Source organism: Nicotiana sylvestris, chromosome 1, assembly GCF_000393655.2.
Source record: "Nicotiana sylvestris chromosome 1, ASM39365v2, whole genome shotgun sequence".
NCBI classification, from domain to species: Eukaryota; Viridiplantae; Streptophyta; class Magnoliopsida; order Solanales; family Solanaceae; genus Nicotiana; species Nicotiana sylvestris.
The window spans coordinates 127,840,157-127,912,245 of NC_091057.1; the positions used below are offsets into that span (position 1 = coordinate 127,840,157).

General features: G+C 39.3%; 2 protein-coding genes and 1 non-coding gene across 3 annotated transcripts; 1 reads left to right on the forward strand and 2 right to left on the reverse strand.

Annotated features, from left to right (window-relative positions):
• Window positions 1–9,009: 9,009 nt before the first annotated feature.
• Window positions 9,010–9,885, reverse strand: LOC104214681 (uncharacterized). The gene has a single exon (XM_009764387.1). It carries the CDS (start codon window positions 9,883–9,885, stop codon window positions 9,010–9,012), a length of 876 nt encoding a protein of 291 aa, XP_009762689.1.
• A 5,005-nt stretch (window positions 9,886–14,890) lies between these two features.
• Window positions 14,891–16,495, reverse strand: LOC104214683 (uncharacterized). Its single transcript, XM_009764389.2, has one exon. It carries the CDS (start codon window positions 16,493–16,495, stop codon window positions 14,891–14,893), a length of 1,605 nt encoding a protein of 534 aa, XP_009762691.2.
• A 161-nt stretch (window positions 16,496–16,656) lies between these two features.
• LOC138882061 (small nucleolar RNA R71) lies at window positions 16,657–16,764 on the forward strand. The gene has a single exon (XR_011403526.1). It is a non-coding gene; the product is annotated as a small nucleolar RNA R71 (small nucleolar RNA).
• Window positions 16,765–72,089: the final 55,325 nt, after the last annotated feature.

The window sequence follows — 72,089 nt, forward strand, 5'->3', positions numbered from 1 at the left end:
CTTTTTGTCATGATGTCTGCCAACTGAAGCTTTGTTGAGAAATGATGAGGCATGAGCAGTCCATTTTTGATCTTCTCCTGGACAAAATGACAATCAATTTCTATATGCTTTGTTCGTTCATCAAATATAGGATTTGCTGCAATTTGGAGAGCAGCTTTGCTGTCATAGTAGAGATCAATTGGTTGTTGTAAATCAACATTCAATTCCTTTAACAACCCAACTAACCAAGTGATTTCAGCTGCTACTGCTGCAAGACTCCTATACTCAGCTTCAGCTGAGCTACCACTTATTGTCTGCTGCCTCTTGGACTTCCATGATAGCAAAAACTCCCCCAATTTTATAATATATCCAGTAATTGACCTTCGTGTATTTGGACATGCTGCCCAATCAGAATCACAGTAGGCAGTGAAATGAGAGATATGACCCCTCTTTCGGAATATACCAAGCGCAGATGAGCCTTTGATGTACCTGATTACTCTAAGTGCAGCATCCATGTGAGAATGCTTTGGATATTGCATGAACTGACTTAGCACTTGCACAACAAAACAAATATCAGGATATGTGATGGTCAAAGTGAGCAGGTTTCCCACTAACCTCTAGTTAGGGCTGTGCACGGATCAGATTGGATCGGATTTAGCACATTTTGAATTCGGATTTCGGATTCTAGAAAATGCAATCTGAATCCGATCCAAATTATATCGGATCAGATTGAATTTTAAAGTTTGGATCGGATCAAATTTCGGATCGTATTATTATGCCTCAAAGTTGCAAACTAATATGTATATTTTTTTTGGTAAAAGAGGCAATACATTAAGAAATTCATGTTTATGCAATTATGAGAGTACTATGGTGCCAATATAACTAAATCTAAAAATTGTAAAGGCAATAACTTGGAGGAAGATGTAAAAGAAGTACTAACTATCCGAAATTAAAAGTTGTGTTTATCACTGCCTAATAATTTCGGATTTTGGATCGAATCGGATAAAAATATACCAGTCCGAATCCAATCTAAATTCCGAAATTTTAATAAACATAATCCGAAATCCGATCAAATCCGAAATCCGAAATTTAATAAATCAGTTCGGATTTCGGATATGCGATCCTAATGACCATTCCTACCTCTGGTAACTTGCTATATCCTGCAATTCTTCATCTCCATTGCGTCCTACATGTTTGTCATACTCTGTGGTAGTCAGTTTCTGATTTGTCTCAATAGGAGTAGAAGCAGGTTTAGCTGCAGCTAATCTTGTGGTAGAAATCAACTCCAATGCATATTTTCTTTGGTTTAGCATTAGGCCTTTATCTGATCTCATTACTTCTATACCCAAGAAATATCTAAGTTCCCCTAAATCCTTTGACCTTGAATTTGGCATGCAAAGTAATCTTGGTATCTTCTACTAAGGACATGTTTCTACCAGTGATTAAAAGATCATCAACATACACCAAGATGATAACAATGTCCTGTCCTAATTGCTTAGTAAACAAGGAATGATCATATGCACTCTGCTGGTATCCTGCTCCTACCAGGGCATCTGTGAGCTTAATGTTCCATTGTCTCGAATCCTGTTTCAAGCCATAGAGTGACTTTATTAGTATGCAGACTTTATTCTCCCCTGGATTTGGGAACCTTGTGGCAAGAGTATTACACTTCCTCATATAAATCACCCTGTAAGAATGCGTTGTTGACATCCATTTGATATAGGATCCACTCTTTTGAGGCTGCTATGCTAAGGACAACCCTCACAGTTACCATTTTAGCAACTGGAGAAAATATTTCATGATAGTCTAACCCTTCTTGTTCAGTGTATTCTTTTGCAACCAGCCATGCCTTGAACCTCTCAACCTCACCATTTGAATTGTATTTGATTTTGCATACTCACTTAGAACCAATTGGCTTCTTACCTTCTGGCAAGTCTACCACCTCCCAGATGTGATTTTCTTCAAGTGCTTTAATCTCTTGGTTCATAACTTCTATCCACCTTGGATCATATGCAGCTTTCTTGAAAGACTGTGGCTCATTTAAGACTGAAAAAACACTAAGATAGGACTGATATACAGGAGATAGATTATCATAGGATATGGCATTACAAATTGAGTAAGGATAGTGTGTGTGTCTTAATAGTAGTAATGTAATCCTTAAGCCAAATGGAAGGCTTTCCTTGTCGACCAGACTTCATAGTTTCCACATCTACAGATGCTTGTTGAGGATGTACACTTGCTTCCTCTGTTGGTTCTAAAGAATGCTCCTGAGCTTCTGTACCTCAACTACTTGTTCAGATTCTGTTGGTTCTGAAGAATATTGCTGGGCTTCTGTTGGCTCAGCTACTTGGTCATCAATAAAATTGTCATTTATTTGATCTACACTCTTATGCTCTCCATATGATATGACATTGTCTAAAACTCTTGCATCATTTGTGGTTTCTTCTGTTGTAGCAGTAGTGTCTTCAATTTGTGGCTGTATGTTCAGAGATGTAGGTGGAATCACAGTTGGATGTGATTGTTGCATCTCTTCTGCCTCCAATGAATTTGGAGAAGTAAAAAGATCCTCTGCATCATCTGGACATGTAATATTGCTAAAAGGAAAAAATCTCCTCTTTGAACACCACATCCCTGCTAACAAATATGCTCCTATTATCAAGATCATATAGCCCATAACCCTTTTGAGTTTTTGAATATCCAATAAGAACAATCTTTCTTGCTCTGACTCTAAATTTATCACCCTTAGGTGGGTTACTTGCATAGCACAAACAACCAAATACCCTTAAGTGATCCACCTTAACTGGTTTTCCATATAATAACTCATAAGGTGATTTACCTAGTACACACTAGTGGGCAACTTGTTTATCAAATATACTGCAGTCCTTACACAATCACCCCAGAATCTTTTAGTAACTGCACTTTGAAATTTTAGGGCTCTTGCTACCTCCAAGATATGTCTGTGCTTTCGTTCAAACACCCTATTTTGTTGTGAGGTGTATGGACAACTACTCTGATGTATTATTCCAAGAGAAGCAAATAAAGTATTGCATTGAGAATTGAAGAATTCAGTACCATTATATAATCTAACAACCTTCACAGTGATTTCAAACTGAGTATTTATCATTGCAAGGAAGTTCTTTATTATAACAACTACTTCACACATAGATTGTAATAAGAATATCCAAGTAAATCTGCTATAGTCCTATAGTCATATCTACAATTGTAACAAAATAGAGTTTTCTGTCATATGTAGGTACCTTATGAGGTCCCCAAACATCCATGTGAACAAGCTGTAAACAACCACTTGACCTAGTACTACTAGTAGGAAATTGTAATCTACACTGCTTTGCCAAAGGACATACTTCACAATTGTCCTGCACTCCAGTGTGTATTTTGTTCCTCAATGCTGAAATATGTTCCATAGACTATCACGACCCGGATTTTCCATCCTATGGAGTCGTGATGGCGCCTACTCATAGAAGCTAGGCAAGCCACGAAATGCGAAAAATTCAACATCCTCCATTTTAGCCTTTTTAACCAATTAAATTAGCAGGTAATCGGTATTTAAATAATGACGAAAGATGAAATTTAAGCGGAAGACTTAGATAAATATTATACCCAAACCGATACGAATAAAAATCAACATATATCTCTACCCAGAACTGGTATCACAACATTCACGGACTGTCTAGGAATGCTACATACAAGTGTCTGAAAAAGGAAATATAGTCTATCTCGGATATAAAAGAAAATAGAACATCTAAATGGATAGACGAGACGCCGGGCCTGCGGATGCTTGCAGGGCTACCTCTGTGTCTCGGTGGACTGAAGGTTGCACTCTAACTACTGTCCAAAAGCTGCTTCGGGATCTGCATACAATGCAGAGTGTAGTATCAGCACAACCGACCCCATGTGCTGGTAAGTATTTGGCCTAACCCCGGTGAGGTAGTGACGAGGCTAGGACCAGACTCCAGATAAACCTATGCAATTATGTATATATATACAGCGGAAAGATAGACGGAAACAAACAATTAAAAATGGGGAGGGGAAACATGCTTCGGGGAATAACAGATAAGGCAGAATATCAATAAAATTGTAAGGAAACCAAAATTTAACTTCTAATAAGGATAAGGAAAATAAAGTCAAATTTCACTTTCAGTTTACATCTTGTTGCAGGCGTGCAACCCGATCCCATTTCTCATATCTTGTGGTAGGCGTACCACCCGCTCCCATTTCATTAAATCTTGTGGTAGGCGTACTGATCACTGCAAACTCAACGCTACACTAAGGTAGGAAGAGCGGGTCACAATAGCTTTTACCCGATATGAGGGTCAGGATCGAATTCCTCAGGGAGCTAGTAGTGGAGTTGGATTGTCTGTCTATCCTAGAGATGTGTTTGTACTTCTAATGTCACTTCAAACATTTTTGGGTTTTCAAATTATAATTGTTTTTGTAAAACTACTGATTAACACTAAATTATGCTACGAGAATATTGCTAAATTGTATCTAATGGGAAGAAGGGCACTAGGGTCGTGACACTACCTAGGTGGCTAATTGACGGGTAGATGTTACTAAGGTTCGATTGACATAATTGGGGCTTATGCTATAACCATTGCACAATTTTACCCACTCTCACACCTCTCGGTAGAGAAAGTGACTTTGCCTAATTGACTCTCGAGAGACCAAATGGGTGGTCAAATTAGACAAAGCAACTAGGGTTCAAGTAGGGCAATTACTCTCTCGAGGTTTAACACGTTAATTGGGACTATCATTTCTCGTGAGTCCATCCCAATTCCTTGTTGGGTCAATTTTAGGGTTATAGACTCTCTTTTTAAGAAGAGTTAAACCCACAAAGCTTAAATCAGTATTTGCAACCACCAATCCTAGATTAAAACAAAAAATCAACTCAAATAGCAAACACCCATAGTCAATCTAACATTAGATGGCAACACCCATCAATTACCCACACTAGGGTTGAGCCAACCCTAGCTAATGGGTTTAGCTACTCATGCTAGATAAAAAAATTGAAGAAATAGATGAAGAGCTAAGCATATTGTTGCTCCCAAATGCACACGCAAGTATACGTGATCGACAAGTAATATAATGATAAGTAGAGTGTCGAACCCACAGAGACTTGTGTAAACTACTCACTGAATCACTAAAATTGTTATTCAATCCAGCTAAAATCAAAGTCCAATAATATGATTATATTATACTACAATTCTAAATAATAACTAAGTTATCAAGTAACGAGTTGATTGTTGTGTATTCAGTAGAGACAAGTATTCCAGGGTTGTGATCGATTCACCAATCGAATTGTGTTCTAATTAACTCTCCCTTTCATATAATTCACACATGGTTGCTAATTAATCGATAAGTGCTCTCATAGCCTTCTCCCGAAGTACTACTCACCTATTCTCAATAGATTAACGCCTATATTCCTATGAAATAAATCTATTAAGAACACATTAAGATCACGATATTTAATTAAGCATGGTGACTAGGTATATTCCTATCCTAACCACAAATCCGCTCCCCCTAAGGGTTAAGTCATGCTCTCTTCAATTCTTCTCTAATCTAAACACAGCTTTCCCAAGCATAACATAGATAGTAAATAGAACCTAACTGCTGGCCAGACAATTAAGCAATTAAACACAGAATTGAAGAAACAACCATATATTGGTGAATTATAATCAAGGTCAAGTCAACGTTAAACAACAATATTCATGGCTAAATCACAACCCCAGAACAATGGGTGTTTAGCCACTCATTATTTAATCAAACAATTGCATAAGTGTTGAATCAATTGGAAATACTAGAAAAAGATGAAGAATTCTGAGATGTTCTTGCTCCTCAATGTTTCTTGCGTGTATTTTTTCTCCAAGGTGTGTCCCCTCCCTCAAAAATAGGTTTAGTCTTGCTTCTATATCAGTTGGGTAGGTCTAGGGCCGAAATAAACTTGTCCCGAGCAAAATAGGACACATTTCACGTCACCAGCGCCCAGCCCAGCGCCAGGCGCCCTCCACGGCGCCCCATTATTTGTGCATACTATTTTTGGCACCATAGGTGGCGCCAGGCACTGCCTGTGGCGCCCAACTGGCCCTTTTTCCCGGTTTCGTTCGTGTTGGCTCAAATCTCGCGCGTTTTGCCCTGTTCCGTTTAGAATTTGGAAAACTGTAAAACATGAAAGTTGTAGCCCTTTGAGTTAGGTTTCCAACAATATATTGTGGAGCCAAAATGAAGTTCTGAGAAAAAGGTTATGTGTATTTTACTAGACAGTACGCAATATGCCCTCTCGAGTCTTCGTTTATTCTTAACTATCAAAGTTGACCCCTGACACGATCCCGACTTAATTCCTTGGGCTTTTACTCAGACTTCAAAGCTCAAAATCATTTCAATTCATTCCATAACATCTATATAGCTCGGAATCACTCCTACAAGGCATAAAACACATCGTTAGTGCAAAACATTAGCGATTAAAGCGCAAACCCAAATAAAGTGTAGTAAATTAGAGTGTAATAATCGACCAAAATATGTAACTATAGCCTATCATCAACACCCCACACTTAAACGTTGCTCGTCCTCGAGCAATGGGACTATCTAATACCCCCCCTCCCCCAACTACGTACAAGTATCAATTATAGAGGAGCACTTTAACTTTTAACCACACACTATACCTTGACTATGATTAATACCGGCACACAAGCATGAACACACAAAAATTCACATTCTTCCCGTTTGAGCAAGCCCAAGTATAATATTTCAATTCAATAATTTCCAATAACCTAATTGTCACCACCCAACCTCACAAGCCGACTTGCAACCACTAAGCACCCTCAATTTATGCACTTACCCAACAAGAAAGTTTACAACATTGCCAATCATTCATGAGATCATGTGCCCTCACCAACAAACCGAGAGTGAATATAAATTGGTCCACACATTCAAATATGCTTTTGAACATAATTTAAGGACATCACACAATTGAACAAAATTCGGTCACTCTTACAAAGAATTCATATGCATCCCGTGGTCATTCCATAAGCTTGCCCGTAATGTATATCTCCACTAATTTAAGCTAGCCAAATCTAGGATCAATTAGGACTTTTAGGTTGTATTGTAGGCTAAGGGACGGGTAGAATATATTTAGAAATAGTGACTCACCCTCCTAAGCACTTTAATACACTACATTTACACTTCAATCACATATTTTTCTCAACCAAATCACTTGCCATATACAACATAGCCCACTTTTCACTTAAGCACTTCTCTATTTTGTCACTAGCACAAATCAATAAGAATTGGAGGTGTGTATTTTTCTACATTATTTGAACTATCATATTTGTTTTTTCTTTTCTTGCAAATTTTTCTTTTCCCTTGTCTCTTTTTTTTTCTTCACACACTTCATACATTAAAGTTCATCGGCTAGTGACTTTTGATTTCAACTTTAGTGCACTAACGAGCCCTTCCATGTTTCCACTCGAAAACTACTCCCCAATATATCACCTTACTTCTTTTAGCGACTAAGTGCCTTAGGAGGTAAAGGTTCAATCAATATCAAATTAAGAACAAAATAGGGGTATGGCTTGTATGTGGGTGACAAAAGAAAGGTCTATAGGCTCAAAGGGGCTAGCAACGGAAAATTTTATTTTTATGTGACAAGCACATCTATGATCAAGCAAGAAAATGCCTACGTCATCTCTTAGATATATCACAACTTATAATTTCGCTTCAATTAACACACGGGGCAAGTTCTAGACTACACAGGATAGCAAAGAAAATCACAAATCCTCACACACATGTTGCACATGACTCAATCAAGATGGTTTTGTTCAACTCTCAAGTCAAGGAAGTACAATTAAATGAGAAATTTAAGCAACATTGCACTATGTGGTATACAAGTCAAACAACTGAGAAACGACGTCACAAAATAGGCTATTTACTTTACTTAGGCTTCACAAGTCAAACCAAATACACGGGAAAACAGAATGTATGTCATAGCCTAATGTGCCAGCATCAACCATGTCAATGAGTATCTCAGAATGACTCAGTTTCTTCCTAAACTGCTCCTAAAAAGAAATTAAAGTGCCCGGTTCTAGCTACATCCTTGGAAAAGAACCGGTGCCCAAAGAAAAATCAAGGAATACTACCTAGCTATTCTAAAAAAATAAAACGACACATAAAAAAACAAAAATCTCTTGGGTGTTTTTAAATCGAACTTTTATCCCTCAAGAAAATTGTCCAAAAGATCCATCTTCGGGAAAAATCCGATCTTTTTCAAATAATTTTTTTTTCTTTTTCATTTAAAGCAACTAATACTAAACTAGATTGACAACACTAGAACTACGGAAAGAAACAAAACAAAACAAGTTAATACAAGATATACAACTACAGCATGTGGTATTCCTCCTATCCCACACTTGAACTATGCATAGCCCTCGATGCATGATCATAGAGAAATATTAAAACAAGGGTGAAAAATACTCCCTGAGACCCTCTCAGACCTAGCTCAGACATGATCCTCAATATTAAGGGCCGGGACGACCCCACACTTAAGATCAAACATGCTCCTCAACTTCAACTTTGGGTACTCAGACTTCCCCTACTCTGCAAAATAAAAGCAACACAAAACTTGACACTAAAAAAATTAATCAATAGATAAAAGATATATAGGTTGGGTTGCCTCCCAACAAGCGCCTTATTTATAGTCGTGGCACGACTCTGCTATTCTGCTCAGGCTGGGCGCTTTCTCTTCTTCTTTCTCCTATGAAGTCTAGCCTTTTTGCACGTTCTCGGAAGGTCTCCTCTTTCATCTCTGGTTCTTTTCTCAATCATCTTAACACGGTCAGTTGGAAATACCACCTCCTTTAACTCAGTTGTCCCATATGGATCACTATAATTCACATAAGGACTCTGCTTTATCCTCTTCGATTCTACCACTGTAATCATGCACAAGTCTTCATAATGTTTAGGAAGCTTAAGTGCCTTGTACACATTAAAAGTGACCTCTTCATCGTCAACTCTCATTTCTTACTTCCCTGCTCTCACATCAATAATTGTTCCACCAGTAGCTAAGAATGCTCCCCCCAAAATAATGGGCACTTCCTCATCTGCCTCGTAATTAAGAACAATAAAATTAGCAGGAAGAATAAACTTTCCCACTCGAACTAACACATCCTCAATAATTCCTTCGAGCATGACTAGTGACCTATCTGCTAGTTGTAAAGTGATTGTTGTAGGTCTAAGCGCCCCCAATCTGAGTTGCTTGAACAAAGAGGATGTCATCAAATTTATACTGGCCCCTAAATCACACAAGGCTCTACCAACTTCTTGTTTTCCAAGAGACAAAGGAATTGTGAAACTCCCAGGATCCTTCAACTTAGGATGACGTTTACTTTGAACTCTGGCACTACACTCTTCAGTAAGTGCCACTGTTTCAAACTCTGTATGTCTTCGTTTTTTTGCCACAATATCTCTGAGATACCTTGCATACTTAGGCACTTCCTGCAAAATTTCCACCAAAGGCAGATTCACACTCACTTGGCTCAAAATATCTAGGAATTTCTTGTACTTGGCATCATCTTTTTGCTTCTGCAGTCTTTGTGGAAATGGAGGCGGTGGCCTAGCCTCAGTTACTGGCTTGGGTCCTTTATCATCTTTCTCATTCCCATCAACTGGCTTGGGAGCTAATTCTCTTTCAGGATGATCTGTATTCTTCTTTTTCTTTGGAACTTCTTCTAGTGCTCTTCTATTTCTCAAGGTAACCGCATTGACTTGAGATTTAGGATTGGGCTCAGTATCACTTGGAAGAGCTCCAACTGGTCTAGTGTTTTGAGCACTGGCAAGCTGTCCCATTTGACGCTCCAAATTTCTCACTGTTGTGGCGAGGGCTTGCTGTTCAGCCATCACTTTTTTCAACATGTCTTCAAGGTGACTATAGGACTCTCTTGTTGTTCAACCTGAGGTGGTCTATATTATTGTTGAGGTGCTTGAGGCCTGTATTGATTCTGAGTGCCCTGGTTTCCACCCCAAGAGAAGTTTAGGTGGTTCCTCCATTTGGGATTGTAAGTGTCCCCATACTGATTTGTTTGGCCTCGATTTGCATTACCCACAAAATATACAGACTCTGGATTTGCTAGGCATAGATTGCTCATGTGACCCTCTCCACATACTTCACAAAATATTTGAACATGTTGCACTGGTTGGGCTTGTTGCTTGTTGATACTCAAGTTCATCTGGTTGACTTGATTGGTCAGTGTAGAAATCTGCGTTGATAATGCTGAGACGACATCTAGCTCAAGAACCCCTGCAGACCTTTGCACTGTGTGTCTGCCCATCTCTCCTTGCCAATCCGGATTGCTCTTGGAGAATTTGTTCAACAATGCATATATCTCGTCAAAGCTTTTCTCCAACACTTGACCCCAACTGCAGCATCTACCACGATCTTTGTTTTAGCATGTAGCCCTTCTATGAAAGTGTGAGCTAACACTTCATTCATCTGATTGTGATGAGATAGTCTTTGAGTAGCCCCTTGAATCTTTCCCAAGCTGAGTATAAAGATTCTCCCGCTTTCTGTTTGAAGGCTACTATCTCACTTCTACTCTTTGCAGTTTTGCCTGAAGGAAAGAACCTTGCCAGAAATATTCTTGCCAAATCATTCCATGATGTGATGGAATTAGCTGGTTCTGCCTTTAGCCATTGCTTAGCCTCGCCCAACAGAGAGAATGGAAAAAGTGTGAGCCTCACGTAATCTGGAGTGACCCCGTTAGTGATATAAGTATCACTAATCTCCAAGAAGTTCAGAATATGCTGCTGTCGATCCTCGTGTGGAATACCCATTAATTGCCCGTTTGCATGAATTAACTAGATCATGCTCTGTTTCAGCTCAAAGTGCCCAATGATCTCGGGCTTCACTATACTGGAGGTGACATTAGTAATGCTGGGCATCGCCACCTCCTGAACAACCATGGGTTGCTCCTCTTCCATGTCCACAAGAAATTGAACAAGTGCCTGAATATTATTCGTGTCCCTTGCTTCCCTCAACCTCCTGTGAAATGTTCTCTCAGGTTCAGGATCAAAGCCTTGAAGTCGGTCCTGGCTTCTGACCCTACGCATTCAATCAAAGTTCCTGAGATCTGAGAAACAATCAAGTAATGTTAGACTAGACTAAATACACAATTAAAGCAAAAACCAGCAAGTACTTAATATTCAAGTCCCCGACAACGACGCCAAAAACTTGTTGCTCCCAAACGCATACGTAAGTATACGTGGTCGACAAGTAATATAATGATAAGTTGATTGTCGAACCCACAGAGACTTGTGTAAACTACTCACTAAATCACTAAAATTGTTATTCAATCCAGCTAAAATCAAAGTCCAATAATATGATTATATTATACTACAATTCTAAATAATAACTAAGTTATGAAGTAACGAGTTGATTGTTGTGTATTCAGTAGAGACAAGTATTCCAGAGTTGTGATCGATTCACCAATCGTATTGTGTTCTAATTAACTCTCCCTTTCATATAATTCACTCATGGTTGCTAATTAATCGATAAATGCTCTCATATCCTTCTCCCGAAGTACTACTCACCTATTCTCAATAGATTAATGCCTATATTCCTATGAAATCAATCTATTAAGAACTCATTAAGATCACGATATTTAATTAAGCATGGTGACTAGGTATATTCCTATCCTAACCATAAATCCGCTCCCCCTAAGGGTTAAGATCATGCTCTCTTCAATTCTTCTCTAATCCACGGCTTTCCCAAGCGTAGCATAGATAGTAAATAGAACCTAACTGCTGGCCAGACAATTAAGCAATTAAACACAGAATTGAAGAAACAACCATATATTGGTGAATTATAATCAAGGTCAAGTCAACGTTAAACAACAATATTCATGGCTAAATCACAACCCCAGAACAATGGGTGTTTAGCCACTCATGATGTAATCAAACAATTGCATAAGTGTTGAATCAATTGGAAATACTAGAAAAAGATGAAGAATTCTGAGATGTTCTTGCTCCTTAATGTTTCTTGCGTGTATTTTTGCTCCAAGGTGCGTCCCCTCCCTCAAAAATAGGTTTAGTCTTGCTTCTATATCAGTTGGGTAGGTCTAGGGCCGAAATAAACTTGTCCCGGGCAATATAGGACACATTTCACGTCACCAGCGCCTAGCCCGGTGCCAGGCGCCCTCCACGGCGCCCCATTATTTGTGCATACTATTTTTGGCACCATAGGTGGCGCCAGGCACTGCCTGTGGCGCCCAACTGGTCATTTTTCCCAATTTCGTTTGTATTGGCTCAAATCTCGTGCATTTCGCCCTGTTCCATTTAGAATTTGGAAAAATGTAAAACATGAAAGTTGTAGCCCTTTGAGTTAGGTTTCCAACCATATATTGTGGAGCTAAAATGAAGTTCTGAGAAAAATATTATGTGTATTTTCTAGACAGTACGCAATATGCCCTCTCGAGTCTTCGTTTATTCTTAACTATCAAAGTTGACCCCTGACACGATCCCGACTTAATTCCTTGGGCTTTTACTCAGACTTCAAAGCTCAAAATGACTTCAATTCATTCCATAACATCTATATAGCTCGGAATCACTCCTACAAGGCATAAACACATCGTTAGTGCAAAACATTAGCGATTAAAGCGTAAACCCAACTAAAGTGCAGTAAATTAGAGTGTAATAATCGACCAAAATACGTAACTATAGACTATCATCAACACCCCACACTTAAACGTTGCTCGTCCTCGAGCAATGGGACTATCTAATACCCCCCCCCCAACTACGTACAAGTATCAATTATAGAGGAGCACTTTAACTTTTAACCACACACTATACCCTTGACTATGATTAATACCGGCACACAAGCATGAACACACAAAAATTCACATTCTTCCCATTTAAGCAAGCCCAAGTATAATATTTCAATTCAATAATTTCCAATAACCTAATTGTCACCACCCACCCTCACAAGCCGACTTGCAACCACTAAGTACCCTCAATTTATGCACTTACCCAATAAGAAAGTTTACAACATTGCCAATCATTCATGAGATAATGTGCCCTCACCAACAAACCGAGAGTGAATATAAATTGGTCTACACATTCAAATATGCTTTTGAACATAATTTAAGGACATCATACAATTGAACAAAATTCGCTCACTCTCACAAAGAATTCATATGCATCCCGTGGTCGTTCCATAAGCTTGCCCGTAATGTATATCTCCACTAATTTAAGCTAGCCAAATCTAGGATCAATTAGGACTTTTAGGTTGTATTGTAGGCTAAGGGACGGGTAGAATATATTTAGAAATAGTGACTCACCCTCCTAAGCACTTTAATACACTATATTTACACTTCAAGCACATATTCTTCTCAACCAAATCACTTGCCATATACAACATAACCCACTTTTCACTTAAGCACTTCTCTATTTTGTCACTAGCACAAATCAATAAGAATTGGAGGTGTGTATTTTTCTACATTATTTGAACTATCATATTTGTTTTTCTCTTTTCTTGCAATTTTTCTTTTCCTTTATCTCTCTTTTTTTTCTTCACACACTCCATACATTAAAGTTCATCGGCTAGTAACTTATGATTTCAACTTTAGTGCACCAACGAGCCCTTCCATGTTTCCACTCGAAAACTACTCCCAAATATCTCACCTTACTTCTTTTAGAGACTAAGTGCCTTAGGAGGTAAAGGTTCAATCAATATCAAATTAAGAACAAAATAGGGGTATGGCTTGTATGTGGGTGCCAAAAGAAAGGTCTATAGGCTCAAAGGGTCTAGCAACGGAAAATTTTATTTTTATGTGACAAGCACATCTATGATCAAGCAAGAAAATGCCTACGTCATCTCTTAGATATAGCACAACTTACAATTTCGCTTCAATTAACACACGGGGCAAGTTCTAGACTACACAGGATAGCAAAGAAAATCACAAATCCTCACACACATGTTGCACATGACTCAATCAAGATGGTTTTGTTCAACTCTCAAGTCAAGGAAGTACAATTAAATGAGAAATTTAAGCAACATTGCACTATGTGGTATACAAGTCAAACAACTGAGAAACGACGTCACAAAATAGGCTATTTACTTTACTTAGGCTTCACAAGTCAAACCAAATACACGAGAAAACAAAATGTATGTTATAGCCTAATGTGCCAGCATCAACCATGTCAATGAGTATCTCAGAACGACTCAGTTCCTTCCTAAACTGCTCCTAAAAAGAAATTAAAGTGCCCGGTTCGAGCTACATCCTTGGAAAAGAACCGGTGCCCAAAGAAAAATCAAGGAATACTACCTAGCTATTCTAAAAAAATAAAATGACACATAAAAAAACAAAAATCTCTTTGGTGTTTTTAAATCGGACTTTTAACCCTCAAGAAAATTGTCCAAAAGATCCATATTCGGGAAAAATCCGATCTTTTGCAAATAATTTTTTTTCTTTTTCATTTAAAGCAACTAATACTAAACTAGATTGACTACACTAGAACTACGAAAAGAAGCAAAACAAAACAAGTTAATACAAAATATACAACTACAGCACAAGTAGTATTCCTCCCACCCCACACTTGAACTATGCATATCCCTCGATGCATGATCATAGAGAAATATTAAAACAAGGGTGAGAAATACTCCCTGAGACCCTCTCAGACCTAGCTCAGACATGATCCTCAATATTAAGGGCTGGGACGACCCCACACTTAAGATCAAACATGCTCCTCAACTTCAACTTTGGGTACTCAGACTTCCTCTACTCTGCAAAATAAAAGCAACACAAAACTTGACACTAAAAAAATTAATCAATAGATAAAAGATATACAGGTTGGGTTGCCTCCCAACAAACGCCTTATTTATAGTCGTGGCACGACTCTGCTATTCTGCTCAGGCTGGGCGCTTTCTCTTCTTCTTTCTCCTATGACGTCTAGCCTTTTTGCACGTTCTCGGAAGGTCTCCTCTTTCATCTCTGGTTCTTTTCTCAATCATCTTAACACGCTCAACTGGAAATACCACCTCCTTTAACTCAGTTGTCCCATCTGGATCACTATAATTCATATAAGGACTCTGCTTTATCCTCTTCGATTCTACCAAACTAATCATGCACAAGTCCTCATAATGCTTAGGAAGCTTAAGTGCCTTGTACAAATTAAAAGTGACCTCTTCATTGTCAACTCTCATTTTTAACTTCCATGCTCTCACATCAATAATTGCTCCACCAGTAGCTAAGAATGGTCGCCCCAAAATAATGGGCACTTCCTCATCTGCCTCGTAATCAAGAATAATAAAATTAGCAAGAAGAATAAACTTTCCCACTCGAACTAACACATTCTCAATAATTTCTTCGGGCATGACTAGTGACCTATCTGCTAGCTGTAAAGTGATTGTAGTAGGTCTAAGCGCCCCCAATCCGAGTTGCTTGAACAAAGAGGATGGTATCAAATTTATACTGGCCCCTAAATCACACAAGGCTCTACCAACTTCCTGTTTTCCAAGAGACAAAAGAATTGTGAAACTCTCAGGATCCTTCAACTTAGGAGGAAGTTTACTCTGAACTCTGGCACTACACTCTTCAGTAAGTGCCACTGTTTCAAACTCTGTATGTCTTCGTTTTTTTGCCACAATATCTCTGAGATACCTTGCATACTTAGGCACTTCCTGCAAAATTTCCACCAAAGGCAGATTCACACTCACTTGGCTCAAAATATCTAGGAATTTCTTGTACTTGGCATCATCTTTTTGCTTCTGCAGTCTTTGTGAAAATGAAGGTGGTGGCCTAGTCTCAATTACTGGCTTGAGTCCTTTATAATCTTTCTCATTTCCATCAACTAGATTGGGAGCTAATTCTCCTTCAGTATGATCTGTATTTTTATTTTTCTTTGGAACTTCTTCTAGTGCTCTTCCATTTCTCAAGGTAACCGCATTGACTTGAGCTTTAGGATTGGGCTCAGTATCACTTGGAAGAGTTCCAACTGGTCTAGTGTTTTGAGCACTGGCAAGCTGTCCCATTTGACGCTCCAAATTTTTCACTGTTGTGGCGAGGGCTTGCTGTTCAACCATCACTTTTTTCAACATGTCTTCAAGGTGACTTGTAGGACTCTCTTGTTGTTCAATATGAGGTGGTCTATCTTGTTGTTGAGGTGCTTGAGGCCTGTATTGATTCTGAGTGCCCTGGTTTCCACCCCAAGAGAAGTTTAGGTGGTTCCTCCAGTTGGGATTGTAAGTGTCCCCATACTGATTTGTTTGGCCTCGATTTGCATTACCCACAAAATATACAGACTCTGGATTTTCTAGGCATAGATTGCTCATGTGACCCTCTCCACATACTTCACAAAATATTTGAACTTGTTGCACTAGTTGGGCTTGTTGCTTGTTGATACTCAAGTTCATCTGGTTGACTTGATTGGTCAGTGTAGAAATCTGCGCTGATAATGCTGAGACGACATCTAAATCAAGAACCCCTACAAATGTTTGCACTGTGTGTCTGCCCATCTCTCCTTGCCAATCCGGATTGCTCTTGGAGAATTTATTCAACAATGCATATATCTCGTCAAAGCTTTTCTCCAACACTTGACCCCAGCTGCAGCATCTACCACAGTCTTTATTTCAGCATGTAGCCCTTCTATGAAAGTGTGAGCTAACACTTCATTCGTATGATTGTGATGAGGACAGTCTCTGAGTAGCCCCTTGAACCTTTCCCAAGCTGAGTATAAAGATTCTCCCGCTTTCTGTTTGAAGGCCACTATCTCACTTCTGATCTTTGCAGTTTTGCCTGAAGGAAAGAACCTTGCCAGAAATATTCTTGCCAAATCATTCCATGATGTGATGGAATTAGCTAGTTCTGCCTTTAGCCATCGCTTATCCTCGCCCAATACAGAGAATGGAAAAAGTGTGAGCCTCACGTAATCTGGAGTGACCCCTTTAGTGATATAAGTATCACTAATCTCCAAGAAGTTCAGAATATGCTGTTGTCGATCCTCTTGTGGAAGACCCATAAATAGTCCATTTGCATGAAGTAACTGGATCATGCTCTATTTCAGCTCAAAGTGCCCAGTGATCCTAGGCTTCACTATACTGGAGATAACATTAGTAATGCTGGGTATCGCCACCTCCTGAACAGCTATGGGTTGCTCCTCTGCCATGTTCACAGGAAATTGAACAAGTGCCTGAATATTATTCGTGTCCCTTGCTTCCCTCAACCTCTTGTGAAATGTTCTCTCAGGTTCAGGATCAAAGCCTTGAAGTCGGTCCTGGCTTCTGACTCTACACATTCAATCAGAGTTCCTGAGATCTGAGCAACAATCAAGTAAAGTTAGACTAGACTAAATAAACAATTAAAGCAAAAACTAGCAAGTACTTAATATTCAAGTCCTCGAAAACGGCGCCAAAAACTTGTTTCTCCCAAACGCACACGTAAGTATACATGGTCGACAAGTAATATAATGATAAGTTGAGTGTCGAACCCACAGAGACTTGTGTAAACTACTCACTAAATCACTAAAATTGTTATTCAATCCAGCTAAAATCAAAGTCCAATAATATGATTATATTATACTACAATTCTAAATAATAACTAAGTTATGAAGTAACGAGTTGATTGTTATGTATTCAGTAGAGACAAGTATTCCAGAGTTATGATCGATTCACCAATTGTATTGTGTTCTAATTAACTCTCCCTTTCATATAATTCACTCATGGTTGCTAATTAATCGATAAATGCTCTCATAGCCTTCTCCCGAAGTACTACTGACTTATTCTCAATAGATTAACGCCTATATTCCTATGAAATCAATCTATTAAGAACACAGTAAGATCACGATATTTAATTAAGCATGGTGACTAGGTATATTCCTATCCTAACCACAAATCCACTCCCCCCTAAGGGTTAAGATCATGCTTTCTTCAATTCTTCTCTAATCTAAACACGGCTTTCCCAAGCATAGCATAGATAGTAAATAGAACCTAACTGCTGGCCAGACAATTAAGCAATTAAACACAGAATTGAAGAAACAACCATATATTGGTGAATTATAATCAAGGTCAAGTCAACGTTAAACAACAATATTCATGGCTAAATCACAACCCCAGAACAATGGGTGTTTAGCCACTCATGATGTAATCAAACAATTGCATAAGTGTTGAATCAATTGGAAATACTAGAAAAAGATGAAGAATTCTGAGATGTTCTTTCTCCTCAATGTATCTTGCGTGTATTTTTGCTCCAAGGTGTGTCCCCTCCCTCAAAAATAGGTTTAATCTTGCTTCTATATCAGTTGGGTAGGTCTAGGGCCGAAATAAACTTGTCCCGGGCAAAATAGAACACATTTCACGTCACCAGCGCCCATCCCGGCCACGACGCCCCATTATTTGTGCATACTATTTTTGGCGCCACAGGTTGTGCCAAGCACTGCCTGTGGCGCCCAACTGGCCCTTTTTCCCGGTTTCGTTCATATTGGCTCAAATCTCGCGCGTTTCGCCCTATTCCATTTAGAATTTGGACAAACTTAAAACATAAAAGTTGTAGACCTTTGAGTTAGGTTTCCAACCATATAATGTGGAGCCAAAATGGAGTTCTGAGAAAAATGTTATGTGTATTTTACTAGACAGTATGCAATATGCCCTTCGAGTCTTCGTTTATTCTTAACTATCAAAGTTGACCCCTGACACGATCCCGATTTAATTCCTTGGGCTTTTACTCAGAATTCAAAGCTCAAAATCACTTCAATTCATTTCATAACATCTATATAGCTCGGAATCACTCCTACAAGGCATAAAACATATTGTTAGTGAAAAACATTCGCGATTAAAGCGTAAACCCAACTAAAGTGCAGTAAATTAAGTGTAATAAACGACTAAAATACGTAATTATAGCCTATCATCACATATAAATTAATTGCTAAAATTAAATTGCAAGAATTTATCGTAAATGTGAAGCAAAAGTGCCAAAAGGGCTACAAAATACGTTCTCACAAGAGCAGCTCTCTACTAATGTATCTGATTACCTAAAAAATGGTACAATGTTCTTTTTATACTAGGCTGGAAAAATTGGACAAAAATACCCCTACGGGGTCAGTGCGGGCCGCATTAAATGGACTGCGGCTGCACGGGGCTTACTTCTGTTTCTCTGAACTTGGACTCCGCGGACCGCGTAGAACGGACCAAGACCGCGGAGGGAGTTGGCGTGGTCCGTGCAACCACGACCGCGGAGCGCATGGCACTGGCTTTGCAAACTTCATCTCTCTGAATCTCATGACCGCGAACCACACAAAAGAGTAGTGCGGCTGCGGAGCCTTCACCGCGGTCCGCGAGATGTGTACTGTGACAGCACTTCTTCTAGCCTGATTCACCAACTCTCTGAACCACCTAGTGCGGCCGCATTCCACTTTGCGTGGTTCGCACTAGGCCTTCTTTTCTTAAATTTCTTGGTCTTTGATATTTGAGCAAGTTTCACTACTTTTTGAGCCGATCTTTGACATTTCATCACTTTGTCAATCAAACCTGCGATCAAGCACAACTTGTGAGCGTTTTAGGACTATTTTGTAACAATATATGATCAAAGCATAGGCAAGTAGGGGCATAAAACATGTTAAAATCCTAACTTATCACGTACCACCCGCTCCCATTTCATCATATCTTGTGGTAGGCGTACCACCCGCTCCCATTTCATCATATCTTGTGGTAGGCATACCACTCGCTCCCATTTCATAATTTCTTGAGGTAGGCGTACCACCCGCTCCCATTTACATGCCAGCACAAAATCACAAGGAATCCTGGTAAGGGAACAAAAGCAATATAATAACTTTCCGGCAAGGGAGCAACAATATTGAAACAATCATCCCGGCAAGGGAGAATCAGCTATAACCAATCCTAACTCAACTTCTACTCAGCTTAATTAATACCAATACTCAATCATAAATAAAATCCACGGGAATAAACTAAATCCTTGCTCAATATCGAGAATCATCAATTAAAGCATTCGTAGTAACATTTAAGAACACAACAACTATCAACTTAAGACTCACGGTCATGCTCGACTCCAACGTATAGATACCCGTCACCATGCCTATACGTCGTACTCAACAAGAAGCAATTAACAAATAGGACTCAACTCCTAATCCCTCAAGCTAAGGTTAGACCGAACACTTACCTCGATGCCTCAAACACAACTCAAGTTTCAATTATAGCTTTACCCCTTGATTCCTCTGCCAATTCGCTTGTATCTAGCCACAAGTTACTTAATTACATCATTAAACGCTAAATGAATCAATTTGAATGCATGAAAATGAGTTTTCCAAAGTTTTACCCAAAAAGTCAAAATCGCCCCCAGGCCCACTTGGTCAAAACCCGAAGTTCGAACCAAAACTCGATTACCCATTCCCCCACGAGCTCAAATATGTAATTTGTTTTGAAATCGGACCTCAAATTGAGGTCCAAATCCCCAATTTTTGAAAAACCTAGGTTCTACCCAAAACACCCAATTTCCCCCATGAAAATCATTGATTTGAAGTTGAAATCATGTTAAAAGATGTTAATGATTGAAGACAACTAGTTAAAAACGACTTACAATTGATTTGGAGAAGAAGGAATCCTTGAAAAAATCACCTAAGTGTGTTTATGTTTGAGGGAATATGAAAAATGGGTTTTAAAATCGGCTAAGTATAAAAGTTGCAGGTCTCAGTTATGGGAATTGCGAACTGGGATTTGCAATTGCGAACCCTTCAGAAATGCTGGACCTTCACATTTGCGAAAGAAAATGTCGCATTTGCAACTTCCACATTTGCGGCACATTGGTCGCATTTGCGATCACTGAACAGGCTGGGAAGTTTCGCATTTGTGAAATAAAGGTCGCATTTGCGACGGCAGGAGCATCACATTTGCAATGATCGTCCTCACATTTGCGAGAAGGGGATGGCCTAGGCTTACTTCGCAATTGCGAAAAGCCACTCGCATTTGCGAGCCAGGCTTCGCAAATGCGAAGCCTGCAGGCCTGCTATGCTCAGCTGCAATTTCTGCAATTTTCTAAGTTCAAAAATGCATCCCATGGCCTATCCAAAACTCACCCGAGCCCTCGGGGCTCCCACCCAAATATACATACAACCTCAAAAATATCTTACGAACTTATTCGTGTAATAAAATCACCAAAATAACCTCAATAACAACGAATTAAACCTCCAAAATCATAGAATTTTCTCAAACTTCTTAAAACATCAACTTTAGCAATTTAGGTCCGAATCACATCAAATGATATCCGTTTTTCTCCAAATTTTACAAAAATGTCTTAAACCATATATAGGACCTGTACCGAATGCCAGAACCAAAATACGAGCCCGATACCATCAAATTCTAATCAAATTTCATTTCAAATTTCTTTAAACAATTTCTGAAAATAATTTCCTTTGAAAATTAATTTCTCGGGCTTGGGACCTCGAAATTCGATTCCGGGCATACGCCCAAGTCACATATTTTCCTATAGACCCTCCGAGACCGTCAAATCACGGGTCCGGGTCCGTTTATCCAAAATGTTGACTGAAGTCAAATTAGCTCATTTTATGGTAAAAAATTATCATTTTTCACAGATTTTCACATCTAGGCTTTCTGGCTACGCGCTCGGACTGCGTACGCAAATCGAGGTGATGGAAAAAGAGGTTTTTAAGGCCTCAGAACACAGAATTTCATTTTAAAACAAGTGATGACCTTTTGGGTCATCATATTCTCCACCTCTAAAACAACCGTTGGTCCTCGAACGGAGAGAAGAAGTAAGTACCTGAGTCAGGGAAAAGATGAGGATAACGGCTCCGCATATCAGACTCGGACTCCCATGTTGATGCCTTAGGAGGCTGACCTCTCCACTGAACACGAATAGAAGGAAAACTCTTCGATCTCAACTGACGAACCTACCGATCTAGAATAGCTACCGGCTCCTCTTCATAAGACAAGTCCTTGTCCAACTGGACAGTGCTGAAATCTAACACGTGGGATGGATCGTTGTGATACTTCCGAAGCATGGACACATGAAACACTAGATGCACGGCTGGTAAGCTCGGCGGCAAATCAAGTCTATAAGCCACCTCTTCCACTGGATCAAGAATCTCAAATGGGCCAATGAACCTAGGGCTAAGCTTGCCCTTCTTCCCAAATCTCATCACGCCCTTCATAGACGACACTCAGAGCAATACCCGCTCACCGACCATAAAAGCCACATCTCAAACCTTGCGGTCTGCATAACTCTTTTGCCTGGACTGAGCTGTATGAAGCCTATCCTGAATAATCCTGAACTTGTCCAAGGCCTCCTGAACCAGATCCGTACCCAACAACCAAGCCTCTTCTAGCTCAAACCATCCAACCGGAGATCGACACCACCTATCATATAAAGCCTCATAAGGAGCCATCTGGATACTCTACTGGTAGCTGTTGTTATAGGAAAACTCTGCTAAAGGCAAGAACTGATCCCGCGAACCTCCAAAGTCAATGACACAAGCTCGGAGCATATCCTCCAAAATCTGAATAGTCCGCTCGGACTGCCCGTCCGTCTGAGGATGAAATGTTATACTCAACTCAACCTGAGTGCCCAACTCTCGCTAAACTACTCTCCAGAAATGCGAGGTAAACTACGTACCTCAGTCCGAATTGATAGACACAGACACACCATGAAGACGAACAATCTCCCGAATATAGATCTCAGTTAACCTCTCAGATGAATATGAGACTGCCACAGGAATGAAATGCGCTGACTTGGTCAACCTATCAACAATGACCCATACTACGTTGAACTTCCTCCGAGTCTGCGGGAGTCCAACAACAAAGTCCATAGTGATCCGCTCCCACTTCCACTAGGGAAGCTCAATCTTCTGAAATAAACCACAAGGCCTCTGATGCTCATACTTAACCTGCTGACAATTTAAACACCGAGCCACATATGCAACAATATCCTTCTTCATTCTGCGCCACCAATAATGTTGCCGCAAATCCTAATACATCTTCGCGGCGCCCGAATGAATAGAGTACCGGGAGCTATGGGCTCCTCTAAAATCAAGTCCCGAAGCCCATCCACATTTGGCACGTACACTCGACCCTATAATCTCAAAACTCTATCATCATATAAGGTAACTTGCTTGGAACCTCCGCGCTGCACCGTGTCTCTGAGGACACACAAATGGGGAGCATCATACTGCCGATCTCGGATACGCTCCAATGATGAAGAACGAGTGACTGTGCAAGCTAACACACGGCTGGGCTCAAAAACATCCAACCTCACGAACTAATTGGCCAAAGCCTGAACATCCAAAGTAAGCGGCCTCTCACCGACCGGAATATAAGCAAGACTGCCCATACTGGCTGACTTCCTACTCAGAGTAAAGGCCACCACATTGGCCTTTCCCGGATGATATAAGATGGTGATATCATTGTCTTTCAACAACTCCAACCACCTCCTCAACCTCAAAATCAACTCCTTTGCTTGAACAAATACTGAAGACTTGTGTGATCCGTGAACACCTCACATGCCACACCATACAGATAATGCCTCCAAATCTTCAATGCGTGAACAAAGGCTGCCAACTCTAAATCATGAACCAGATAGTTCTTCTCATGAATATTTAACTGCCGCGAAGCATAGTCAATGACCTTGCCATCTTGCATCAATACTGCACCAAGTCCAATACGAGATACATCACAATAGACTGTGTAAGGCCCTAAACCTATAGGCAAAACCAACACCGATGCCGTAGCCAGAGCTATCTTGAGCTTCTGAAAGCTCGACTCACACTCGTTCGACCATCTGAATTGGGCACCCTTCTGGGTCAACCTGGTCATCAGGGCTGTGATAGATGAGAACCCCTCCACGAACCGATGGTAGTAGCCTGCCAATCCCAAGAAACTCCGAATCTCTGTAGCTGACACTGGTCTAGGCCAATTCTTAACTGCCTCAATATTCTTTGGATCCACCTGAATACCCTCTGCTGAAACAACATGACCCAGGAATGCAACTGAACTCAACCAGAACTCACACTTCGAGAACTTAGCATATAACTGACTATCCCTCAAGGTCTGAAGAACCACTCTAAGGTTCTGCTCGTGCTCCTCTCGGCTACGGAAATATATCAAAATAGCATCAATGAAGACTATCACGAATGAGTCCAAATAAGGCCTGAACACTCGGTTCATCAAATCCATAAAGGCTACTGGTGCATTTTTCAACCCGAATGTCATAACCAGGAACTCATAGCGCCCATACCGAGTGTGGAATGATGTCTTAGGGACATCGGATTCCCTAATCCTCAACTGATGGTAGCCAGATCTCAAGTCAATATTTGAAAATACCTTGGCACCCTGAAGCTTATCAAACAAATCATCAATCCTCGGTAATGGATACTTATTCTTGATCGTAACCTTGTTCAACTGCCGGTAATCAATACACATTCTCATCAACCCATCCTTCTTCTTAACAAACAACACCGGTACACCCCAAGGCAAAACACTAGGTCTAATGAAACCCTTCTCAAGCAAGTCTTGCAACTACTCCTTCAACTCTTTCAACTCCGGAGGGACCATACGATACGACAGAATAGAAATGGGTTGAGTGCCCAGAGCCAAATTAATGCAAAAGTCAATATCCCTGTCGGGTGACATACCCGGCAGGTCCGAAGGGAATACCTCAGGGAACTCAGGAACAACGAGCACAAAATCAATAGATGAAACCTCAGCACTGGAATCACGAACATATGCCAAAAAATCCAAACACCCCTTCTCGACCATACGCCGAGTCTTCACATACGATATAATACTGCAGGTAGAATGACCAGGAGTCTCTTATACCCGGTAAAGCTAAGGTCACAATCTTGGCATGATAGTCCAAGATAGCGTGTAAGGTAATACCAGTTCATCCCCAATATAACATCGAAATCAACCATATCTAAAAGCAACAAATCTACATGAGTCTCAAGACCCCAATCACCACAACACAAGAACGATGGACTCGATCGACCACAATAGAATCACCCACCAGTGTAGACACATAAATAGGAACACTCAATGAATCACTAGGCATGATCAAATACGATGCAAAATAAGATGACACATACGAGTATGTAGACCCTGGATCAAACAACACTGAAACATCTCTATCACAAACCAGAACTGTACCTGTAATAACTACATCTAAAGCCTCAGCCTTGGGCCTGATTGGGAGAGCATAACATAGAGCTGGACCCCACCACCCTAAACTACCTCTCTAGGACAGCCTGCTGCTGGCTGGCCTCCACCTCTGGCGGCCTGAGCTCCACCTCTAGTACCTCTACCTCCACCTCTAGCACCTCTACCCCCACCTCTAGCTGGCTGGGTGGGCTGTGGAACATCTGGTGCCTGAACCATAGCACGGGAACCCTGATGCGAAGAACTGCTAGAAGCTCGAGGGCAATACCTAGCAATGTGCCTCGTGTCGCCACAAGTAAAACAAGCCCTTGGCTGCTAGAACTGACGACCCTGGAAACTCTGAAGCGGTGGTGCACTGATAGGTGCTGGTGGCACACTGTAGGACTGCTGATCAAAATACTGCATCTGAGGACCACGACTACCTAATGCACCGTGAGAAACCTGGAGTGCTGACTGGAAAAGCCTAGGAGGATGACCTCTACCATATAAATCTCTACCTCCAAACGAGGTACCACTGAATCTGCCTGAATGACGGGGCCTCTTATCCGACCCATGACCACCTCCACGTGACAGGACCATCTCCACTCTCCTGGCCACATTAGCCGCCTCTTAGAAAAATATCTCACTCCCTAGTCATCTGAAGACGAATTAGCTGAATAAGACCATCAATAAACCTCCTCACTCTTTCTCTCTCGATAGGTAGTATGACAAGAGCATGGCGAGCTAAGTCGATGAACCTGGTCTCATACTGGGTAACAATCATGGAACCCTGCTGGAGGTGCTCAAACTGCCTCCAATAGGCCTCTCTCTGAGTAATAGGGAGAAACTTCTCCAGAAATAGCTGTGTGAACTGCTCCCAAGTCAAGGCTGGCGATTCGACTGGTCTAGCTAAGCAATAATCCCTCCTCCAAGTCTTGGCGGATCCAGACAAGCAAAACGTAGCAATATCGGCCCCATTGGTCTCAACAATACCCATGTTCCTGGGAACCTCGTGGAAGCTGTCTAGGTAATCCTGGGGATCCTCAGCAGATGCGTCGCTGAAAGTAGTAGTGAAGAGCTTGGTAAACCTATCCAGCCTCCACAAAGTATCGGTAGACATAGCCGCTCCATCGCCGGTCTGAGCTACCATACCCGGCTGAACTGCTCCAACTGGTTGAACAACTGGAGTTTGAATCTGGGGAGCTACCTGCTCCGGAGTACGAGTAGTAGGAGTCTGAGCCCCTCATCCAACTTGAGAGACGGCTGGTGCTACAGGAAGCAAGCGTGCCCGGGTGACACTTTCCATGAGGCCTACTAATCGGACCAGAGCATCTTGAAGAACTGGGGTAGCAATAAACCCCTCTAGGACCTGAGCTGGGCCCACCTGGGGCTCGAACCTCCTCATCAAAATCAACATGAGGCTCTGTCACTGGTGTTGCTACTCGGGGCTGAGCTTTGCCCCTACCTTGGCCTCTAGCACGGCCTCGGCCTCGCCCTCTGCGCCTCGTAGAAGCTGTTGTTGGGGGCTCGGGCTGCTGAGCGGTGGATGAGGAAGTGTGTATTCTCGCCATCAGCGAAAGAACAGTGTAGAAATTCAATTAGCATTGAGAAACAAACCGCACAACAAGAAAGAACGAATGTGAAGTTTTTCCTAACCCTGTAGCCTCTAGGGAATAAATACAGACGTCTCCGTACCGATCCCTCAGACTATACTGAGCTTGTACATAAATTATGAGACCTATGTAACCTAGACCTCTGATACCAACTTGTCACGATCCATATTTTCCACCCTCGGGAGTCGTGATGACGCCTACTCATAGAAGCTAGGCAAGCCACGAAATTTAAAAAATTCAACCTCCTCCATTTTCGCCTTTTTAACCAATTAAATTAGCAGGTAATCAGCATTTAAATAATGACGAAAGATGAAATTTAAGCAGAAGACTTATATAAATATAATACCCAAACCGATATGAATAAAAATCCAACATATATCTCTACCCAGAAACTGGTGTCATAATATTCGCGGACTGTCTAGGAATGCTACAAACAAGTGTCTGAAAAAGGAAATATAGTCTGTCTCGGATACAAAAGAAAACATAACATCTAAATGGATAGACGAGACGCTGGGCCTGCAGACGCCTACAAGGCTACCTAGATGTGTCGGTGGACTAAAGGATGTACTCCAACTACTGTCCGAAAGCTGCTCTGGGATCTGCACACAGTGCAGAGTGTAGTATCAGCACAACCGACCCCATATGCTGGTAAGTGTCTGGCCTAACCCCGTCGAGGTAGTGACGAGGCTAGGACCAGACTCTAGATAAACCTGTGCAGTTATGTATATATATATATACATAGAAAAGATAGACAGAAACAAACAATTAAATCTGGGGAGGGGAAACATGCTTCGAGGAATAACAGATAAGGCAGAATCTCAATAAAATTATAAGGAAACCAAAATTTAACTTCTAACAAGGATAAGGAAAATAAAGGCAAATTTCACTTTCAGTTTACATCTTGTTGCAGGCATGCAACCCGATCCTATTTCTCATATCTTGTGGTAGGCGTACCACCCGCTCCAATTTTATTAAATCTCGTGGTAGGCGTACCACCCTCTCCCATTTCATCAAACCTCGTGGTAGGCGTACCACCCGCTCCAATTTTATTAATTATCGTGGTAAGCGTACCACCCGCTCCCATTTCATCAAACCTCGTGGTAGGCATACGACCCACTCCCATTTCATCTTATCTTATGGTAGGCATACCACCCGCTCCCATTTCATCATATTTTGTGGTAGGCGTACCACCCGCTCCCATTTCATCATATCTTGTGGTAGGCGTACCACTCGCTCCCATTTCATAATTTCTTGAGGTAGGCGTACCACCCGCTCCCATTTACATGCCAGCACAAAATCACAAGGAATCCTGGTAAGGGAACAAAAGCAATATAATAACTTTCCGGCAAGGGAGCAACAATATTGAAACAATCATCCCGGCAAGGGAGAATCAGCTATAACCAATCCTAACTCAACTTCTACTCAGCTTAATTAATACCAATACTCAATCATAAATAAAATCCACGATAATAAACTAAATCCTTGCTCAATATTGAGAATCATCAATTAAAGCATCTGTAGTAACATTTAAGAACACAACAACTATCAATTTAAGACTCACGGTCATGCTAGACTCCAACATATAGATACCTGTCACCATGCCTATACGTCGTACTCAACAAGAAGCAATTAACAAATAGGACTCAACTCCTAATCCCTCAAGCTAAGGTTAGACCGAACACTTACCTCGATGCGTCGAACACAACTCAAGTTTCAATTATAGCTTTACCCCTTGATTCCTACGCCAATTCGCTCGTATCGAGCCACAAGTTGCTTAATTACATCAATAAAAGCTAAATGAATCAATTTGAATGCATGAAAATGAATTTTCCAAAGTTTTACCCAAAAAGTCAAAATTGCCCTCGGGCCCACGTGGTCAAAACCCGAGGTTCGAACCAAAACCCGATTACCCATTTCCCCACGAGCTCAAATATGTAGTTTGTTTTGAAATCAGACCTCAAAACGATGTCCAAATCCCCAATTTTTGAAAAGCCTAGGTTCTACCCAAAACACCTAATTTCCCCCATGAAAATCATTGATTTGAAGTTGAAATCATGTTAAAAGATGTTAATTATTGAAGAAAACTAGTTAAAAAGGCTTACAATTGATTTGGAGAAGAAGGAATTCTTGAAAATATCGCCTAAGTGTGTTTATGTTTGAGGGAATATGAAAAATGAGTTTTAAAATCGGCTAAGTATAAAAGTTGCAAGTCTCAGTTATGGGAATTGCAAACTGGGGTTCGCAATGGCGAACCCTTCAGAAATGCTGGACCTTCGCATTTGCGAAAGAAAATGTCGCATTTGCGATCACTGGCCAGGTTGGGAAGTTTCACATTTGCGAAATAAATGTCGCATTTGCAACGGCAGGAGCATCGAATTTGCGATGATCGTCCTCGCATTTGCGAGAAGGGGCTGGCCTGGGCTTACTTCGCAATTACGAAAAGCCACTCGTATTTGCGATATCGCATTTGCGAGCCAGGCTTCACAAATGCGAAGCCTGCGGGCCTGCTATGCTCAGCTGCAATTTCTGCAATTTTCTATGTTCAAAAATGCATCCCGTGGCCTATCCAAAACTCACCCGAGCCCTCGGGACTCCCACCAAAATATACACACAACCTCAAAAATATCCTATGAACTTATTCGTGTAATAAAATCACCAAAATAACCTCAATATTAAACCTCCAAAATCATAGATTTTTCTCAAACTTCTTAAAACATCAATTTTAGCAATTTAGGTCCGAATCACATCAAATGATATCCGTTTTCACCAAATTTTACAAAAATATCTTAAACCATATATAGGACCTGTACCGAACGCCAGAACCAAAATACGAGCCCGATACCATCTTGTTCTAATCAAATTTCATTTCAAATTTCTTTAAACAATCTCAAAAACAATTTTCTTTGAAATTTCATTTCTCGTGCTGGGACCTCGGAATTCGATTCCGGGCATACGCCCAAGTCCCATATTTTTCCTACGGACCCTCTAGGACCGTCACGGGTCCGGGTCCGTTTACACAAAATGTTGATCGAATTCAAATTAACTCATTTTACAGTCAAAATTTATTATTTTTAATAGATTTTCACATCTAGGATTTCTGGCTATGCGCCCGAACTGTGCACGCAAATCGAGGTGATGCTAAAAGAGGTTTTAAGGCCTCAGAACACAGAATTTCTTTTTAAAACAAGTGATAACCTTTTGGATCATCACATAGACTTTGCTGATGCATGACCTAGTCTCAAATGCCACAATCATGTATCTCCATATTCCTTTAAGAAGCTTGCTGCTATTATTGGTAGATTCTCTTTTATCAGGTACAATCTATTATTTTCTCTCTCCATTCCCATCACGTTGCCATTGTAGAGCCCTTGAAATATGCAGAAATCAGGGTAAAAACCTATTGAGCAACACAATTTCTTAGTAAGTTTAGATACTGATAATCGATGGAATTTAAAATCTGGTACATATAGAAGTCCTTCAATAGTTTTGTCTCCTAACACTATTGCATCTCCTGTATGTGTTATGTCTACCTTATTGTCGGTTGGTAACTGTACTCCATATGTTCTATTGTTTGCTTTTTTAAGAATACTTAGAGCATTTTTGCAATGTGTCACATGATGTGTTACACCTGAGTCAACTATCCAAACATGATCATTAGCGGCTACATTTGCTATTAAAGCAATAATACTTGCAGTATTTGTAGAACAGTCACTTGTGTTTGTTTTCTGCAATAAATTTACCAATTGTTTATATTGTTCCTCAGTAAAGAAATTTCCTTGAGTTGGCATCATAACCTCCTGCTTTATCTCAGTGGTGGTTGTATTATTTACATAGGTCTTTCCTCCTGAGTTTTGACCTTTGTTCTTGCTTTTGAAATCTGGTGGGTATCCTACTATCATGTAATAATTTTTCATGAGGTGTCCTTTATAACCACAGTAATCACAGACTAATCCTAGCCGTTTTTGTCTGAATTCATGACTCTTTCCTGGCATCATTGTGAGTAGATTTGTCTGTAACCCCCATGGTTCTTTGGTTTTCCTCTTCTGTGACTATTGCATAAGCCTCATTCACAGTGATTATAGGCCTTTTAGCTAAAATATTGCTCCTAATATTCCCATAGCTTTCATTCAACCCCATGATAAATAGCAGTTATCGTATATTTTTCAATAACTCTATAGATGACCTAGATTCTTCATAATCACATGACGCTAAAGGTGTAATTACATCCAATTCATCCCACAAATCTTTCATCTTAGAATAGTAGCTAGTAACTGAATGAGTCTCCTATCTCAGAGATGCAATAGCAGTCCATAGATGATAGATCCTAGTTAGATTTAATCTATCAAATCTCTCCTCAAAATCAGCCCAAACCTTTCTTGCATTCGATGCATATACGATGCTAGGTATCAATTCTTTAGAAACAGTACTACCAATCCATGAGCGAACAATTTCATTATATTTCTCCCATTGTTCTGCCAATTCAACTTTATACATGCTTTTCACACATGATCTATCCACAAATTCCAGCTTGCTCTTTCCCCGGAGTGCCAATTTCATCGCTCTACTCCACAACGCATAGTTTTCTGGGCTTGTGAGCTTGAGTGGAACTAAAACTAACCCCAGTGCATTTGAAGCTTGCAGAAATAGTGGATGATTATGATCTAGAAAATTGACTTCACTCTCCACCATAGCTGTTAAGAAATCGAGCTCAGAAAGCTTGGATCTCGCCGGAGATTGATCGAATTACAGTGCCCGCTCTGATACCATGTTCGATTCAAGCTCTAGAGAATAAAGAAAATGAAGTGAGGAAGAAGAGAAATCAGAAGTGTATTTTTCTGTGTATTGTCGATCAATACAAGGTTGCAATATATAGTGTTAATACCCCTAACTCCACTAACTAACAACTTACTTACAACTGTCAAAACAGCCACTAATAACTAACTAATGTCAATTAACTCGCGTAAACCATCTTTCGAAAATTTTCAATTCTTATGTCCAAACGCTCACTTAATATAATCAATGTACTTCCGTCGGGTGCTACAAAGTGCCTAAAAAGTGGTTGGGATTTAGTAATTACATTTTCAAACAATAATATCACGTTTAGTTAAAAAAATGATTACTGGTACTTCACATAGAAATCATAGAATTTCCCGATGATAAAATGGGTAGTGTCAGAACTATTTTTGTTTTCAATATAATCCATTTCTCAACGTAAGTTAAAGTTTGAGGTCAATGTCAATTAGGTTTCAGGTATTAAATAACTAGTTGGTTAGTAGCTGTAAAAAATTAACTTTTTATGCAACCGCGTACTATAATTAGCTGTTTATGATAAAATTGGTTTAATCAAGAAACTTTCACTACTCATACTCTTAATTTTTCAGTCACACCTAAAATCTTAGCTTCATAAAAACAAGGCTTCAGATCAGGTGCCAGTGGCCCAGTGGCACTCTTATGGTAAAAATTGCACCGGTCGTTTTATTTGGTCGCCCCCATTTAACCTATATTCATTTTTTTAATTTGTATCCACTTTTTAAACAACTTCAGCCCCCTTTCTTCTTCTCCTTCTCCCCCTTCATTTTCTTCTTCTTCTTCTTCTTCTTCTTCTTCTTCTTCTTCTTCTTCTTCTTCTTCTTCTTCTTCTTCTTCTTCTTCTTCTTTCTTCTGCTGTTGTTGGTGCTTCTACTTCAGTTCATGGGATGATTGCCATAAATATGTTTATTAGATTATTTAAAAATAAATTATAAATAATAACGTAAGTTAGTAGACAATAATTTGTGAATATTTTCACGTACGTAAGTTAGTAGACAATGATAATTCTGTTCTTTTTATGTTTATTGTTTTCAAAATTTATGATTTAGATACTGTTAGCAATTTGATTATTTATCTAGTATGTTAGAAAACTTTTTCAAAAACTTCAGCTTATATAGTGCTGAAGTTTTTACAAATGAACTAAATAACTTCAGCATATTCTGCTGAAGTTTTTGAAAAAGCTTTATGACAAAACTAATGAATCCAAGACAAAAAAACTTTAGCTTTTAGTGCTGAAGTTTTTACAAATGAACTAAATAACTTCAGCATCTTCTGCTGAAGTTTTTGAAAAAGTTTATCCAGGACAAAAAAATTTCAGCTTATTTAGTGCTGAACTTTTTATAAATGAACTAAATAACTTCAGCATCTTCTGCTGAAGTTTTTGAAAAAGCTTAATGACAAATCTAATGAATCCAGGACAAAAAAACTTCAGCTTATTTAGTGCAATTACAAACAAAAACTTCAGCAAATAGAGAATAAAATTTCAGCTACTATGCTTAAGTTCAACAATTACAAACAAAAATTTCAGCAAATAGAGAACAAAACTTTAGCTACTATGCTTACGTTCAACAATTACAAACAAAAACTTCATCACACTTGGTTCAGCACACTTGCTACTTCAGGCCCGTCTACTAGAATGCTGAAGTTTTGCGTGATTGCTTTTGCTACTTCAGCCCAGTATGCTGAAGTTACGCGAAAAAGTGGGCACACTTGCAATTTTTTTTACAAAACGGGCATAAGTTAAAACATGACCCAAAAAGTGGGTATAAATACAAATGCCCCTCTCTTATGTCTTGGGGCCAATCGTACTGTTCTTGTGGTCTAAACACATGCTTATAACATGCATGTTTTTCTATTTTGCTACGCATGTAAATTTTTGAACAATAATTAACCTAAATAGCCATCTATCTAATTTTTTAAACTAAAAAAAGTCAGCAGATATATAGCATATGTATAATGCATGTTTAATGTATTGTATAATTGTAGTATGTATATATTTAATGTATAATCTGTGTATATCGATTAGAAAAAGTAAAAATTGAATATGGCCGGTTATTTATGTAACAATCCCTAAATTTTATCTACTGGTGATGCAATAATATTTTCTCAAATTATATTGCAAGAGATATAACCTATAAAGATATGATGAATAACCCTTGGAGTTGGTCGAATTATATTAAATTTATAACTACTTTATCGTATCCTCCATATGAATTATAACTAGCAGTCGTCTGATTATATATTGAGTAGAAGTAAAAAGCGTAATTCTCAAATGTACATCATGCACATGACTATGTATCACACAGCAATAATATCATAAATTAGGTTTTGAGTATTGACCTATCTCAATTATTATTTTTTACTTAGGGCTGCAAGATCATGGACTTCTATGGTTTATAATACCAAACCGTTCCACGTATAAAACATTGAGTGGTGATGTTGACATTCTTGTGTTAAATTTCCATTGCATTGCCATTTGGAATCATCATGATAGTTCATTGTATTTTTAATACTAGACTAGATACCTAACCTAACTCCTTAAATCTCTTTTTTTTCCCTAACATTACTTTTTAATTATGTTTATTATTTTCAAAAAGTTCCAAAGAAGCAACGAATTATTTGTTTTACTGACATAATACTAGGAATTTGATTATTGTGTGATTAAGACAAGAGACGTGCGGTGAATTTGAAAGCTGATAAAGAAATATAGGCCTATCACCGATAGTCAATACATCATAATTTGAACCATGTTGACATGACTCATGAGTCTGAATCCAGTATGGTCTTTCCGCTTTATATCATCATTATTATCTGTGGAAAAGTTGATAATTAAATAGGCTTACATCTTAACGTAATTTCCTATATTAATAAAGAAAATCGTATAAAGTTGACTGTTAACGTGTATTAATTAAGTCAACCACTAATCCGAATTCTTAACCCAAAAAAAAAAGAAAAAGAAAAAGTAGTGGTACTCAATAGAAAAACATCTATTTCCTGTATCAATTATGGTTACAGTCTATGCTAGATTGTTACATCTCCGCGCTGATTTATTGTTCGAGAGGATTTGATTCTAAATTAATTAGGTTTTATATATAATTTTACAATGTAGCTATTTCTATTAATCCTCTATGAATTCGATCATATTAAGATATTTCAGCATTTGTATTTCGAGTTTAGGCCAAGTGACTCTGAGTAATAATCAAAAAGCAATTCTTAATAATCAAATTTTGGGCACGCCTAATCTCGAGAGCAATATATAGTTTTATTGTTCTCCAAACTTGCAAAGTTGAAAATATAGTAGTTCATTTCAAAGTCATTACTTTTTAATATATTTTGGGACAGGGTCAGGGGGATATCTCAGTATAGGGAAAGGAAATAGAAAATCAAGTGAAAGTACGTAAAGTAGAAATTGTAAATGTTAATTTCTGCTAAACCAAACTCCGTATACAGATATTGCTACATCATTTGTGCAAACCGAAAAAGATTCTTTTTCTTTTTCTCTTTCTATTGGGTATTAAAGAGGGGTGTTTGTTTTGGGGGCAGGGGGAGGGGGTGGGTGGGTGTTTATTGATATTCTTTTCATTTTCTTTTAAACTAGCTAAAAGAGGTAGTATAATTTATAGCAATGTATCTCTTCACAGAAGAGATCACTGAACAATCCGTGTGATTAATATATTGATGAAGTTGCTATATAATAATCTAATATATTAAAGTTGGTTTGTGTATAGGTCAAAATCTGAACAAAAGAATTCTGCTTAAGGAAGAACGGCCAAGAGTCAACCAAGCCGAGGTCACGTATAAGAAACAATGTACCGACGAGTTATTCAGTTACGGTCGAGGTCGAACACTCGACTCGGTCTGAACGGCCAGCTCAACACTTTGACATTTTAGAGGAATATTCTACGGGATATTCTAAGAACTTAGGTACTCCGGTTAAGGACCGCTGGGTAAGGAAAGTGTTTGGTATAAATATCATGAGAAAGTGTAACATAAATGGGGGCTGATGAGGATACACACAGAAAAACATATATATCTCTCTAAAGGTGAAGATGTCACGACCCGGATTTTTCACCCTCGAGAGTCGTGACGGCGCCTATTAGCGAAAGTTAGGCAAACCAATCATTCCAAACACTTTACCTTTTCCAATTTTAAATCACTTAACAGTTGTGATTTAACACTATATAAACAGCGGAAATAAATAAGCGGAAGAATGAAACGTAACAATTTAATAATATTGCCGATACAGATCCATAACAAAACTACCCAGAACTGGTGTCACAAAGTCACGGACTATCTACGAATACTACAAACAGAGGTCTGAAAGATAAATATAAAGATGTCTCTGAAATACATAAAAGAAAAAGAATGGAAAGATAGAAGGAGATGCCAAGGCATGCGGACGCCTGCAGGACTACCTCGGGTCGCCTGTTGGACTGAAGGCAGCAACCTCAATGCGGTCCAAACGCTGCAGTAACCTCACTGTGGTCCAGAGCGTAGTATCAACACAACCGACCCCATATGCTGGTAAGTGCCTAGCCTAACCTCGGCGAAGTAGTGGCGAGGCTAGGACCAGACTACCAAATAAACCTGTGCAGTTAAATCATATACATCGGAAAATTAAAAGTAGATATTTACAGTTAAAGATGGGAGGGGGAAAACATGTTGCGGGAAGTATCAGATAACAACAGAATACCAAAAAAGGAACGTAAAGGAACCAAAATTTAATTGCCAACAAGAATAAGGAAAATCAGAAACAAATGCACGACATCACCCTTCGTGTTTTTACTCTCATTCTCACCATAAATGCACGGCATCACCCTGCGGCGTGCAACCCGATCCCAAATCATATAATACCGTGGTGGCGCGCCACCCGATCCCATTTCATATATTACCGTGGCGTCGTGCCACCCGATCCCATTTCATATATTACCGTGGCGGCGTGCCACCCGATCCCATTTCATATATCACCGTGGCGGCGTGCCACTCGATCCCATATACAATTCAATATCAATCATAAAAGAATCCCGGTAAGGGAACAAGAGTATAACAACAACATCCTGGCAAGGGAGACAATATCATAAACAATAATATCCTGACAAGGGAGACAATATCATAAACAATAACATCTCAGCAAGGGAGACAATATCTTAAACAAATACATCCCGGCAAGGGAACCAACAATGATAATCAAAATATTAAGCATGAATAGATCACAACGGAGTCACAACAATTACTATACGAGACTCACGGGCATGTTTGACACCGACGTATAGATACTCGTCACCATGCCTATACGTCTCACTCCACAGTTAACACATAGCAAATAAGACACAACTCCTAATCTTTCAAGCTAAGGTTAGACCAAAAACTTACCTCAAAGCCACGAACACAGTTAAGCCTCAACTATCGCTTTACCTCTTGATTCCACCACCAACTCGTTTGTATCTAGACACAATTTACTTAACGATATCAATAAATGCTAAATGAATTAATTCTAATGCATGAAAATAGGTTTTTCAATTATTTTCCCAAAAGTCAAAAATCAACCCCGGGCCCGCTTGGTCCAAACCCGAAATTCGGACCAAAATCCGATTACCCATTCACCCCCGAGCTCGGATATATAATTAGTTTTTGAATCCGACCTCAATTTGAGGTCTAAATCCCCAAATTTCAATATTCTTAAGTTTTACCCAAAATTCTCAATTCCACTATGAAAACCTTAGATTCTAGGATGAAATCTTGTAAAAAGAAGTTAAGGAGTGAAAGAAATAAGTTGAAAATAACTTACTAGTGTTTTGGGGGAAGAAAGAGTGAGTGTTTGAAGATAATTTGGGCCTGAAACGAGTGTTAGTCAATTGTTCACAAGAACAGTCGATTAACACTCATTTTGGTTTAAATCGAAAAAGCCAGAGTTTGTCTAGCCTAAGTCGTCCATCCGCCGGGTTTTAGGTATTTCTATCCCTCTTGGTCCCTTTTCTATCTATCCATTCCCCTTCTTTTCTTCATCTTCTTCTCATTTTCTTTCAAAAATGAAGAATCTTAGTTTTCTTTTCTTTGTGTTTTATCTCAAAAGTCATTTAGTCTTTCTAATTAGGCGTCGTAACAAGGTTTAATTTTGTTAGGCCTTAAATCAGTATAATTCTTTAATAATAGGTGCTAATTTCTTTGTTGTAGTTTTGTTACATTTCTTAGGGCTAAACGAGATGTTATATCTAGATTCATTTAGTTAGAATTATCGTTGTTTTGTTCTCTTTCTTCTTCTTTTAGAAGTTTTTTTTTTAATTTGGGCTCTGTTTGATTTGGGGCCCACCTTGCACGCAGACAGTTTTATCAGCATTAAGGCCAAAGGGGTTGTGGGGGGTTTTTGGGATTTTCAGCCTGTTTAAAGGGTTTCGAGCCCAGCTGGGGTTGAAGGTAATTGGGAGGAGTTCAAAGGTTAGTTTAGGAAAATTGGACAGGGGAATCTTTCACAAACTGTCTGGGAAACTTCCAGGAAGGTGGGGTTGGGGTTAGTTTAACAAACAGGCTAGAAAATCAGGGTTAAAAGTGAAAAAATGAAAATTGCGGAAGAGTTGATTGATAAATTGGTAAAATCATTTATGCTGCCCTAGGACCTTCTATATAAGGTTGCTTTCTTTCATTTAGAAGGGGAGAATTACAATATAAAAGTCTTAAAAATGGCTGAGCTCTTCTAGACTCTGAAAATACTAAAAATTACTTGCATCTTGTAGTTGAAACTTGCTTGGTTTTGCTCCTTGATTTCCATTGTTAGTCAGAGTTTTTAAAAAAGCTCCAAAGAACTGTGTTCATCTGGGTTTTAAATGATTTGAAAGAAGCTAAATTTGCTGAGTTTAATGAGTTGAACCACTACTGTTGCTAATTCCTCACTCTCATTTCTTTTCTTTTGACCTTCAGGTATTTCTTGGGCTATGGATAACATATGAGATGTAAACATGCAAATCGAATGTGGATATATGATGAACACCAGTGTTTTATTGAATTTTACTTCCTTATTCTTCAATTTCATTCATAGCCTATAATATTTTAGTTTTATATGCATTTTTGTCAGTCTTTTCATGTTATGGATGTAGTATCATATTGTTAAGTTGAAGTTTAAGTTCTCCGTGTCTCCTATTGGTTGGTAGCTTTATTTAAACTTGCCATGGATAGGGGAAAATGCTCCAGGCTATTACAGTAAGGGTTAATCCATATGTTGAATTACTCTTGGTCTGTGTTTAAGTATACTTAAAGTTGATTTGATATTTAGATTCAGGGTTGTTACATGGCAATCTCATGGGGTTTTTCGCTATTGTGTGTGTTAGAGAAGGGTTTAATTGAGGTTTACATTTCATACAATTGTTTATAAGCTAGCTTGGGACTGAATCAAGTGTGAATGATGTACAACTTCATTTCTCAAGTCACTAGTGCAATTCAATTCAAAATAATGTTGCTCTTAGGCATGTAGTATAGTTTGATAACATTTAAAGTTTTTTTCCTCTTATATCATGTTGTTGTGTACGGATGAAAGCCAATTGGGCTCAGTTGGTATCCTTGAGTTTCAAATGTTGCTTACGTTATGTGAGGACTCGATCTCGAGTCCCACACTCCTCAGCCTTTGCTTTTCATGAGGTTTGGGTCTCCTTTGGGCCTAGACCTTAAGGCCACTTCGAAATGGAGAGATTTGCGGCCTTACAGTTCTTTGGGCTTGTGTTCGAGCCCAGGTCCCTATTTAACGGGCTGCTGCGAATTATGTATACTACAAGCTTGGCCCAAACGCCTAAAGGCCCAGCATGCCCTGTAATTAATAGTTGTGCAAACAATGGCTTCAAAGTGCGTTTGTTTTAAAGTAATTCTTTTAATTAGGTTGAGGTGTGCCATATCGAATAAAACCAATAATTTATGGCCCTCATAAATCTAAACCAAGAAATCATTTGAACAAATAGACTTGAGGTGTGCCATAAGCAAGATTAAGTAACCCATGGCCCTCATGTAATTAATGCTACCTCTTTCAAAATCAGGGTGTGTCATCAATTGAATTTTCCATGGCCCTCGCAAACATTGTTATTAATTTGAACTTTCATAGTTGCTTTAGGCGCATTCTTTAAATTGTTTTTCTTTTAATTACTAATCTCGGGTGTACATTTCATGTGACCCAATTTCAATTCTTAACAACGTTAAGTAGAACATGTCGCGAACCGCGGGTGCATTTCATGTGGCGTAGTTCAAGGCATGTTTTAAATAACGTTGAATCTTCCTAAAAGCATTTTAAAATAATTAAAAGCGTTTAATAAACTAAAAATGCACCATAGGCTAAAACATGTAATAAATTGGATAATATGCCAATGTTAATAGTTTAAGCGACCATGCTAGATCCACGGAACTCAGGAATGCCTAACACCTTCTCCCGGGTTAACAGAATTCTTTATCTAGAATTTCTGGTTCGCAAACTTTAAAATAAAAGTCGAATTTCCTCGATTTGGGATTAAACCAGTGACTTGGGACACCAAATAAACTATCCCAAGTGCCGACTCTGATTAAATAAAATAATCTCATATCAAATAATATCACTTTAATTGGAAAACTCCCATATCCCCCTCGGGGTGGTAAAAAAGGAGGTGTGACAAGGAGCAGTTGCAAGACTTGCTTGATAAGGGCTTTATTAGACCTACTGTCTCGCCTTGGGGTGTGGCGGTGTTGTTTGTTAAGAAGAAGGACGGATCGAGGAGGATGTGTATAGATTACTGGCAGTTGAACAAGGTTACAACCAAGAATAGCCGAGTATTGATGAGTTGTTTGATCATCTTCAGGGTGCCAAGGTATTTTCGAAGATTGACTTGAGATCTGGCAACCATCAGTTGAGGATTAGGGCATCTGATGTCCCTAAGATAGATTTTCGCACTCGGTACAGGCATTATGAGTTCTTGGTGATGTCATCCGGGTTGACAAATGGCCCAGTAGTTTTTATGGATTTGATGAACCCAGTGTTCAAGCCTTACTTGGATTCATTCGCGATTGTCTTCGTTGATGATATTTTGATCTATTCCCGCAACCGGGAGGAGCATGAGCGGCATGTGAGAGTTATTCTTCAGACTCTGAGAGATAGCTAGTTGTATGCTAAATTTTCGAAGTGTGAGTTCTGGTTGAGTTCAGTTGCATTCTTGGGTCACGTTGTTTTAGCAGAGGGTATTCAGGTAGATCCGAAGAAGATAGAGGCAGTCAAGAACTGGCCTAGACCCACGTCAGCTACAGAGATCCGGAGTTTCTTGGGTTTGGCAAGATATTACTGCCAATTTGTGGAGGGATTTTCATCTATTGCAGCCCCGATGACCAGGTTGACCCAAAAGGGTGCCCAGTTCAGGTGGTCGGATGAGTGTGAGGAGAGCTTTTAGAGGCTCAAGATAGCTTTAACTACCGCGCCGATTTTGGTTTTGCCCACAGGTTCAGGGCCATATATAGTCTATTGTGACGCATCTCGTATTGGACTTGGTGCGGTGTTGATGCAGGATGGCAAGGTCATTGCTTATGCTTTGCGGCAGTTGAAGATTCATGAGAAGAACTATCCAGTTCATAATTTGGAGTTAGCAACCATTATTCACGCGTCAAAGATTTTGAGGCACTATCTATATGAGGTGTCATGTGAGGTGTTCACGGATCACAAGAGTCTGTAGTATTTGTTCAAGTAGAAGGAGCTAAATTTGAGTTAGAGAAGGTGGTTGGAACTATTGAAGGACTATGATATCACCATCTTATACCATCCGAGAAAGGCCAATGTGGTGGTCGATGCTTTGAGTAGGAAGTCAGCCAGTATGGGCAGTCTTGCGTATATTCCGATCGGTGAGAGACCGCTTGCTTTGGATGTTCAGGCTTTGGCCAATCAGTTCATGAGGTTGGATGTTTCTGATCCCAACCGTGTGTTAGCTTGCACAATAGCTCGTTCTTCTTTATTGGAGCGTATCCGAGATCGGTAGTATGATGATCCTCATTTGTGTGTCCATAGGGACACGGTGTAGCACGGTGGTGCCAAGCAGGTTACATTAGGAGATGATGGAGTTTTGAGGCTACAAGGTCGATTTTGTATGCCTAATATGGATGGACTTCGAGAGTTGATTTTAGAGGAGGCCTATAGTTCCCGGTACTCTATTCATCCCGGTGCCACTAAGATGTATCAGGATTTGCGGCAACATTATTGGTGGAGGAGGATGAAGAAGGATATTGTTGCATATGTGGCCCAGTGTTTGAATTGTCAGCAGGTAAAGTACGAGCATTAGAGACTTGGTGGTTTGTTTTATAAGATTGAGATTCCTGAGTGGAAGTGGGAGCGTATCACTATGGACTTCGTTGTTGGACTCCCGCAGACTTAGAGGATGTTCGATGCAGTATGGGTTATTATTGATAGGCTGACCAAGTCAGCACATTTCATTCCTGTGTTAGTCTTTTATTCTTCCAAGAGGTTAGCTGAGATCTATATCCGGGAGATTGTTCGTCTTCATAGTGTGCCCGTGTCTATCATTTCGGACTGAGGTACGGAGTTTAACTCACATTTCTAGAGAGCAGTTCAGCATGAGTTGGGAACACGGGTCGAGTTGAGCATAGAGTTTCATCCTCAGACGGACGGGCAGTCCGAGCGTACTATTCAAATTTTGGAGGATATGCTCTGAGCTTGTGTCATTGACTTTGGAGGATCATAGGATCAGTTCTTGCCTTTAGCGAAGTTTGCCTATAACAACAGTTACCAGTAGAGCATCCAAATGGCTCCTTATGAGGCTTTATATGGTAGGCATTGTCGGTCGCCGGTTAGACGGTTAGAGCTGGGAGAGGCTTGGTTGTTGGGTACCGATCTAGTACAGGATGCCTTGGACAAGGTCAGGATTATTCAGGATAGGCTTCGTACAGCCCAGTTCAAGCAAAAGAGTTATGCTGACCATAAGGTTCGTGATGTGGCATTCATGGTCGGCGAGCGGGTGTTGCTTTGGGTGTCGCCTATGAAGGGCGTAATGAGATTTGGGAAGAGGGGCAAGCTTAGCCCTAGATTCATTGACCCGTTTGAGATTCTTGATCGAGTGGGATATATGGCTTACAGACTTGCGTTGCCACCAAGTTTATCAGCCGTGCATCCAGTGTTTCATATGTCCACGCTTCGTAAGTATCACGGCGATCCATCCCACGTGTTAGACTTCACCACTGTCCAGTTGGACAAGGAGTTGTTCTATGAGGAGGAGCTGATAACTATTCTAGACCGGTAGGTTCGTCAGTTGAGATCGAAGAGTTTCCCTTCTGTTCGTGTTTAGTGGAGAGGTCAGTCTGTTGAGGCAGCGACCTGGGAGTCCGAGTCCGAGTTCGATATGCGGAGCCGATATCCCCATCTTTTCTCCTACTCAGGTACTTCCTATTTTGTCCGTTCGAGGACGAACTGTTATTTTAGAGGTAGAGAATTTGGGTCATCACTTGTTTTGGAAATAAATTCAGAGTCTCGAGGCCTTAAAATCTCCTTTTTGTCTCACCTCGATTTACGTGCGCAGTCCGAGCGCGTGTACAGAAAGCCATTATGAGAAAATCTATGAAGAATGATAAATTTTTGCTTTTAAAATGAATTTAAGTTGACTTCGATAAACGTTTTAGTTAAACAAACCCGTGATTTGACGGTCCCGGAGGGTCCGTAGAAAAATATGGGACTTGGGCGTATACCCAGAATCAAATTCCGAGGTCCCAAGCCCTAGAGTTGAATTTTTAAAGAAAAATTGTTTTCTGGAAAAATTTAAAGGTTTTTAGAAGTGAATTGATGTAATTCTTGATGTTATCGGGCCTATATCTTGGTTCCGGAGCCCGGTACAACTTTGAAATAATAATTAAGTTGCCTCTGTGGAATTTGGTAAGAATCGGAAGTGATTTGGTATAAAACGGACCTATAGTTGAGAGAAAATGCAAAATTTCAATGTGTTTGAGTAATTTTATGAAATTGAGGTTGAATACGTAGTTGTTGATTTATTTTGATGATTTTATCGCACGAGCAAGTCCATATGATGTTATTAGACTAGCGTGCATGATTAGTTTGGAGCCTCGAGATCTCGGGTGAGTTTTGGATAGGCCTCAGAGTGCATTTAGACTTGGGATATGACAGTTGCAGGTTCAGAGAAAATTACAGGTCTCTAAAACCAAGCTCTGTGGTCTGCGGTGGGGTCTTCTCGACCGCGGTGGGATTTACGCAGTCAGCGGTGAGCAAGGCTGAGTCTACGCGGCTGTCCTCGATTTCCCGTGGTCCGCGGTGGAGCTCCGTGGCCGCGGTCCTTTCTATGCGGTCTACGGTGAGGGTCTGAGAGGAGTATATAAACAGGACTCTTCTACTATTTTTCAATTTTCAAAACTGTTAGTTTGTATGGATCCACCAAATCATAGAGTACCTGATTCTCTACAAGATTCTGCTGAGAGCACTTAGTAAAGCAGTAAGTAAATGAGACACAGGATTTTTATGTGGAAAAATCTCATACAAGGGGATCAAAAAACCACGACCTACAATTGTAGGCTTTTAACTTCACTAACTTGTAATCTTACCTATTACAAGCCACTTTACAATAATTCCTATTGCAAAATATTTACTTAACTAACTTGTGGTACCTTTACCACAAGCCGCTTTGTGACTATCCTAGTTACAAAGTTTTTTTCTAACTTGTGATGCTATCACCACAAGCCACTTTGTAACTCTACGATTACAAAGACTTGTACTTATGACTAAATCTAGTCACAACATAAACTCAACTATTTTACGGATTTACAAGAGGATTCCTAATCAGTATGCTTTTAGGTAAGCGATTTAGGAGATATAGTAAGTACAATAACAAGGTTAAGACTCAACTAGGACAGCGACAATCAATCTTTTAGGAACTGGTCTGTAGTGGCGTTCAACCTTGTTCTTCAAGCTTGTGAGGATGATTTCTCTATTTTTGCAAGATGCTTGAATGAGAAACAGAAACCTTCCAGTGATGTTTTTGTATGAAGTTCATTGGGTACATCTTGATCACATCACTTGAAATGATGTGAGTACTTTGTTTGGTTAGAGAATAAGTGGGCTGACAGTGTAGTGCAATGCGGCAGAAACAGTGCCGCCAGTCACTTCATTTCCAGCTGTTTCCAAATGACTTTGTACTACTATGAGAAAACCACAAGAGCATCTGGTCCTTGTCACACCTCCTTTTTCCGGCACCGCGAGGTGCGTAGGGAGTTTTTTTCCAATTAAAGGACAGTCGAAACGGGATTGGTTTAATTATTTCAGAGTCGCCACTTGGGAGATTTAAGGTGTCCCAAGTCACCAATTTTAATCCCGAATCGAGGAAAAGAATGACTCTATATTACAGTCTGCGTACCAGAAATCCGGATAAGGAATTCTATTAACCCGGGAGAAGGTGTTAGGCATTCCCGAGTTCCGTGGTTCTAGCACGGTCGCTCAACTGTTATATTCGGCTTATTTATCTGATTTTTAATACAATTATGAACCATGTGCAAATTTTATCTTTTACCGCTTTATTATTATAATTATTATTTTTTAGGAATGTGAACATCGCTTAAAACATATCTTTGGATTGTGTCACATGAAATGCACCCACAATACGAAACATATTTTATTTGATGTTTTAGGATTTAGATTTGGGTCGCATGAAATGCGCATCCGAGTTTAAGAAGGTAAAATTAATTAAATCGCGCCTAAAGAGTCTAACGCGTCGTTATCTTTGGGGAAGGAAGTGAAATTCACTAAAACAATCCATCCCAAATTCTAAGTAATTTTTTTTAAATAATTAAATAAATAAATGAGATTGGAGAATCCTATACATTTGTATTATTTACATCTATCTATTTTTTAGCGAAATCCTTTAATAATATCCTTTAATGACTACCTTTTTATTATTACTAAATTTTTATAAATATAAAATCAATATCTACATTCTTGAAAATGACATATTAAATAGAAGAGAAAAACAAATATTAGCAGAAAAATAATAAAATTATAATCATAGATACAACATGGAATTATCGAAAAGTAAAAAATAAAAAAAAAAATAAAAACTAATTATCCCATAGTTGGATTAAAATTCAAATTGTTAGTAAGACTATCTATTTATTTTTATCGAAATCCTTTAAGAATATCCTTTAATGATAACCTTTTTATTATTACTAAGTTTTTTATAAATATAAAATCAATATCTACATTCTTGAAAATGACATATTAAATAGAAGAGAAAAACAAATATTAACAGAAAGTAATAAAATTATAATCATAAATACAACATGGAATTATCGAAAAGTAAAAAAAATAAAAAAAAACTAATTATCCCATAGTTGGATTAAAATTCAAATTATTAGTAAGACTTAAGCTTATTGAAACTAATTATTTACAAATACTGAAAATTGAAAGAAATAAAAATAAAAACTTGAGTACTAAATCATATTTCTAAAAATTTAAACAATTTAACATTAACTAACTTTGTTTTAATTCATCATGTCCTAATACTTGTTTGCAAACTAATTCATGTTATAACTGAAATTGACTACATGATTCGGATTAACTTATCGTTGACGAAAAACCTTCTGAATAAGGAACTTAGTTAATTTTTGCCAAACTGATTCAATAACGCCATTTTTACGTTATTTCTTCTATTTTTTTTTATTTAAACAATTTTAATTAATAATCAGGTTTAAATATATTTCCTAATAATCTGGTAAAGACGTTATTTAATATGTCGCTATAATATGCCTAGTTATGCCGATGACAGTGATTTACGGAATAATAATACATGAATAACCTAAATACAATACAAAAAATTAAATTAAACTAAATTAAAAATTTAACACTCCATTCTTCATTTCAGCTTACAAAATGCCAAAATTACAGTTGTGTACCTGATATTGTCAATATAAGAAGAAGAAAGTCAGCAACGTAATACGTAACACAGCAACAGCAACAATAACCAGCAATAACCAGTCAACGAAAATCCCAGTGACAGCTTTGAAAAATTCAAAATAAAATCCAGGAATGCCGAAAATAACGGACAGAAACCAAGGGAAATTTTCAGATTTTTGAAAGGCTAGTTAATCTTCAACCCTTAATTTCTACACCTGTATACCAGAATATTTATCAGGTGTGTACTACTTTCTCTTCTAATTTTCAATTTTTTTTCTTTGTATGTTTTTCTTTTCTTGAGAGTTTCAATTTTTTTTTTCGGAATAAATGTTCAGCTTTTTTTTTCAATCTCTTTTTTTTCTGTCTGTATTTTTATTCCCCCCTCTTGTGTCCAGACTTCTCACATATATATATCCCATCCCATAAATCAATTAAAATCAATCCCTTTCTCTACCAAACCCATTATCTTCCCACTCATCCCCATTACATTAAATAAATATATCACACCACCCCATTATATTTTGTCCCCCATGCTTTATTTAAAATAATGCAAGATTCCCCTTTAATTTAAATCTTGTCCCCCCTTTATATTAAATAATCATATCACAACCCACCCCATTTCATTTTGTCCCCCATGCTTCAAATAAACAATTACAAAATGTACAATTCCTAAACTACCCCTTCCGACCTTACTGAAATTACCAAATTACCCCTGAACGTATTACAAATTTACCAAACTACCCATCAGCTATAACACATCAATTAATCAAACTTAACCAAAATATAGACAATATGATCAATTTCTAACAATGTTCAAACAACAATATGAACACGGATGAACATCATAACAACAATATCATATGAACATGATTTTAACAACATTTCAACAACAAATCACATGAACACAAATTGAACAACCAAGAACAACTAAAATTTGATTGAACAATATTTTAGCAACAAACAATCCTATTTTCGGATTCAACACCAACAACAAACAAAGTATGAAGATTTCTAAATTCAATCATATTGAACTTAAAATCAACTCTAACAACATTACAACAAACAATTCTTATATTAAACTTAAACAAGATTATGAGAAAAAAAATAATCATAAGTGATTAACAAAAAATCAAACTATACAAATTTCGGATTCAAGAACAATCAAACAAAGTATGAACATGAAATGAGTCTATTTTAAAACAACAAACATGACAAATTAAATGATTAAACCAACATTAATAATTTCTGGAAAATATATAACAACATGAAACAAATTGAAGAAATAATCAATTAAATTTCAATTTTGAATCTAACAAACAATCAAACTAACAAATTCTTACCAAAACCATAAAAACAAACATGAAATGAACATGAAAAACCACTAATTAAATTTCCATTTGAAATCTGAAAATATAATTCAACAAAACATATGAACATAAACAAAACCAAAAATAAAATATCTACCGATTTTAGATTCGAGAAATATCAAAACGAAACACGAAAAAAATAAAACTCAAAATCTACTAACCGGATCGACACGAAATATGTACGGACTGTTTCGACAAACTTCGACCAAACAACTCATCATGTAAAGCTCGACGAAGGATTTCGATTCGACGATAAACCTTCGAACTTTGCCATACTTTAACCGGACTACCTTGCGTCATCAACAAGAATACGATGGTGAGCAACAAACATGACTCATGGAGTCGTCAATGACAATACGCAGCAGTGAAGCGCCGCCACGTCCATGGCTGGAGCTCGGGAGCTCGACCACCTAATTCGGAGTCGACAAAACAAAGAAGATAAAATAGTAATAGTAGCGCGAACAGCATCCATGGCTGGAGCTCGGATCTTCAACCACCCAATTCGAAGTCGACGAAACAAAAAGGATGAAACAATAGTAGTAGCGCGAGCCGTGAAGCGTTTGAAGCAAACGCAGCTTGACGCCGAAACATGAGCAGTAGCGCGAACAACATCCATGGCTGGAGCTCGGACCTTCGACCACCTAATTCGAAGTCGACGAAACAACGAAGATGAAACAGTAGCAGTAGCGCGAGCAGCATCCATGGCTGGAGCTCGGATTTTCGACCACCCAGTTCGAAGTTGACGAAACAAAGAAGATGAAACAGTAGTAGTAGCGCGAGCAGTAGGTGGACTGTTGGGACGTGAAGTTGAGGACTGATTCTGCAGTGGAAACGATGATGGTGAAAGGGAGTCGACGGACTGGTCGTTGATGATGAAGACGCAACAATGGCGACTATGGTTGTCGAGTTCGAGCTTGAAGGTGGTTGTGTGGTTTTAATGGATGACGGGGGGGTCGTTCCGTTTGGACGCGAGGGTGTTTGTGTGGATGAAGAAGAAAGTAAAGGGAAGCCATGGGAGGTGTTTTTTTTAGTTTGGGGAAGAAGAAGGAGAAATGGGGGGGGGGGGGCGGATGCTTAGGTTTTTTTTTTTTTTTTTTTTTTGTTTTATTTTGTTTGTAAAATAATAGGGGTGTTGGGTTATGGACTGGGTCGACCCAGTTCGAAATGGACTGGGTCGTAGGGAAGATTGGGCCATTTTTGGGCCTGTGGCTTGAAGTTGAAGAAGAGGCCTAATTCCGATTTTCTTTATATTTTCGCTCTCTTTTCTTCTTTTATTTTTCTAAAACTAAATTATAAAAATACTTAAACTATTATTAAGAACTAAATTAAGTGCAAATTAACTCCTAATAACAATTAACGCACAATTAAGTATTAATTAAGCATAAAATTGTATATTTGGTCATTAAATGCTAAAAATGCAAACGATGCCTATTTTTGTAATTTTAATTTTTGTAAAACAATTTTAATTACTAACAATTGTAGAATTAAATCCTATATGCAAAATGCGACATATTTTTTGTATTTTTTATTAATTTAGCAAATAAACATGCACAAACAAATACAAATAATTATTCAAAATGTCACAAAATATCACAAAAATGGCACACCAAGAAAAATTATTTTATTTTTTGAATTTTTTGGGAGTAATTCTCATATAGGGCAAAAATCACGTGCTTACAGCTGCCCCTCTTTGCCCGAAGACACGAAGGGTTTTTCGTGCAAAGATAAAGCGAGCGATTTTTGCCCATCCGAGTACTCCGTTGAAGCATTTTTTGAAAAGGATTTGACCGAACCTTTGCTTCAAAGGTTTCCTACATATCCTGGGCTAAACAGGAATCAGGTCAATGTAGTTCGAGAAATTTTGGTAGCTGGGACTACCGTTGGACTGCAATGTTACTGTTGTTGCATGCTATTATTATTGCTTACCGATCTCCTTGTTACACCGTGCTTAAAAAAACAAAAAGCTAGGCTAGAGTACAATTTGTTTTTGTTGCCTTGTTTCCTTGTCTGCTTGCATTTCTTTCGGTGCTTTTCTTCCGATGTTTTTCTTCCTTTTGACACATGGACTTGAGTTTATGCTGTGTTCTTGTTGCCTTGCTTTCTTGTCGGCTTGTGTTTCCTCCGGTGCTTTTCTTCCGATGCTTTTCTTCCTTTTGACACATGGACTTGAGTTTATGCTGGGACCTCTTGTTGCAACCTTCTGCTTCCCGGTGCTGGGGATTTTATTGTTTACTGCTGGGGATTCCTGTTGTAACCTTCCGCCTTCTGGTGGGGTTACTGATTCCAAACTCTGTAATACAAGACTAAAAAGTTGCTTCAATGCAAAATTATGAAATGTATGCCCGCATTATACTGGTGGACGACCTAGAACTGAAATGTATTCCCGCATTTTACTGGTGGGCGACCTAGAACAGAAAAGTATTCCCGCATTATACTGGTGGGCGACCTAGAACCTAAATGTATTCCCGCATTATATTGGTGGGCGACCTAGAACATGAAATGAAAAGATAAATGCATACCCGCATTATACTGGTGGGCGACCTAGAACATGAAATGAAAACATAAATGTATACCCGCATTATACTTGTGGGTGACCTAGAAATGGAAAACTAAAATGTATTCCCGCATTTTACTGGTGGGCGACCTAGAACAGAAAAGTATTCCCGCATTATACTGGTGGGTGACCTAGAATTTAAAAGTATTCCCGCATTATACTAGTGGGCGATCTAGAACTGAAATGTATTCCCGCATTATACTGGTGGGCGACCTAGAACTTAAATGTATTCCCGCATTATACTGGTGGGCGACCTAGAGCATGAAATGAAAACATAAATGCATACCCGCATTATACTGGTGGGTGACCTAGAGCATGAAATGAAAACATAAATGCATACCCGCATTATACTGGTGGGTGACCTAGAGCATGAAATGAAAACATAAATGCATACCCGCATTATACTGGTGGGTGACCTAGAACATGAAATGAAAAGACGGAATGTATTCCCGCATTATACTGGTGGGTGCCTAAAGCATGAAATGAAAACATAAATGCATACCCGCATTATACTGGTGGGTGACCTAGAGCATGAAATGAAAACATGAATGCATACCCGCATTATACTGGTGGGCGACCTAGAGCATGAAATGAAAACATAAATGCATACCCGCATTATACTGGTGGGTGACCTAGAACATGAAATGAAAAGACAGAAATGTATTCCCGCATTATACTGGTGGGCGCCTAATTGGTAAAGAATAATTTGAATTTGTTTCCTCGATTCTCCGAGAAAATTTCCACTTGTGGCAGAAAATTTTATGCCCCAATTCTGGCGATCTTTCTTATGGCGTATCTTTAGGCCATCATCAACACTTTATTTTCCTGTTCAAATCAAAGAAAATTTAGTTAGTTTTTTTTTTTTTTTTGAAATATGGCGAATGGTCATGTCACTCCTGATGGGGATGATTGTTCCCTTTCCCTTATTCTTGTTCGGCGTTCTCAAAACTTGTTGGGGATGATGTTATTTGCTGGGGATAACATTCTGCTGGGGATGGTTTTTCCATTTATCCCTTCACCATTTTGTATCTCAAAAATTTCTGGAGGTTATTTTGCCGAAGATGAATTTTCCTTTCTTCCCTTCCCCTTCTGTGTTGTCCGACCACCTCGTAGCTTGGTCGATATTCGGTCGGAGTACTCTGGGGATCGTCTTGGAACTTGGCTTACAATTTCCTCAACATTTTTTTTTTCGGCTCTTCCCCGTACTTTCCTTGCCATTTTAGGACAGTATTATTCGGCCTAGCAACCAACGTCTTTTGCCTTATTGCCTTGTCTCTTGCCTGCCCTTTTCACTTTTTATGTTGTACCATTTTGGCAACTGGTAGTAAGCTCTGAAAGACCTTCCTTAAAACATAAATTTCTAGAAAAATTCTTTTAAACAACAAAATGAAAAGATAGAAAAATGAGAAAATCTTTCTGAACAAAAAAATGAACTTATCTGGGTGATACAACCGATTCCAATGATCATGTTGTGCATTCCGGATTAATCAACCCAGTCTATTTGTGTCGATCAAACTTTCTGATGTCTTCACTTGCTGGGGATAAATAGGTGCCCAATTCTTCGCAAAATACGGATCTTTTCCGTCAATCTATCTTGTCGCCTTATAGTGCCCTTCGCGGGGTTTTCACTAACAAGGCTCTCTCATTTCTCACAACTCCCGTCGCCTTATGGTGCCTGTGAAGGTTTTCACCGATAAGACTCTCTCATTTTGTATTTCTCAGCTTACGTCGCCTTATGGCGCCTGTGAAGGTTTTCGCCGATAAGACTCTCTCATCTTATTTTCTCAGCTTGGGATTGGAGTGTTGCCGATAAGATTTATCTCTGCCGGGAATTCTTTTGGCTATAAATTCTTTCAATTCATGATCCTCATTCAGTCAGGGACCGATGTTTTATTCTTGGTTTTCATTTGCTTATCTTAACACCTCTCGGATACTGATCGGGAGGTCTTTTTGGATATCAATATAGGTTTTAGAAGAAAAGGATATAAAATTCAAAATAACTTTGATGTGTAAAGTATTACAACTCTTGGAATCAAACTCTTTTTTTTTCTTTTTTTTTTTTCAAAATTTAGAAACATAATTTCTGCCCCAGTTTTCTTACTTGGGGATTTTCTTTTGATTTTTTTTTCTTTTTTTTTATTACCTTATGACCGAGCCGTGAGGTGCCTACGTATCCTCTTTGAGGAATCAGGTCGAACGTAGTTCACTTCTCCTTTGTTTTCTTGCGACCTTCAAAAAGTTTTTTTTTCATACATTTTTCATTAATGATTCCAAGAGAGGGGTAAAAAAAAGATAAGTATGGCTCAAAGGGGTAAAGCAAAGGTTAAAAGTGTTTGGATAGAAGAAAGAATTGCCTCCGTCATTTCATTATCCGATAAGCACTAAGTACAAACAAACAAATAAACAACAAAAGAAATTACACATAATATCTTTTGACTGCATCAGAATTGATAGCCATGTCGACGCATCTTCCTTCAACATCCGTCAGACGTAAAGCGCCATTGGATAATACTCTGGTCACAATATACGGCCCTTGCCAATTCGGGGCGAACTTGCCTTTTGCCTCAATCTGATGTGGGAGGATCCGTTTCAATACTTGTTGCCCTACTTCAAATTTTCTGGGGCGCACCTTCTTATTGTATGCTCTTGCCATTCTCTTTTGATACAACTGGCCATGACATACTGCTGCCAATCTTTTTTCATCCATTAAACTCAGCTGCTCTAGTCGGGTTTTGACCCATTCATCATCGTCAATCCCGGCCTCAGCGATAATTCGAAGGGAAGGAATTTCAACTTCCGCTGGTATTACTGCTTCGGTTCCGTATACCAACAAATAAGGAGTCGCACCTATTGAAGTACGAACAGTAGTGCGGTATCCTAACAACGCAAATGGTAGCTTTTCATGCCATTGTCTGGATCCTTCAATCATTTTCCTCAATATCTTCTTTATATTTTTGTTGGCTGCCTCAACTGCTCCATTCGCCTTGGGCCGATACGGGGTGGAATTACGGTGTGTAATCTTAAACTGTTCACATACTTCTCTCATCAAGTTGCTGTTAAGATTAGCACCATTGTCCGTGATTATTATTTTTGGGATCCCAAATCTACAAATGATATGGGAATGGACGAAATCCACCACTGCCTTCTTGGTTACAGACTTGAAAGTTTTGGCTTCAACCCACTTAGTGAAATAATCGATGGCTACCAGAATGAACCTGTGACCGTTCGAAGCTGCCGGCTCGATAGGCCCAATGACATCCATGCCCCATGCTACAAATGGCCATGGTGCGGACATTGTGTGCAATTCCGTTGGTGGAGAATGAATCAGATCTCCGTGTATCTGACACTGATGGCATTTTCGTACGAAACTGATACAATCATGCTCCATAGTGAGCCAATAATATCCCGCTCGCAGAATCTTCTTTGCCAACACATATCCGCTCATATGGGGCCCACAGACTCCAGCATGTACCTCTGTCATCACTATCGTGGCTTGACCTGCATCAATACATCTCAGCAATCCCAGATCTGGGGTTCTTTTGTACAACATTCCTCCACTGAGGAAAAATCCATTTGCCAGTCGTCGAATGGCTCTCTTTTGATCTCCGGTTGCCTGCTCCGGGTATATCCCCATCCTGAGGTATTCCTTGATATCATAAAACCATGGCTCGCCATCCATTTCTTCTTCTATTATGTTGCAGTAGGCATGCTGATCACGAACCTGAATATACAATGGGTCAACATGGATTTTGTCTGGATGGTGCAACATCGATGCTAAAGTGGCCAAAGCATCGGCAACCTCATTGTGAACTCTCGGGATGTGTCTGAACTCCACTGATCGAAATCGCTTGCTCAAATCGTGCAAACATTGTCGATATGGTATAAGCTTCAAATCCCGTGTTTCCCATTCACCCTGGATCTGATGTACTAGGAGGTCTGAGTCTCCCAAGACCAAGACGTCCTGAACATCCATGTCTGCAGCCAATCGTAGGCCCAAAATACATGCCTCATATTCAGCCATGTTGTTGGTACAATAGAAACGTAGCTGAGCTGTAACAGGATAGTGATGTCCTGTTTCTGAAATAAGTACTGCTCCTACTCCAACTCCTTTTGCATTAGCAGCCCCGTCAAAGAAAAGCTTCCACCCTGGTTCCTCATTCAGTTCTAACTCCTCTATATGTATCACTTCTTCATCTGGAAAATACGTCCTCAAAGGCTCGTATTCTTCATCAATAGGATTCTCAGCCAAGTGATCGGCCAATGCTTGGGCTTTCATGGCCGTCCTCGTCACATAGACAATGTCGAACTCTGTGAGTAATATCTGCCATTTTGCCAATCTTCCTGTGGGCATAGGCTTCTGGAAAATATACTTTAATGGATCCAGACGTGAAATAAGGTATGTAGTATGTGACGACAGATAATGCTTAAACTTCTGTGCTACCCAAGTTAGAGCACAACATGTCTTCTCAAGTTGAGTGTACTTATTCTCATAGAACTGTAAACTTCTTGCTGAGATAATAGATGGCTTGCTCTTTTCTTCCTGTGATGTCGTGTTGACCCAACACGCAACCAAACGAATGATCCAGGACCGTTAGATAAAGGATTAATGGCCTCCCCGACTCAGGTGGAACCAATACAGGTGGATTGGATAAATAACCTTTGATCTGGTCAAATGCCTCCTGACATTCTGCCGTCCATTCTATCGCGGCATCTTTCCTCAGCAATCGAAAGATGGGTTCACAAGTTGTTGTGAGCTGAGCGATGAATCTGCTGATATAGTTCAATCTTCCCAACAGACTCATTACTTCTGTTTTGTTCCTTGGTGGCGGCAATTCCTGGATGGATTTGATCTTTGACGGATCCAACTCAATGCCTCGCCGACTGACGATAAATCCTAACAGCTTTCCAGATGGAACACCAAATGCACATTTGGCTGGGTTGAGCTTAATGTCGTACCTTCGAAGTCTTTGGAAAAACTTCCTAAGGTCTGCTACGTGGTCTTCCTGACGCTTGGATTTGATGATCACATCATCTACGTACACTTCGATCTCTTTGTGTATCATATCATGGAACACAGTAGTCATTGCTCTCATGTACGTTGCCCCAGCGTTCTTCAAACCGAATGGCATTACCCGATAACAATAAGTCCCCCATGGCGTAATGAAAGCTGTTTTCTCTGCATCTTCTTCATCCATCAAAATCTGATGATACCCAGCGTAGCAATCCACAAAGGAGCCGATTTCTCGCCCGGCGCAATTGTCGATCAAGATATGGATATTGGGCAATGGAAAGTTATCCTTTGGGCTTGCCCTGTTCAGATTACGGTAGTCGACGCATACCCTGATCTTCCCATCTTTCTTTGGTACTGGCACCACATTAGCCAACCAATCAGGATATCGAGAGACCCGAATAACCTTTGCTTGCAGCTTCTTGGTTACTTCTTCTTTAATCTTCACACTCATATCTGTCTTGAACTTCCTCAGTTTCTGCTTGACGGGAAGGCATGCCGGGTCAATGGGCAATTTGTGAACAACTAGCTTGGTGCTTAAACCCGGCATGTCGTCATACGACCATGCAAAAACATCTTTAAACTCAATGAGTGCTTTGATTAATTCTTCCCTGATGCTAGGCTCAATGTGGATGCTGATTTTGGTTTCTCGGACATTATCCGCATCCCCTAGATTTACAGCCTCGGTGTCATTCAGATTAGGCTTGGGTTTCTCTTCAAATTGGCATAGTTCTCGGTTTATTTCTTCGAAGGCTTTATCCTCATCATATTCAGACTCATCGTCATAATCGATCTCTTGTATCATTAAATCAGAGTCAGATTGATTTATTAGACTAGGTCGAAGATCCGTCGTGCATGCCATGTCATTAGAACCAGTAAAAAGAGAACTGTTCAGAAAGAGAAAAGAATAAAACAAAATTAAAATGAGACAAGAAAAGAATTTTATTAAAATGCGGGATAACAGGGTTCACACTTTTACAAGATAAAATAAGATTTGGATTACACCCTGAATAATCCGAAAAATGAGAAAGCAAAAATCAAAGCCTACTACCAGGACTCTCCCCGAGTAGGAAGAGGAGTAACCGTCCAATTGTTGGTTTTGGCCTCAGGCCCCATAAACTGTATGTCTGTTCCGCTGGAACCCTCTCCGACTTCTACCATATTGACATCAGTGAACAATCTTTCGAAGCTCTGATTCAGATCCCCGTCAATCCCAATCAATGGCCCGAGAACTTTCGGGACCGGTGACCCCTTGGCGCTTGCTCTAACAAAAGATCTTGAGAGACGTGGCACAGGTTTGGGAAGAAACCAAACTTTCTTCTTCATTTTCCGCGCTCGTTTTACATCTGCCGCAGTCGGTTTGAACCCCAACCCAAAGGTCTCCAAATTCTTGGGCAAGGAAACAGGTTGAACAATTCCCTGAAGTTCAGCTCCCAAGCCTTTTCCTGGCATAAACCCATTACCCAGCATTTCTGAAACCATCATAACCGTTGCGGAAGCTATCCTAGGATGCTGAATGATTTCACCCTCGGGGAACTTGTTTGCCGACACTGCATCAAAAATCTGGTAGACCCAGGGACCTTTGTCATCATTGGTCTCTATGAAGGGTACAATGGCGCCTCCTACGGTGCACGCAGTGTCCTCGCCGTGCAACACGACCTCTTGTCTATCCCACTCGAACTTGACCATCTGATGCAAGGTGGATGGCACTGCTTTGGCTGCATGGATCCACGGTCGTCCCAACAGAAAGTTATAAGATACCGTAGCATCTAATACCTGGAATTCCATGGTAAACTGGACTGGACCGATGGTCAACTCAAGTATAATATCCCCCACGGTGGCTGTTCCATTTCCGTCAAATCCTCGGACGCAAATGCTATTCTTTTGGATTCTTCCGTGGTCGATCTTCAATTGGTTCAGGGTGGATAATGGACAAATATTGGCACTTGAGCCGTTATCCACTAATGCCCGAGTAACTGCCGAATCTTCACATTTGACAGTTAGGTAGAGAGCTTTATTATGCTCCGTGCCCTCCACTGGCAGATCATCATCTGAAAATGTTACCCTGTTCACCTCGAAAATTTTGTTGGCAATCGTTTCCAGGTGATTTACAGAAATCTCATTGGGCACATGAGCTTCATTCAGTATCTTCATCAGGGCCCGACGATGTTCATCCGAATGGATTAATAATGATAGCAGTGAGATCTGGGCCGGTGTTTTCTTCAACTGTTCGACCACGGAGTAATCCTGCACTTTCATCTTCTTTAAGAAATCCTCAGCTTCTTCTTCTGACACAGGTTTCTTTATTGCAGCTGGGATTGGGTCTTCTCAACTCCGCCGGAGCAAAACACCGTCCTGATCGAGTCAGTCCCTGCGCCTCACAACTATTCTCCTCCACTTGTTGTCCCTTGTACATCACCACTGCCTTCTCATACTTCCAAGGCACAGCCTTGCTATCAATCATTGGTGTTTGGACTACTGGTTTTATGATGACCGGTTCCCTGCAGACCCCTTTCACAACAACCACGGGTGCAGATGATGCTCCCGTTATTACCAACTTGGCTGGTTCTGGTTTCCTTGTAGCGGCAGATGGATTCTTCCCCAATATCACCACTGGCTTGACATCTTCCCCCTTCAACTGTACCCCTGCTTCCTCATTGATCGATTTTTCTTTTGGAGTGGCACGGATCATCATCACTGTCTGTGGGGGTTTCTTCGTCTCCCCTCCTTCGTGCACAAGCTCGATCATGTGGGCTTCAGGGTGCTTTGGCAATGGGTTCTGGTTAATGTTGGGTGCCTCCGGTGCCTGTACCTCGATCTTGTTGGTATCAATAAGATCTTGTATTGCATGTTTCAGCCTCCAACATTTCTCGGTATCATGTCCGGGAGCTCCCGAACAATATTCACATCTTACCGAGTGATCCATATTTTGGGGTAAGGGATTTGGTAATCTAGGCTCAACAGGATTTAATAAACCCAACTGCCTCAATTTGTGGAACAAGGCAATATAAGTTTCCCCCAACTCAGTAAAAGTTCTTTGCCTCTGCAATCTTTCATTTCTGGCGGCCGGATTTCCCCTGAAACCCATCCCTGGAGGGTTCCTGTAGGCTCTTGGTGGTGGATAGGTGTTTTGTGGTGGTGGGTATGTGTTATGTGGAGGTGGGTATGTACTGTGGGGAACCGGCGCGCGCCATTGTGGGCGAACCGGAGGTTGGGTGTATGTCTGGGCTTGATGGACGGTGAAATGTTGTTCTTGTGGTTGGTAGTAGGGTTGTGGAGGGTAATTTGGAATGTGTGGGTAGTTTAGACGATGGGGTCTGGGTTGGTAATGAGGGGAAGGACCTCTAGATCTGGACCAATTGTCGGCCTCTAATGTCGTGACCTCCTCTCTCCTTTTCTTCCCTAGCGCACCTCCCGTGCCGCTCTGAATGGCCTGAGTTGTTGCCTTAATTGCCGAATAACTCAGGATCTTATTGGACTTAAGTCCCTCTTCTATCATACCTCCCATTTTCACAACTTCATTAAATGATTTGCCAACTGACGTCACCAAGTGACCAAAGTAAGTTGGCTCGAGAGTTTGTAAGAAGTAATCCACCATTTCTCCTTCTCTCATTGGGGGATCAACTCTGGCTGCCTGTTCTCTCCATCGGAACCCAAATTCCCGGAAGCTCTCTCCGGGTTTCTTCTCGAGCTTTAGCAATGTGAGACGGTCTGGGACTATCTCAAGGTTGTATTGGAAATGTCCTGCGAAAGCCTGTGCCAAGTCATCCCAGGTGTACCACCTGCTCGGATCTTGTCTTGTATACCACTCTAACGCCGACCCGCTCAAACTCTGGCCAAAGTAAGCTATTAATAGCTCATCTTTGCCCCCTGCTCCCCTCATTTTGCTACAAAAACCTCGTAGATGTGCCATAGGATCACCATGCCCTTCGTATAAATCGAACTTGGGCATTTTGAACCCTGCTGGTAATTGAACGTCAGGGAAAGGGCATAGATCCTTGTAAGCCACGCTGACTTGGTTACCTAACCCGTGTATGTTCCTGAAGGATTGCTCCAGGCTTTTAAATTTCCGCATCACCTCGTCCTGCTCTGGGCTCTTAGCCGGCTTTTCAATCTCCGCCGGGACCTCAAAGTGGGGATTATAGGTATGTGGCTCGGGTGCTTTGAATGTGAGTTCAGGGGGGTAGTATTGTGTATCGTGAGCCTGAAACAGTGGCTCACTAGATGATCTGTGCAATGGGGCTGGGGGAGGTGCCACAAAGACGGGAACATTTGGTGGAGGAGGGTTTTGAGTGGGTGGTGGAGCTTGGGAATCATAAGCCTCTCTTCCCTGATAATAGTGATGGCTTGGGAAACTTGTTGAAGGACCGGGAGAGGGGTATTCCGGCGTGTGTGTTGGTTGGAGGGTAGGAGTAACGGGTAATTCTTGCCCCTTCTGGGCTCTAGCTAAGGCTATCTGCATTTCATTCATTTCTAGCCTCATTTTTTCCATTTTCTCCAGGGCTTCTTTCAGCATCTGATTGGCCGTTTTTTCTGACTCAACGCTGTTGTCTGACCCAGTCATGCTTTCTGGTATAGGACCTTTTGATCTTGTCTGATAATGGTACGGTGCCAGTACGCTCTAACAACTAACTGATATTGATTGGAAAAACAACAAACTTGTCAGTGTTAGAGTCTTAACAGATATTGTAATTGCACGTTAGGGGGATGCAATGCTCCTAGGCAGTTAATCATTTCTAACATGCTTTTGCTCCGACCGCATGCATCATCCCGGCTTATTTTTGCTCTGACAAATATATATTCTTCCTTTTTTTTTTCTTTTTCTTTTTTTTTTCTTTTTAATTACGGTCGAATCCTATAGAGATTGCCTACGTATCATGACCCCGCACGAATCAGACCAAGCGTAGTTCGTGCCATAAGACCAAATATTTTTTTTTATTACTCAAAATAATGCTATTACAAGCCATCACAAAAAAAACAAAAAATACAGACTTTATATATATATATATATATATATATATATATATTTTGAGAATGTTTGAAGAAAAGGAAAAAAACATATGGGTAGACAACAGACTCGAAAAACAAACAAGTGCAAGATTGAACTAGGGATACATTAAAGCTTTGAATTTTGGTGCCCGCGAGGCATCATTCGGCCTTTCCGCGGGCTTGGGGGCCAGGCTTCTTTGCAAGCTTTTTAGTTCCTCCATGATCTGATGGACATAACCCATGATTGAGGCAAATAGGACATCACGAGGCATCTCTTCACATGTTAGGCACTTTGTGGTGATATAGCGCCCTATATCATTGATCCTACCCCTGATTCTATCCCTCTCTATGCACAGCTGTTCTATCCGTTGATTCTTTAGTCCCAATATTCGAGTATTGTCAATGAGCTGCTCTTGGAACCTCTCCATTTGTTCTTCCATCCGGGCTATCGACTCATGGTAGTGTTCTCTATATGTTCTAGCATCCTGGGCTTGTTTGAGGACCCGATTATTGAGAATGGAGTTTATCTCTCTCAATGTCGCAACACTCATTTCGTAGTCCCTTTTTACTTTCCATAGGTGCTCTCTCCGTGATGTTGTAACTGTAGCCCACCTGACCCGCATTCTTGTTATACAAGCCTGGGATCTCTCCAAGTCTTCTCGGCTTTGGCTGACTTGATTTCTCAATTCCGCTATCAACCTTTCATCAGAGCGACGTTTCTGTCGGTCGCTATCACTCTTACTGACTTGGCGAATTCGGGCTTTCAGTGCCTGGTTTTCTTTGGCTAATTTGTTCTTCTCACCCTGCTCTGAGGCTACTTGAACGTTGTTTTCAAACATAAGCCTTTCAATTTGTCGCTTCAGCTTCCCGATTTCAACCCGGTAGCCTTCCTCTCTCACTAACCAGCCCCACTGTTCCTGCGAATCATCCGTAAATTGTTGGACGTGAGCTCTTTTGGCAGGCCTCTGACGAATCTGGAACCTTTTCCCGAACCAAACATCGTATTTTGGGTCTACCTCACCCTTAGCCAGCTCTCGAACCATAGTCTTGGGTTCAAGGAATCTACATTCGTGCCACAGCTTTCTAATTTTTCCTTCGGGGAACACGACTCCTGGACTCAACTCAATGGCGTGCTTGCTTAGATCCTCATCAGTGGGAATTACCTGAAATCTTCCTAGTTGGCGCAGTACCCGATGAGGAGCATATGGTTGGATGCTACGAAGTCCCATCAAAAGAACATGACATTCCTCGGCCGCCATGTATATTACCTCAGTATCATTCAACCACCCAAATGCCCATTCAACTTGGTCGGCTGTTGTTGACCTCAATTGTGCAAGCCATGCTTCGACGCCTTCGGGAAATATGACGCCTGTCATTCGTTTCTCAAAGCCGCTAATGCAGTTTCTCTCAGTCAACCCGTGGTTCATGTATCCCACTCGGTGATGGAGGTGTTCTTGCATCCACAGCTGGAGTAACAGATTGCATCCCTGAAAGAACTTGCCTCCTTCTCGGCATATAGTTAAAGCTCGGTAGATTTCGGACAAAATCAAAGGAACCACAGTACTGTCGGTTCTTTTGATTGCAACATCGGCCATCCCTACAAGGCCTATCTCTATTTTTTTATCTTTGCGGGGACAGACCACAACTCCCAGAAATGCTGTGATAAATGCCAAAGTACGTCTTGCTTCCCACTTGATTCTGTTCCCAGTGTGAATTAATCCGAGGTTTGGTTCTTCCAAACCCTGAGGAATTCCGTACCGTTGATACAAGAATTGGAGAGTACAACATCCCTTCGACAAATCATCATTCTGTACCTTCCGACTAATGCTTAGCAAATCCAAGAACGCGTGCGGAGATACTGGTCTTGGTGAAAGTAAATACTGCCCTCTTAGTTTCCCATTCAACCCCGCATATCCGGCGACTTCCTCTAGTGTAGGTGAAAGTTCAAAGTCAGCAAAACGAAACACGTTGCGTGTTGGGTCCCAGAAACGGTATTAGAGCCTCGATGATATCTGTCCTTGGCTTGATATTCAACAGATCGACAAAACCTCCCAAAACTCTTTCCACTATCTTTATACTATCCTTTCCCATATCATTCCACCACATGTGGAGTTGCGAAGGGACCTCGCTACACACTGAGAATGGTTCATTTTGACTTGTGCTCATCCTGCACATTTATTATAGTGATTAAAGAAGGAAAAACTTTTATTTGACTTAAAAACTATCTATATTCTAAAGAAATATTTTTTGGATTTTAATAATTTTTTTTTTTTTTTGAAAAAAAAACTTTTAAGGAGAAAGGAAATATTTTTGAACCAATATTCTGAATTTATGAAAGAAATACTACAGAAAAATATTTTTGAATTTTATTTTGAATATCTTTTAAACAAATAATTGGGATTTTGAGATTAAAAGGAAATATATATATATATATATATATATATATATATATATATATATATATATATATATATATATATATATATATATTAAAAAAAATTTGAGGTCTAAAAGAAAAACTTTCTAAAGAAGTGAGTAATGTTAAATATTTTTGGATTTTTTTTTGAATATGGTGAGCCGAAACCAAAGAGGTTTGCCTCTGATCTCACATCTGGTGAGAATCATACCCGCGTAGTTCAGGCTATAAACTAACTAATTTTTTTTGAAAACAAACAAATTTTTCCTTTTTCTTTTATAGCAAAAAAAAAACTATTTTCCTTTTTCATATTTTTTTTTTAAAAAAATAAAGCAAATTAAAATAAAAGACTTATTCCTACACACTTTCTGCTTTCTAGGCAAACAAACAATTCTAAAAGTAAAAATATATATGTTTTTTTTTAAAAAAAAATTCGGCAGCATTTCGACAGTACTTGGACACTGATTTTTCTAAATTAATCAACTAACTTTCCACTTGCTAGTTTTATTTTATTTTATTTTTTACACTCCCGAGACTCAGAAGCCGGTCAACATGCAAGACCGAGCAAATAAATGCACATAAAACAAATAAGATGCATCAGGATGGTCATTTTCATTTTTGGTGCACCTGTCTTAGACAGACCCAACCCCTGTGTTGAGCCTCCAAAGTTAGATGCACGTGATGCAAACAAACGTTCCTACTAGGGATCCGGCATGTGGCTTTGTTATACTAGGTTCAGAACCTGGGTGTTTGTTCTAGACCTGGCTTACCCGAGCGGACAGCTCGAGCCGAGGGGGGGTAGCGTACCGGGAATACAGAAGCTTCACCGGCTTAGCAACTTGTCCGAACCTCGTTCTAAATTGGGATTTTACACTATACAGAAAAGAAGTCGTACGAAGTACACCCTTCTTCATGATTTAGAAGACTCAGAGAGGAGATGAGTTTCGGCACAGTTTATACACAGTTCATGTAATATCAAAGCGGTAAAAGCAGCATTTAGCATATTAGGCTCAAACATGTAAAAATCAGATAAAACCAAATATAACAATTTATATGAGCTCGAATTTCTAACCCTGAACCACTGGTTCTGGGTTGTATTCCCCAGCAGAGTCGCCAGAGCTGTCACACCTCCTTTTTCCGGCATCGCGAGGTGCGTAGGGAGTTTTTTCCAATTAAAGGACAGTCGAAACGGGATTGGTTTAATTATTTCAGAGTCGCCACTTGGGAGATTTAGGGTGTCCCAAGTCACCAATTTTAATCCCGAATCGAGGAAAAGAATGACTCTATATTACAGTCTGCGTACCAGAAATCCGGATAAGGAATTCTGTTAACCCGGGAGAAGGTGTTAGGCATTCCCGAGTTCCGTGGTTCTAGCACGGTCGCTCAACTGTTATATTCGGCTTATTTATCTGATTTTTAATACAATTATGAACCATGTGCAAATTTTATCTTTTACCGCTTTATTATTATAATTATTATTTTTTAGGAATGTGAACATCGCTTAAAACATATCTTTGGATTGTGTCACATGAAATGCACCCACAATACGAAACATATTTTATTTGATGTTTTAGGATTTAGATTTGGGTCGCATGAAATGCGCATCCGAGTTTAAGAAGGTAAAATTAATTAAATCGCGCCTAAAGAGTCTAACGCGTCGTTATCTTTGGGGAAGGAAGTGAAATTCACTAAAACAATCCATCCCAAATTCTAAGTAATTTTTTTTAAATAATTAAATAAATAAATGAGATTGGAGAATCCTATACATTTGTATTATTTACATCTATCTATTTTTTAGCGAAATCCTTTAATAATATCCTTTAATGACTACCTTTTTATTATTACTAAATTTTTATAAATATAAAATCAATATCTACATTCTTGAAAATGACATATTAAATAGAAGAGAAAAACAAATATTAGCAGAAAAATAATAAAATTATAATCATAGATACAACATGGAATTATCGAAAAGTAAAAAAAAAATAAAAAAAAAACTAATTATCCCATAGTTGGATTAAAATTCAAATTGTTAGTAAGACTATCTATTTATTTTTATCGAAATCCTTTAAGAATATCCTTTAATGATAACCTTTTTATTATTACTAAGTTTTTTATAAATATAAAATCAATATCTACATTCTTGAAAATGACATATTAAATAGAAGAGAAAAACAAATATTAACAGAAAGTAATAAAATTATAATCATAAATACAACATGGAATTATCGAAAAGTAAAAAAAATAAAAAAAAAACTAATTATCCCATAGTTGGATTAAAATTCAAATTATTAGTAAGACTTAAGCTTATTGAAACTAATTATTTACAAATACTGAAAATTGAAAGAAATAAAAATAAAAACTTGAGTACTAAATCATATTTCTAAAAATTTAAACAATTTAACATTAACTAACTTTGTTTTAATTCATCATGTCCTAATACTTGTTTGCAAACTAATTCATGTTATAACTGAAATTGACTACATGATTCGGATTAACTTATCGTTGACGAAAAACCTTCTGAATAAGGAACTTAGTTAATTTTTGCCAAACTGATTCAATAACGCCATTTTTACGTTATTTCTTCTATTTTTTTTTATTAAACAGTTTTAATTAATAATCAGGCTTAAATATATTTCCTAATAATCTGGTAAAGACGTTATTTAATATGTCGCTATAATATGCCTAGTTATGCCGATGACAGTGATTTACGGAATAATAATACATGAATAACCTAAATACAATACAAAAAATTAAATTAAACTAAATTAAAAATTTAACACTCCATTCTTCATTTCAGCTTACAAAATGCCAAAATTACAGTTGTGTACCTGATATTGTCAATATAAGAAGAAGAAAGTCAGCAACGTAATACGTAACACAACAACAGCAACAATAACCAGCAATAACCAGTCAACGAAAATCCCAGTGACAGCTTTGAAAAATTCAAAATAAAATCCAGGAATGCCGAAAATAACGGACAGAAACCAAGGGAAATTTTCAGATTTTTGAAAGGCTAGTTAATCTTCAACCCTTAATTTCTACACCTGTATACCAGAATATTTATCAGGTGTGTACTACTTTCTCTTCTAATTTTCAATTTTTTTTTCTTTGTATGTTTTTCTTTTCTTGAGAGTTTCAATTTTTTTTTCGGAATAAATGTTCAGCTTTTTTTTTCAATCTTTTTTTTTTCTGTCTCTCTCCCTCTTCCTTTTGTGTTCAAGACTTCACATATATATATATATATCTCATCCCTTTAATCAATTAAAATCAATCCCTTTCCCTACCAAACCCATTATCTTCTCACTCATCCCCATTACATTAAATAAATATATCACACCACCCCATTATATTTTGTCCCCCATGCTTTATTTAAAATAATGCAAGATTCCCCTTTAATTTAAATCTTGTCCCCCCTTTATATTAAATAATCATATCACAACCCACCCCATTTCATTTTGTCCCCCATGCTTCAAATAAACAATTACAAAATGTACAATTCCTAAACTACCCCTTCCGACCTTACTGAAATTACCAAATTACCCCTGAACGTATTACAAATTTACCAAACTACCCATCAGCTATAACACATCAATTAATCAAACTTAACCAAAATATAGACAATATGATCAATTTCTAACAATGTTCAAACAACAATATGAACACGGATGAACATCATAACAACAATATCATATGAACATGATTTTAACAACATTTCAACAACAAATCACATGAACACAAATTGAACAACCAAGAACAACTAAAATTTGATTGAACAATATTTTAGCAACAAACAATCCTATTTTCGGATTCAACACCAACAACAAACAAAGTATGAAGATTTCTAAATTCAATCATATTGAACTTAAAATCAACTCTAACAACATTACAACAAACAATTCTTATATTAAACTTAAACAAGATTATGAGAAAAAAAATAATCATAAGTGATAAACAAAAAATCAAACTATACAAATTTCGGATTCAAGAACAATCAAACAAAGTATGAACATGAAATGAGTCTATTTTAAAACAACAAACATGACAAATTAAATGATTAAACCAACATTAATAATTTCTGGAAAATATATAACAACATGAAACAAATTGAAGAAATAATCAATTAAATTTCAATTTTGAATCTAACAAACAATCAAACTAACAAATTCTTACCAAAACCATAAAAACAAACATGAAATGAACATGAAAAACCACTAATTAAATTTCCATTTGAAATCTAAAAATATAATTCAACAAAACATATGAACATAAACAAAACCAAAAATCAAATATCTACCGATTTTAGATTCGAGAAATATCAAAACGAAACACGAAAAAAATAAAACTCAAAATCTACTAACCGGATCGACACGAAATATGTACGGACTGTTTCGACAAACTTCGACCAAACAACTCATCATGTAAAGCTCGACGAAGGATTTCGATTCGACGATAAACCTTCGAACTTTGCCATACTTTAACCGGACTACCTTGCGTCATCAACAAGAATACGATGGTGAGCAACAAACATGACTCATAGAGTCGTCAATGACAATACGCAGCAGTGAAGCGCCGCCGCGTCCATGGCTGGAGCTCGGGAGCTCGACCACCTAATTCGGAGTCGACAAAACAAAGAAGATAAAACAGTAACAGTAGCGCGAACAGCATCCATGGCTGGAGCTCGGATCTTCAACCACCCAATTCGAAGTCGACGAAACAAAAAGGATGAAACAGTAGTAGTAGCGCGAGCCGTGAAGCGTTTGAAGCAAACGCAGCTTGACGCCGAAACATGAGCAGTAGCGCGAACAGCATCCATGGCTGGAGCTCGGACCTTCGACCACCTAATTCGAAGTCGACGAAACAACGAAGATGAAACAGTAGCAGTAGCGCGAGCAGCATCCATGGCTGGAGCTCGGATTTTCGAACACCCAGTTCGAAGTTGACGAAACAAAGAAGATGAAACAGTAGCAGTAGCGCGAGCAGTAGGTGGACTGTTGGGACGTGAAGTTGAGGACTGATTCTGCAGTGGAAACGATGATGGTGAAAGGGAGTCGACGGACTGGTCGTTGATGATGAAGACGCAACAATGGCGACTATGGTTGTCGAGTTCGAGCTTGAAGGTGGTTGTGTGGTTTTAATGGATGACGGGGGGGGGGGGGTCGTTTGGACGCGAGGGTGTTTGTGTGGACGAAGAAGAAAGTAAAGGGAAGCCATGGGAGGTGTTTTTTTGAGTTTGGGGAAGAAGAAGGAGAAATGGGGGGGGGGGGGGGGATGCTTAGGTATTTTTAGGGTTTTTCTTTCTTTTTTTTTGTTTTATTTTGTTTGTAAAATAATAGGGGTGTTGGGTTATGGACTGGGTCAACCCAGTTCGAAATGGACTGGGTCGTAGGGAAGATTGGGCCATTTTTGGGCCTGTGGCTTGAAGTTGAAGAAGAGGCCTAATTCCGATTTTCTTTATATTTTCGCTCTCTTTTCTTCTTTTATTTTTCTAAAACTAAATTATAAAAATACTTAAACTATTATTAAGAACTAAATTAAGCGCAAATTAACTCCTAATAACAATTAACGCACAATTAAGTATTAATTAAGCATAAAATTGTATATTTGGTCATTAAATGCTAAAAATGCAAACGATGCCTATTTTTGTAATTTTTAATTTTTGTAAAACAATTTTAATTACTAACAATTGTAGAATTAAATCCTATATGCAAAATGCGACATATTTTTTGTATTTTTTTATTAATTTAGCAAATAAACATGCACAAACAAATACAAATAATTATTCAAAATGTCACAAAATATCACAAAAATGGCACACCAAGAAAAATTATTTTATTTTTTGAATTTTTTGGGAGTAATTCTCATATAGGGCAAAAATCACGTGCTTACAGTCCTTGTTTGATTCCTAGCTCCTGAAGCTGTAACAGTTCATCTTTAGCTGGAATCCGTTAAAGTGTGCAGCAATCCAAGTAGGTCAGGTTCCCTATTTGGTTCTTAACAGTAAGTTTGTTAGATCATCAAAACATCGGGAAAGAGTATTTAAGATCTATTAATTTCCCCCTTTTTGATAATGACAAACTTAAACAATTATAAATCGGAATTGGGCAGTAAAACAAACAGTTTCAAAGAGTGTTCCCCCTGAGACTATGTCTTATCTTACATGGTGAGCATAAGAACCAGTACCCCATTGTGTTTCCCCCTGAATCCATTAGTCTTAGTCTTTCCCCCTTTTGGCATCATTAAAAAGAACAACATCACAAAGAAGTCCAGCGAAGCTAACTCATTCCACATATATGCACACAATCATGATAAAGAATAGAACACAGAGATAAGGTACGAGACATAATAAAAAAGGATTCATATTAATAATTTTTAATATGTCTCTTCCTTTGAAAAAGGAAGGGGCAACATTGGACTTGTCAACAGGAGCAGTAGTAGTACATCCCAACCATAAAAAAACACAAAAAAACATCCACCAAGCATCAACAAAAAAACAAGAAAAAAGAAACATATCCAGAAAACTGGTCACTGAAGGGGTTCTTAGGGGGCACTAGGAGGAAAAGGCTTGGAAACTGCAGCAAGCGTATGAAGAACCAGGTCTATTCAGGTGTTTCCTGACTTTTGCTCGTTGAACAGTTCAACCTTCAGGTTCTCAACTTGTGCCCTGAGATCAACATTCTCTTGGGTCAAACGGACCACCTCATCATTCAACATGGGAACTGTTCGGACTTGTTGACCTTCCAGGATAGCATTCCTGGCCTTCAACCGACGTATTTCCTCAGCTGCACTGTTCTGAGCATTGATGAGTTGAGACATAGTTGAAGTACTTCCTACCACCCACCCACCCATACTTCTCAATACACTCGCACTCTTCCAAGGTTGTCTGTGAGAATGTCTACTTGCGGGTCCCCACTTTACCTGTTCCCAGTGGAACCTTAAAGTATTTGAACACCTGAGTAAGCAAGAATCCATAGGGAAGCCCATGATTACCATCCTTGAAATTGGCAACCTTCTACATGTGTTCAATCATTATGGCAGGTAGACTCACAGGGTTGAAGACGTCCAGTTGCTCCATTAGGAATAGATCAGATTTTGAAGTTACAAACCTCCTTTCTGCTCGAGGCAATAGGACTTTGTTAACCAGCTCAAACAGCAACTCGTAGACAGAAAGTAGTGCTTTCTTATGGATCTGGTCCCCTTTCTTATTAGAATTATCTTTCACCACTGCATTTCTGAAGTTATACTGACAAACATCTCGTACACTCGACACCCCAACTGTAGGAACTTGCAAAATTTCTCCAAGCAATTGCACATCAAAGGAGATGGCTACCCCATTGACCAAAGCACAGACATGGTCAGTATCAACTGGAAAGAGACTGGCGAAGAAACTCTGTACCTCCTCTTCATACACTTTAGGGGCATAAATGTAGAATAGATGCACCCATTGTTGAAACTCCACCATTTCCAGAATTTGGCGCATTCTGGCCATCTCCGAGATTGTTGGGTCAAACATACGACCCAAAAGAACTTTTTGATGCCTTAGGCGCTCAGATTCAAGGTAGACCTCACTTCTTACTTTCTTTCCAGAACTAGGTTCTTCAACAGTTTCCGACTTGCGTTTCCTAAACTTTTCTCCACTGACTTTCCCTTTTCCCTTGGACTTGATTAGTACATCCTCATCACTTATTACTTCCTTCATCATAGACTTAGATGTTGACCCTTTCTCTATTGAAACAGGCCCAGCCCTTTTCAAGGACCGCCTAACAAGGGAACCAGGTTCCTCGGGAGTTCCTTCTTCCACCTCAACTACAGGGATAACTTCATCACTTACAGGTACACCATCCTTCACCAACTTTCTTATTTTCTTCTACTACTTTTCTTGCTCTTTTGGAGTGCAGAATCATAGGCCACTTTGAGTTGAAGCCTTGTAGTAGGTTGCTTGATTTCAGACTTAGGGGTGGAGATAACCCTTCACTTACTTATGAATGCATCAAGGGCCACGTTGTCCAGGTCTTCTTCATCACTAGATCGCATTTATGGTGCTTGAATTTCCAGGGGCATAGCACCAAATGCAGGAACAACACTGTCCTGGGGATGAGAATCCTGACCTAGGTCCTCTGGAGAGGGATCAGGTTTCTTATGTGATGCCCTAGTAGTGTATACTAATGCATCCCCTTCAACAGCCATAATGGCCCCTTCTTCTCACACGCTTTGTGACTCATGTTTCTGGGAAATAACTTCATTCAATACCCCATCAGCGGATACCATAAACACAGTCTTTTCTTCTTCAACCGGTGCTTCCATAACCATGAAATCGATGACAGCGATGGCAGAACCTTTTGTGAACTCAGTATTTTGACCTTGTTCTCCACTTAGGGTTTGACTGGTGGGAACAATAGACGACAGGGAAAACAGAACAGCAGTTTCAAGGGTTTCTGAGTTGGGAAGAGATTAGGAGACTGGGGGAGGTGTGGCTGCATCAGTGGGAGTGATAGAGGGGGACGAAGGCTCAGTAAAAGCGAGAGGTTCCACAGATGGGTCAGAGGTAGTAACAGTTGAGGCAGAGATATCGGAAGTTTTCTCAGCCATTGGAAGAAGAGGTGTGACGATCCTTCACTTTTGGGTGAATCTAGAGTAGGGCTTATGGTCAAGAAGAACAGAAGAGAGGGGTTTTTAAAAGGAGAGGATAATTATGAAGAAAGAGGAATAGGCACCGGTTCTGAAACGGCGGTTGGGCATGGAGAATTACAATGTTTCAGAGGGAGATAGAACGTTTGAATTGAAGGGACGTGATAGCAGGATCTAAAAAGTTGATGATATGACAGTTATATTTTGTACCCTTTTTAAGACGTGTATTAAAAGGGATGCACAAAACTACTAACCTTTAGTACAAGAACCTTGTTCTTAAAAGAAACATTTTCTTCAATTACTCCCCCTTTTTTTTGAAAAGAATTAATCCTCTTTTATCAGTCATGCACTGCATCTATTGCTTCTATGCTCATTATGCATGGTTACCTGCAACGGCATTGAAGTGAGTTAGATAGGACTAGAAAACACTTTGAACCAATTATTTCTTAAGAATACGAGCCAACCAAAGAGGAATCAGGTTCTTAATTTGGCCTCAATAGTCCTAGCTTTACTCTGTTTCTTTCAAATTGTTCCCTACTTAGTGCCTTGGTAAAAATGTCTGTAATTTGATCTTCTGTGCTGCAGAACTTCATGAATATCAACCCTTTCTCCACATTATCTCTCAGAAAATGATAATTCACATCAATATGTTTGGTCCTTTTATGCTGAACTGGATTCTTTGC

What these genes read in the sequence shown, in the direction of transcription:
- LOC104214681 (XM_009764387.1), bottom strand. Translation starts at nt 9,885, where the DNA reads ATGGCTGAACAGCAAGCCCTCGCCACAACAGTGAGAAATTTGGAGCGT.
- LOC104214683 (XM_009764389.2), bottom strand. Translation starts at nt 16,495, where the DNA reads ATGGGCAGACACACAGTGCAAACATTTGTAGGGGTTCTTGATTTAGAT.